The sequence below is a fragment of the Neovison vison genome, chromosome 13 (genome assembly GCF_020171115.1).
Source record: "Neovison vison isolate M4711 chromosome 13, ASM_NN_V1, whole genome shotgun sequence".
Lineage (NCBI taxonomy): Eukaryota > Metazoa > Chordata > Mammalia > Carnivora > Mustelidae > Neogale > Neogale vison.
The window spans coordinates 96,257,143-96,309,937 of record NC_058103.1 but is presented as its reverse complement, the minus strand read 5'-3'; the positions used below and the strand labels follow the sequence as shown (position 1 = coordinate 96,309,937).

The 52,795-nt window shown below is 44.6% G+C and overlaps 5 protein-coding genes and 1 non-coding gene across 8 annotated transcripts in view; 2 read left to right on the top strand and 4 right to left on the bottom strand.

Moving 5' to 3' along the window:
* The window catches only part of RNASE10 (ribonuclease A family member 10 (inactive)), a 9,785-nt gene extending 4,247 nt beyond the window's left edge, over nucleotides 1-5,538 (bottom strand). Inside the window, exons 1-2 of the mRNA XM_044229899.1 lie at nucleotides 5,416-5,538; nucleotides 417-563 (exon numbers count right to left, since the gene is read on the bottom strand). The gene's annotated coding sequence lies outside the window, so the exon portion shown is untranslated. The remainder of the gene's footprint in view (nucleotides 1-416; nucleotides 564-5,415) is intronic.
* Nucleotides 5,539-12,743: 7,205 nt separating this feature from the next.
* Nucleotides 12,744-21,459, bottom strand: LOC122893146 (purine nucleoside phosphorylase). The gene is made up of 6 exons (XM_044229990.1): nucleotides 21,325-21,459; nucleotides 18,267-18,436; nucleotides 14,671-14,774; nucleotides 14,293-14,468; nucleotides 13,986-14,176; nucleotides 12,744-13,405 (listed from the first exon to the last, which is right to left on the bottom strand). Exons 1-6 carry the CDS (start codon nucleotides 21,333-21,335, stop codon nucleotides 13,179-13,181), a joined length of 879 nt encoding a protein of 292 aa, XP_044085925.1. The 5' UTR covers nucleotides 21,336-21,459; the 3' UTR covers nucleotides 12,744-13,178.
* Nucleotides 17,118-17,268, bottom strand: LOC122894792. The gene has a single exon (XR_006381844.1). It is a non-coding gene; the product is annotated as a U12 minor spliceosomal RNA (small nuclear RNA).
* Nucleotides 21,460-34,806: 13,347 nt separating the features above from the next.
* PIP4P1 (phosphatidylinositol-4,5-bisphosphate 4-phosphatase 1) lies at nucleotides 34,807-38,383 on the top strand. 2 transcript variants are annotated; one of them, XM_044230304.1, is made up of 7 exons: nucleotides 34,807-35,104; nucleotides 35,420-35,610; nucleotides 35,978-36,084; nucleotides 36,526-36,631; nucleotides 36,835-36,887; nucleotides 36,989-37,079; nucleotides 37,541-38,383. In XM_044230304.1, exons 1-7 carry the CDS (start codon nucleotides 34,942-34,944, stop codon nucleotides 37,682-37,684), a joined length of 855 nt encoding a protein of 284 aa, XP_044086239.1. In that variant the 5' UTR covers nucleotides 34,807-34,941; the 3' UTR covers nucleotides 37,685-38,383. The 2 variants fall into 2 exon arrangements, with proteins under 2 accessions (XP_044086239.1, XP_044086240.1); XM_044230305.1 differs by having other exon boundaries at nucleotides 34,808-35,083.
* Nucleotides 38,384-38,467: 84 nt separating this feature from the next.
* On the bottom strand, nucleotides 38,468-41,452 carry APEX1 (apurinic/apyrimidinic endodeoxyribonuclease 1). 2 transcript variants are annotated; one of them, XM_044230302.1, is made up of 5 exons: nucleotides 41,404-41,452; nucleotides 40,941-41,066; nucleotides 40,555-40,739; nucleotides 39,577-39,769; nucleotides 38,468-39,238 (listed from the first exon to the last, which is right to left on the bottom strand). In XM_044230302.1, the coding sequence occupies exons 2-5, from the start codon at nucleotides 40,996-40,998 to the stop codon at nucleotides 38,721-38,723; spliced, it is 954 nt and encodes a 317-aa protein (XP_044086237.1). In that variant the 5' UTR covers nucleotides 40,999-41,066; nucleotides 41,404-41,452; the 3' UTR covers nucleotides 38,468-38,720. The 2 variants fall into 2 exon arrangements, with proteins under 2 accessions (XP_044086237.1, XP_044086236.1); XM_044230301.1 differs by having other exon boundaries at nucleotides 41,373-41,441.
* Nucleotides 41,453-41,841: 389 nt separating this feature from the next.
* Nucleotides 41,842-48,018, top strand: LOC122893644 (O-sialoglycoprotein endopeptidase). The gene is made up of 11 exons (XM_044230798.1): nucleotides 41,842-42,130; nucleotides 43,571-43,690; nucleotides 43,873-44,048; nucleotides 45,832-45,927; nucleotides 46,064-46,113; nucleotides 46,259-46,337; nucleotides 46,904-46,969; nucleotides 47,078-47,168; nucleotides 47,380-47,455; nucleotides 47,555-47,653; nucleotides 47,814-48,018. The coding sequence occupies exons 1-11, from the start codon at nucleotides 42,016-42,018 to the stop codon at nucleotides 47,851-47,853; spliced, it is 1,008 nt and encodes a 335-aa protein (XP_044086733.1). The 5' UTR covers nucleotides 41,842-42,015; the 3' UTR covers nucleotides 47,854-48,018.
* The last annotated feature ends 4,777 nt before the right edge of the window (nucleotides 48,019-52,795 follow it).

Genomic DNA, 52,795 nt, shown 5'->3' with positions numbered 1-52,795 from the left:
TAAAAAATAAATAAAATGTGGACTTAAAAAAGTAATGGACTTCCACTTGTAGTCAGGATGGAGGAACAGTGATTGGATTTTGCCTAAAGCTCCTGGAATAATGGACAAATAATATGAAATAATAGATTTTTTTTTAAGATTTTTTATTTATTTATTTGACAGAGAGAGATGACAAGCAGGCAGAGGCAGGCAGAGAGAGAGGAGGAAGCAGGCTCCCTGCTGAGCAGAAAGCCCGATGCGGGGCTCGATCCCAGGACCCTGAGATCATGACCTGAGCCGAAGGCAGCGGCTTAACCCACTGAGCCACCCAGGCGCCCCGAAATAATAGATTTTTAACACATTGGACAAAGGTGATGAAGTCCAGCGATCCCTGAGAGGGGGGAAACAAAGGGGATGAGCCTACTCCTCCAACTTACTCCCTGCGGAGAGTTTCTGGGCCAGATGGCACAGAGACCAGGATGTGGACGGAGCCTCTCAGTCTTCGAGATGAGGAGATGGAACTGAGAGTCCAAGGAGAACCAGGCAACTTGAGTTCATGCAGCAGAATACCAGGCGGGACAGGACTGCAGAGAAACAAGTCCAGGGACCTTCGGTGGGAAGACACTGCTACACATCTATCAGATTGGTTATAATGAAAAAAAAAAAAGTAGTGATAATACGGAACACTGGCAAGGATGCGAAAAAACTGGATCTCTTGTATATTGCTGATGGGAATATAAATGGTACTATTACCTGGGAAACAGTTTGGCAGATTTTTAAAAAATACTAACTACATGCTTATCCTACAACTCAGCAATCACACTCCTGGGCATTTATCTCAGAGAAAGGAAAACATATGTCCACCCAAAAACTTGTACATGAATGTTAACAGCATTTCATTTGTATTAGCCCACACTAGAAACAGCCCACTTGTCCTCCACTGGGTGAGGGGCTAAACAAATTGGAAGGCACGCACAGCACGCAATCCTACTCAGCAGTAAAGGGGGATGAGCTGCTGACACTCCTAATCACCTGGATGGATCTCAGAGGTATTACGCTGCAAGAAAGAAATAAGAACATCAATGGCCGTGTACCCTATAACTCCATTTAGATGACATCCATGCAATATGGAGAACAGTGTCAGGGGTTTGAATGGTGGGCATAAGGACACAGATGTGACTCTAAGGAGGTACCACAAGGGAGGTCCTTTTGTAGGTTTTTTTTATTTTGTTTTGTTTTTAAGTAATATCCACACCCATCGAACTCAGGACCCGAGGTCAAGAGTCCCACGCTTTACTGCCTGAGCTAGCCAGACACCCACACAAGGGAAATCTTGGTGGTGATGAAGTCATTCTGTATCTTGTTTGCAGCAGTGACTACATAAATCAACACATAAAATAAAAAGACACAGAACTACACACAAACGCACACACACACACACACACATTATGCTACTCTCAATCTCACACATCATGTGGATACGTAAGATGTAATCACGAGGAAACGGGTGAAGGGTACGTTAGAGCTCTCTGTGTTATCTTGGCAACTTCCTATGAACCAATAATTTTTGCAAAATAAACACTTATATTAAATGTCAAGCCTCATTATAGATGGTTTACTAACAGTATGGAGAAACACATGTCTGCACACATAGGACCCTTACCTACACGGTTGTTTACACAGGATATCTAGCCTGCGGTCTTCTTCCACCCCACTCAGCCCTGTGTGGATGTTAAATTCAACACCCGTATTAAAATTTCAAGTCGAGATGTCAGGCGGTAGTTAAATATAGTGACTATAGGAGACTGTACAGCAGACCAGTGCGAGCTGGAGCTACAAATTTCAGAGCCATCAGCATATGACCAGGTATCTAAAGTATGAGACTGAAAGGGCATAATGGTCAAGAGAAGGTTGGTTTTCTACTTTGTTTTGTTTTTAAGAAAAGACAACACCAGCTTGTTTACAGATAATAAAGACTAAGCAGAGAAGAAAACCAATAATGCAGGAGTGAAAGGCAAGACTTGTTGGAACAACGATGTTTGAGTGCTCGGACTCCAAAGATGAGTTGCCTGGGGATAAGTGTCAATCCCTGTGATTGCATCTGAGAATCACACCTCAGGGTAGTGAAAGGGAGGTACAGCGTCTTTGCTATGAAAGCCCGGATTTGGGGATGCGGTTGAGAAGCACTTGGTTATGCAAGAATTAGCAATGGTCAGCACGCTCCTCCGCTGGGCACACGGGAGTTTTTCTCTCACCCTGCAGTGGCAGCTGCTTCTGCCTAGTGACAGCTGACTGGATGGGTGTGAAACCAGCTCAGCCTCCAGCTGGATGTTCTCCAAGCTACGAGGAGCTTCTCAGGATGAGAAACATAAAAAGAAAAGAAGGGAAAGCGAACTTCAATTCACTACTAAGGGATTCACTCAACTTTGCTGTGGGTCCCAAATGAGCCATTGCCTTTTTTCCCCAGGGTTTTCATCACACACATGCCCTCCAGATGCACCTAGGTTCAGAGTGGGGCCAGTGGGGTGGGAGGCATTTTTCAGAGACAGACAGGTTACTTGAGATGACCCTATACTCAAACACTGACCTCCGTTAGGACTGCAGAGTGCTCAGGAGTGTGCAGAGCCTGGTGTTGGTTTAGCCCGACCCACGAAACCCAAAGGGACCTAGCCATGGAGGAGACCAGGCAATCATCTTGGTAGGGAACGCTTCCTGGTGCTCCCACGCAGTGTCATTTCCCATGCAGAAACTGTTCTACAGGGGCACCTGGGTGGCTTAGTGGATTAAAGCCTCTGCCTTTGGCTGGAGCCATGATTCCAGGGTCCTGGAATGGAGACCCACCTCAGGGCTCTCTGCTCAGCGGGGAGCTTGCTTCCCCCCTCCCTCTCTGCCTACCTCTCTGCCTTCCTGAGATCTCTGTCTATCAAATAAATAAATAAAATCTTAGAAAGAAAGGAAGGAAGGAAGGAAGGAAGAAAGAAAGAAAAGAAAAGAAAGAAACCATTTTGAAGTTTACTCTGTGCTCGGGGTGGCCAGCCATGCAGTACGTAGAGACCAGAACCTAACTGTGCTCTGTGCAACAAACTGTGCAAACTGGTGCAGAGCTGACTTCACCCAGAGGAAGTGCCTTTCCTTCCAATTCATACAATGGTGGTATTTAGGCTTTCTGAGGACCTAATCAGATGGCTTTGCATTTTAGTTTACTTTCACCTGAATGACCTTATATGACCCTTACAACTTCCTCAACAAGTAAAAGGAACTAAAATTATTTCTCTTGTTTTACAGTAATCTCGAGGTAAGTGACTTGCCTCGGGCCACATAGCTAGGAGGCAGTAGAATGGGGGCAGGACTCTGACCTATAGGATCCCACCAATTGTTCCTTCTTTTATCCCATCTATCTTGCCCCTGATGGTCTGATCCTATTGAAGTCATTTCCTCATGGATCTAGAGAACAACCGGTTATCACTGATGCCCAAAACCTTCTTAAAAATATGTATCTCATATAAGATGGATATTTTCGGTTCTTAGTAAGAATCATGATAATTCACATTTATAAAATGAACTCACATAAACCTGGTCAAATCCATAGAATTCAACCCTTCTAACCGGTGCTGTATTTTTCTTTTCTTTTTTTTCTTTCTTATTTTTTTTTTAAGATTTTATTGATTTATTTGTCAGAGAGTACAAACAGGGCAGCAGCAGGCAGAGGGAGAAGCAGATTCCCCACTGAGCAAGGAGTCTGACATAGGACTTGATCTCAGGATCCTGAGATTATGACCAAGGGGAAGGCAGATGTCCAACAAGCTGAGCCACCCAGGTGACGCCAAATCTTTCATCCTTATACTTCTCTGTCATCTCTAATTTCTGCAGTCACCCTGGTCTGGGCTTGTCTGGTGTAGGCCCTGTCTAGCCCTGGTTCCGTTTAGTAGATGATCCTCTGGGGAGTTATGGCACTGCATCCTGTTCTTTCTAACTGAGTGATTTTGGCACCTTCTGTAATGTTGGAGGGGTTTTGCTAATAACACATGATCAATAAAACAGACCACAACCATCCCTACTCTAGTGCGACAGGAACTTCCAGAACCAACAAAGTCTACAGAACGAACTCCCCAAATTATATCTAAATCCTACACCTCTGCTAGGAAAGACGCCAGCTCAGTAATATTCTGGGTTGCATTTTCTATGAAAATTACATTCATCCATTTTTATCAATCAGCACAAGTAACATGCACTGACTACTTTGAAATAGGCTTAACTATCTTTAAAGACATATTGTCTAAAGTTTTTTTTGAAATTTTATTACTGTTTTACATTCCAAAGAAACAACCAAATTTCCTTGTGAGGTGCATTATTCTTATTATGAACCTTCCTACATTTTCACATCTGAAGATTATCAGCTATAAACTAACCACAGGCATTTTAAGGTTCTGTCACCCATAGGTAGTTTTTGTTTATTGCTGGCCTGAAGGCTCCGTTATAAATACCAATGAGACGTTGTGTCTTTGATTAAAGGTGGTGTCAGAGCCTTGTGAAAAAGGACAGTACTAGATACTTCAAGCCGTTGGCCCTTTAAAGCATAGATTCCTAAGGACAGGTTTTTGAGTTAATAATATTTAGACAACTTTCATACCAAACCAGTGGATTGAGCCAAAATTTCCAGAACTCTTGGTCAATTAGCAAACAACTTCATGGGACTGCTTACGCAAGATCTAGCAGAATAAGAATTAGTTGTATGGGACTGAAGGAACTAATACGGGAAATTTACAGTTATTTGTTTGGAATATTGGGGTTTTTTTGTTTTGTTTTTTTGTTTTTTGGGTTTTTTTTTTTAAGATTTTATTTATTTATTTGGCAGACAGAGATCACAAGTAGGCAGAGAGGCAGGCAGAGAGAGGGGGAAGCAGGCTCCCCGCTGAGCAGAGAGCCCGATGCAGGGCTCGATCCCAGGACCTTAGGATCATGACCTGAGCTGAAGGCAGAGGCTTTAACCCACTGAGCCACCCAGGTGCCCCTGGAATATCGTTTTAATGTCTATTTCAGTGTTGATGCTATTTTAATGTTCTACTCTGAATTTCCAAATAAGGCTTTTTTTCTTTATTCTTAAACTCTCTGTAATCCATAACAAATTCCTAGATTCTGCTTTTTTTTTTTTTTTTTAAGATTTTATTTGTTTATTTGACAGACAGAAATCACAAGTAGGCAGAGAGGCAGGCAGAGAGAGAGGGAAGCAAGCTCCCTACTGAGCACAGAGCCCAATGCGATGTGGGGCTGATCCCAAGCCTCTGGGATCACGACTGAGCGGAAGGCAGAGGCTTTAACCCACTGAGCCACCCAGGCGCCCCTAGATTCTGCTTTTTTAAAACTGAAATAAACATTCTTAAATGATGTTTCCTTCTTACTGACTCACACATCATTACCAAGAATTCAGAAACTTACCAAGTCTCCTTACTTTTCATGGCCGTGTAGTTATTTACCCAGGCCTCTGGTCAAATGGCAGCTCCTCAGGCTTTCTCCAAACTAACCCACTTGAAATCTCTTGCCCTTTTATTACTTTAAAAAAAAACAAACAAAACCTTTACTGAGGTATATTTTACATAGCATAAAATTCACCCATTTCAAGTATACAATTCAGTGACTTTTTTTTAAAGTTTTTAAAATTTATTTATTTGACAGAAAGAGATCACAGAGAGAGAGAAAAGAGGAGGAAGCAGGCTCCCTGCTGAGCAGAGCACTGATGTGGGACTCAATCCCAGGGCCTTGGGATCATGACCTGAGCTGAAGTCAGAGAGGCTTAACCCACTGAGCCACCGAAATGCCCTAATTTAGTGACTTTTAGTAGCGTTACTAGCAATGCACCCATTTGTTCTGTTCTCATCCCCTAAGATCCCTTATGCCTGTTTCATTTCCATTTCCACCCTGGACCCCAGGAAACCACTATCTACTTTCTGTCTCCACAAGTTTGTCTTTCCTGGAATTTCATATAAACAGAATCATAGAATACATGCTCTTTTGTATCTAATTATTTTACTCAGCAGGTTCTTGAGGTTCATCCATGACAAGAACAGTGTGGGTAGTTTGTTTCTTCTTATAGCTGAATGGTATTACATTGTATGGATATATATTTTTTTGTTCACCAATTTTTTCATTTTTTATTACGACTAATGTTGCTGTGAACATTTGTGTGTAAGTCTTTAGTGGATATAGTTTTTTTCTTTTTTTCTTTTTTCTTTTTTTTCAACTGAGCCTGCCAATCACCCCTGGGGGGTTATGTTTTTATTCTCTTTGGTACATACCTAGAAGTGAAATTGCTGGGTCATATGGTAATTTTGTGCTTAACTTCTTGAGAAACTGCCAAACTGTTTTGTGGCAACACCCTATTACCTTCCCACCAGTGAGCAATGCATGACGGTTCCTGTTTCTGTCTCCTTGCCAACACTGGTTAATGTCTGCCTTATTGTAGACTTTCTGCTGAGTGTGAAATGGTATCTCACTGTAGTTTTAACTTGCCTTTCCTTCCTCTATTACTATCCATTCCCTCACTTTATTTTTTCTTAACCCTTACCATTTCCTTAGATTTCTTTACACTTGTATTTATTTGTAAATTGACTCCCCCAGTTTAAGGTAAACTCCACAAAGACAGGCATATTGTCTCGCTCTTCTCTGTTCCTTAATCTCTGGAACATAAGTGAATAAACATACCTTCCTTGTGTGTTCATCTTTTTCCCTGCGGCGCAGCCCAGAAACTTACATTTGAAGAGTGCCCTGTCTGAGACATTGGGAAACTTCAAGTTTTTTCAAGTTTTCATGGGCAGACAAGAGTTTATAAGTTGATAATTTTGGTTTTTGCACATATGCATATATGCACACATATGCACACCCACACACGCCAGCATTTCTGGCTTAATAATCTCATTATAAAAGGACAAAGTTCAAAATAAATGGAGAAAAAATGGACAAACAAATGCAATGCAGGATCATCAGGTCAAAGTTCTGGTTATCTGAATGCCCTACTAGGTGCAGACTGATGACAAGAACTGACCCAGATATCCATTGAAGAAAAACCAAGCAGGATTATTTATCCAAAGGGCAAAAAATAGCTCAATTAGAGAAATGAACACATTTTCCAACTCAGATGGGACTACAAACATCCTGACTCCAATGTCTTTACCAGAAGAGTGCACTGTTACCGAAAACTCCCAAGTAAGTGAGGGTCACATTAGACTATGTCCACCCTAGTTGTCTCATAAACGAGTGTGACTGCCAAAAGCCCCTCCTTGGATGGAGACTCCTCATGTGTCTAAGGGTTACACAATACACAATACCACTGCAGGATGGGGTTTGCTGCATAAGGCATCTCTCGGACCCTTCAAAATAAAATAAGAAAAAGGAAGTCTAAGGCCAAAATCAAATAGCCAACAAACAAAATGGCATTTTAAAAATGAGTAACAAAGAGATAGAAAGCAGGGGCGCCTGGGTGGCTCAGTGGGTTAAGCTGCTGCCTTCAGCTCAGGTCATGATCTCAGGGTCCTGGGATTGAGTCCCACATCAGGCTCTCTGCTCAGCGGGGAGCCTGCTTCTCTCTCTCTCTGCCTGCCTCTCTGTCTACTTGTGATTTCTCTCTGTCAAATAAATAAATAAAATCTTTAAAAAAAAAATCCTGCCTTTAAAAAAAAAGAGAGAGAGATAGAAAACAAGAAAAAAAGAGAGAGTGGCTGTTGAGATAGTAAGCTTCCCACAATGAAAAAACTCAGAATGGATGTGAATTGAATATGAAAACCAAATGGAAGGGGCAGGGGAGGTCTTCAACCTAAATACCAGAGAATAAGGATTCATTCCAAACAATGTCAAGTCTAATGGAGTCCAAAACAAAAAAATCTGGCAAAAAGGCTAAGGACTGGAAATATTCCATTTTCATTAGAGTCCAAGTTCACAATAACAGAAACACCAGGCAGAGAGCCAGTGTTTGTTCAAACGATATCCTTTAGAAACACAAAATAGTTAGGAAGAGCAGATGCCTGTTTACAAAGAAAAAAAATGCAAATCTAAGCCAAATCAGATCTAGACAGAGGGCACAACACAGAAAGAACAGTTCTGTTCTCCCCGACCTTCTTGTTTTAAAGGGATGGCAGGTGGTATTATCTGGGTCTCTATTCCTATTGGCAATCAACAAATGGCCTGGACAGTGGCTAAAAAACATCAAGGCCATATTCTTCCTTTGCTTCTAAAAAAAACTTGAGGTGACAGACATGTATCCTTGACAGTGCTGACCTAGTCATCAAAAAAGCACACTGATACATGTATAGTACATGCAAAACATCTCAAGACATAAAACAGCAATCTCTCTCTTTCACAAATAAATAAAATCTTAAAAGAGAACGAAGAAAGAAAATAGCAAGATGCAGGACAATATATATAACCTATTAACTTCCATGGATAATAAGAGGTAAAAATGAGAACATATATTTACATTTGCTTATATTTTTTATAAATCCTGGAAGAATGCACGAAAAACTAAAGTGGTTACCAGTGGGGTGGGGAAGGCAAGGCAGCTCTAGGACAGGATGCAAGTGAAGCTTCACTGCAGGCAACTTTTTTTTTTTTTTTTTTAGATTTTTATTTATTTATTTGACAGAGAGAGAGACAGTGAGAGGGAACGCAAGCAGAGGGAGTGGTAGAGGTAGAAGCAGGCTCCTGGCTTCCAGGAGCCTGGGATCATGACCTGAGCCAAAGGCAGATGCTTAATGACAGAGCCACCCAGGCGCCCCTCACTGTATGCATCTTATGTTGCTTAAGTTTTTAACTATGTGCTCAAAGTTTTAATGTAAAAAAAATGAAAACCACTAATTTGACTTACGTGTATATTTTCATTGCTAAATTGCTTGCACTTTTACCTTTACATTTTATTTTATAACAGTGTAGTCTTTTAAGCACTACAAAAGTCCAATTTGGTTAAATACTTAGTGCTACCGGTGATGCTACTGTATTCAGTGAGTTTGGGGTGGAAGTTCTTTCTACCATCAAAACAGCCCTTTCTGCTTCCAATTTGGCTTCTGTCCATCAGAATAGTAGCATGATTTTCACCCATCAGTCCCTACTTAAAAAGCCTTCTTTTTTTTTTTTGCCTAAATGAAGATTTTCACTCCTTAGCCTGGGATTAGACCCCTGAACAATCTAGCCTTGTTCACTTAACTCCCACTGTTCCCACTCATGGTTTCTTCAATTTTGCCATTTTGTTCTGTTCAGTGATCAAACATTCCTCAATCTATCTTCATGGAGGGCCTTCCACAATACTCTCTTCACTTGTTTTTCCTGTAGGGCCTAACTCAAGTCTCGCTGCCCCTTCCCACTCCTCATCCCATGCTAGCTCTCTTTGAATCCCTGTAGTACCTTTTATCATTGGCACTTAGCACAGGCTGCTTTTCACACATTATTCCTTTTTCAAAAACTTTCCAAATAGTGACATCATAGGAAAAGACTAAAAGTAGGTGTAGAGGGCACAACCGATTCAGCTTTTCTTTAACCCACGTATCCAATATCCGATTTAGATTGGAAGCCCTTTGTCCTTTTGCCAATTTATTTCATGGTTTGTAGGACAATGTTCTGTACAAAGTACATGATTAATTAACATTATTGGTGTTGATAAAGGTGACCCTGATATGGCCAGGGCAGAAAAGCCTGCCTTGAAATGTGTGTTTTGACACCTATCCTGAGATCAAAGAAAGTCAATTTTGGGGGGCGCCTAGGTGGCTAGGTCAGTTAAGCATCTGTTTTCCATTCAGGTCATGATCTCAGGACCCTGGGATTGAGCCCCATGTCTGTTTCTCCCTTTGTCCCTCAGCTTTCCCTTGCTTGTGCTCTGTCTCTCAAATAAATAAAATCTTTTTCTTTTAAATCTATTTTGCAGGCACCTCTAGAGAGCAATAGTCTTATCACAGACTGTTTCTGAGAACTACCCTTCTCTGGGTTCTCTTCCCAGACCTACCTTCCTTGACTTTTGCTTTATTCTCTTGCTCACCTAAACTGATCCATTCAGTTTGGGTTGAGTTGGTTGGCACTTTGAAGATACTTGATAAAATGCAGTGTACCCATGCAATGGACTATTCCTTGGTTATAAAAAGAAACGAGGTAGGGGCGCCTGGGTGGCTCAGTGGGTTAAGCCGCTGCCTTCGGCTCAGGGTCCTGGGATCGAGTCCCGCATCGGGCTCTCTGCTCAGCAGGGAGCCTGCTTCCTCCTCTCTCTCTCTGCCTGCCTCTCTGCCTGCTTGTGATTTCTCTCTGTCAAATAAATAAATAAATAAATCTTTAAAAAAAGAAAGAAACGAGGTACTGACAGAGGCTGTAACCCAGAAGAACCTTGAAAACATGCTAAGTGAAAGAAGCCAGATACAAAGTCCACATGATTCTATATACAATTCCCTTCATATAAAGGTCCAAGATAATTCTATCTATAGAGCAGAAACTAGACTAATGGTTGCTTGGGCTAGGGAGTATTGAGGGCATAGTAGCTAAAAGGTACAAGGTTTCCTTCTGAGTTGCTTAAAATATTCTTTAATTTCCTGTGGGGATGATTATACTGACCTGTGAAAATACTAAACGCCAATGAATTATTTACTTTAAATGGATGAATGTTATTATACATAAATTAACTTAATAAAGTTGCTTTTATTCTTCTTTTAAAATTTTACTTATCTGGGTGCCTGGGTGGCTCAGTGGGTTAAGCCTCTGCCTTTGGCTCAGGTTCTGATCTCAGGGTCCTGGGATTGAGCCCCATGTTGGGCTCTCTGTTCAGCAAGGAGCCTGCTTCCCACTCTCTCTCTGCCTGCCACTCTGACTGCTTGTGATCTCTGTCAAATAAATAAATAAAACCTTTAAAAAAATAAAAGGATTTCATTTATCTGAGAGAGGGGGAGGGGCATAGAGGGAGGGAGAAGCAGGCTCCCCCATGAGCAGGGAGCCTGGGAACAGGGAGGGAGGGTGGATCCCAGAACTCTGGGATCACAACCTGAGCCGGAAAGCAGACACTTCATTGACTAAGCCACCCAGAAGCCCTCGAATCTAGTATTTTATCATTAAATACATGACACCCTTTACAGGGTAAATGGGCAAACCCATCTACAACATTTAAAAGGCTAAAGGTGTGTCTAACAATTCCATTTGAATCTCTCTGGGACCTATTTTTTAGATGGCACCATTCTCATTCCCGAGCCGTCTCACCATGAGGCAGATCAGGGGTAGGAAAGCCAAGCAACAAATGCTTTCCCTTTCTAACCTCCAAGTATGTTTGCCCATGTCTCATTAGAACCCTCATGTCCTCTGTCCTCATTACACTTGTTGTGACAATGACCCATGAACATGTCTAGTACTTTTTATAGCTCTGTGCTTTGGCTTACCTGATTATGAAAACCTTTTCCTCCCTTTCATCCTTTAGGGCTAAACTCAAAGTTTTCATTAAACAACCCAATCCTTAAGGTCCAGAGTATACAACGGGAATATCCTTTGGGCTCCCATTTTATGTAACTTGTACACATTTTACATCATCTTGTATTAACAGTTAATGGTTTCACAAATGCATCTCTCTTAAGATTTAAGGGCAGTTAAGAGGACTTTTATATTTTTAATTTAATATTCTCTTGGCTGAGGGTGTTATAATTCACTAACTTGATAAAAAATGTTTATGAACCATCTCATTAGATCAACAAGTTACAGTAACGTATGTATCTGAAGGACACGCAGTACTTCCCTCTAAGCCAGCTCTCTCACGGGCGCTTGGCATACACCAGCAGAGTACCTGAAGGTCCAGGTAGGGTTTTAGAGCCAGTGGATGTACAAAAAATAGACGAGATAGAGAGTGGGGACAGGGCCATTCCAGGATACTTTTTCTTTGTGCTGGGTTCAGGTAGGTAGGTCAGTTACCAAACAAAGGATGATTTGAGAGGCTTTAAAAGTTTTCAATGGACAACTGACATATCACTACTATTAGTGGCTCACCCAATTCCACCTTCCCTCAAAAGGCAAAGAGGTCTGGGAGAGTAGCGTGGTTTTGCAACTCACCGGCCAGCTGAATGCAAGCTGGTGAGTGCATAGAATAGTGCAATGAACCAGCAAATGCCTGAATGTTGGGTCACTGGGGTGTTCTGAGCAAGCAAAAGTGAAGAGAAAGATTAGAACCCAGGAATGAAACAATAGGAGAGAAGGAGGTGCTCAAAGAGAAGTGAAGTATGAGCTAACTTCACAGGTTTGCCTGGCGCTGGCAGGACTCGAACCTGCAGCGGGATGACTGGTAGCAGAGAAAGAGGTATTTGCCACAGCATTGCCAGAATGCAGAGAGGGAATGTAGGGTTGCCATTAATTATGGCAGAAGTTAGGGTAAGGGAGAGAAGAAACCAACAAGAAATATCATCAGGGCAGAAGAAGAAAATAGCCAACTGTGGAACAGCTGAGACCAGTGAAGCAATTCAGATATTCATCAGGAGTGTAGACAAGGCATGAAGCAATCAGAAGGCAACGGACAGAGGCAAGACTGGTCTGAAGAAAGGGGCCGTCTTGTGCCAGATGTTAGTTAGCCCTTCCTTCTTTACCTTCTAACATCTGTATCTTTGTCTTGGCTCTCCTTCATCCTTCTATGCAGACACACACCACCCATTTCAGTTCTTCACCACTTGTCTTAGAAGCAGATAGTCACATAAGACATGGGATCTCAACCTCTGATGCCAAACTGGGCCTGTGCCCCTATCCTCATCCCAAACCACATAAACATGAAGGAATTATTTCATCTTTCTTTTTATTCTCAAAATATGGGAATACAAAAGTCCTAGGGGTATTGGACTGTGATGGCCCTTACGGGGGGCTCTCCTGCTTTGGAGGAGTCAGAACTGAGTCTCCAGGAATGTGAATGCATTACATCAGAAGGACAGCAGTAGCTACTGTGCCAAGTTCAACAGCCCAAGTCACACCCCCGCCATAGACACAGCGGGGGCTGGGCTCTAGCTCCTGAAGAAGAAGGTGGGGAACTGATAAATGATTTGAGATAACGATAAAAAAAAAAGCCTGCGCAGAATGGTCTGGTGGGAGAAATGGCGAAGGTGAAGGACAGGGATCTTCCCCTCCTTTCTCCTACTACTGAAGGGCAGAGACGCATGACCCCAGCAAGGGACCAAAGTAGACAGCAGCTACTTGGATCCCATTAGGGAAAGGCCAGATCACTCCAGCTCACAGGCTTTGGCAGGTGGTGGGATACTGGCCATAAGAACAGAGACAAACTGTTCCAACTTTTCTGCAGCTTGTCTTCCAGCCTCCAGTACTTCCTCATGATTGGCCTTCTCCTTGGTTTCATAATCCAAGACGACTTTGTTAGTGATGAGGGAGAAGCCAAAGACTCGAAGTCCACAGTGCCTTGCAACTATAACTTCTGGAACTGTGCTCATGCCTGATGAGGAGAGAGAGGAAATCAACCATCAGGATCCTCAAAGGACTATTTTCCTCACCCTCTGGCCTCATCTCCATTCATTACCTCATTGACAATTTAGTATCTCAAAAAATCATCCAGAGAAGCAGCTAATTTCCTGTCTAGCTTAGGTTGTTCTGTATTGCTTCAGTGAGTGGGGCCTCAGAGGGCCTTACACATCACTTATAAACACTACAATTATTTCTCTATCTGTTTCTGGTTATTCTGAAGTCAATTCTAAGGATGAGGTTCCATCTTCCAGCCAGAGGTACACAAAGTGGTCTATAATATTATTTTTTTAGAATAATCTTTAGAAATAGTCATGGAATCATGGATGGGTCATTAGCATTATGGCTGTTAAAGCCCTAGGTGCTGAGTGGGGAGGTTTAATGCTGACAAGACACCACATCTCAACACCTTTCAAATCACTTTAACTCAATCTTCCCTTAAGTTAGATCCTCTCCCAATTTACCATTGAGGTCTATCATTTTTTACCCCTTTCCATCCCAATTTTTACCACGCCCCTCCCTCTTCAGCCTCCAGCCAAAGTTCCCCTGCTCACCAACAGCATCTGCCCCCAGCTTCTGCAGCAGCCAACACTCTGCCACAGTCTCAAAGGAGGGGCCTGCCAGCATCACATAGGTGCCTTCCTTTAGCTCTCTCTGCTCCCCCATCTGTTTCCAGGCACTGTGAGCCTTCTGCCTCATATCCCGGTCATAGGCATTAGACATGGCAGGGAAACGAAGTCCAAACCTAGAGCACAGGTTAGAATCTCAGATTCCTGGAACCACATGAGCCCTCTCCTGATTTCCAGACAAATCCTTAAACCCTACCCAGCTATAAAAAAAATGACAAAGCAAGATACACACCTTTCATCATTGGGCCCCATAAGAGGATTCACACCACTGAAGCCAGGTAAGTTGATGTGATCACGGATCAGCATGATATCTCCGACCTCAAACTCAGGGTTGAGTCCTCCAGCTGCATTGGTGACCACTAGGGTGTCCACACCCATAAGGTAGAAGACCCTCACTGGGAATGTCACCTTACAAAGCACAAGACAAAAGACCATAAAGTGTTCTTAACAATGTCACCAACCCACTCACACAGATAGGCAAGATACAGATCAGGAAAGAAGAGAAAGGAAAGGCCTAAAACCTATCTAGCCCAGGAATCTAGGTAGTAAAATAGGATTAAGAACTCTCTCCCCCTCCTTCCAGATCTACCCAGGCTTTGACCTGACTTACCTTCCAGATCGAGTAGCCTTCGTACATGTGGAATCTGCCCTGCATCACCACACAGGCCTTGCCATTCAGGAATCCAAACACCAGTCGACCAGCGTGACCTGGCACTGTATGCAAAACAGAAAGGAGAAAGAATGGGGTGATGCCTTTATAGGATACATATCCACTGAGCACCCACTACCAGCCAACTCATTGCGCCCAATATGTGAGGATGTAATTAAGCCGAAGAAAACATTTTTCTCTCTGCTTTCAGAAAGCTGAAGTCTGGCAGAGACAGAATCAATCATAAGCCTACAAATACATCGACTGGGGCAATGGGAGTAAGGATGTTTAATGTGAAGCATGCATGTGGCAAGGGAAAAGAAGGAGGGTTGTTTTTTTTTTAAAGAAACTTCAAAAGGATAAGAAGGCCATACCACAAGAGAATGAAAGTGAGTAAAAAATAAGAGTAAGTGGGAAATAATGACTGCAGTAAATGTAGTCATTACATATTACTTTTCCAAAAATTTAAATTCTCAAAATGTCTTGGTTTTTTTTTTAACATTTTATTTATTCATGGGGTGCCTGGGTGGCTCAGTGGGTTAAGCCTCTGCCTTCGTCTCAGGTCGTGATCTCAGGGTCCTGGGATCGAGCCCCACAGCAGGGAGCCTGCATCCCCCCTCTATCTCTGCCTGCTGCTCTGCCCATTTGTGACCTCTCTCTGTCAAATGAATAAATAAAATCTTTAAGAAAGATCTTATTTATTCATTTGACAGAGAGAGAGAGAGAGAGACAGCACAAGCAGGGGGAGCGGCAGGCAGAGGGAGAGGGAGAAGCAGGCTCCCAAATGAGCAAGAAGCCTGACGAGGGGCTCAATCCCAGGATCCTGGGATCATGACCTGAGCTGAAGGCAGACGCTTAACTGAATGCGACACCCAGGTACCCCTCTTCTTATTTCTTACCCTAACTAAACCATGGTTTAATTGACTCTTAAAAGGGAGCTCATGGTATATTCTAGCTTCCTAAAGAGGCTACTGACCAGCAGGCAAATGGGCAGAGTTTGGACCCATCTAAGTCACCTCCATTATGACCCACAAAACCATCGTATAGGAATACAGGCCCCAGGCCCCTAATGGGGCCTGCAGGGATGTGGGAGTGCCAAATAACTCCCCACACAGACATAAGAACCACTATTACCATCTCCCTTTTCTGGCATTTCTCCTCTAATGGACTAGACCACCTAATCCAGAGGGAATGGGTGGTGAGAGAGAGGGACCAAAATCAAGAGGAAAAGTTGATGGATGGTCAGAGACAGAAGAGCTTATAAAAAAGTAAAAAACCTGCCAGTAATAGAGCAGAGATAACAGAGCTAGGAAAACGAAAGTATAAAAAAATAGGTTGATAAAGAAAAATGAATCCACTTATCACTTAGTATGGCACCCTTCTTGGGGGGGGGAAGGGCAGGTGAAGCCAATGTCATTGCCATCTCCCTTAGAAAACTTTGCCCTTTGCCTTCCCTCTCTCTCTCTTTTTAAGGATTTATTTATTTGAGAGAGAGGGTGCACAGGGGGAGGGTTAGAGACAGAGAGTCTTAAGCAGAATCGCCACTGAAAGTCAGCAGGATTCTGGGCTCCATCTCACAACTCTGAGATCAGACCTGAGCTGAAACCAGGAGTCAGAGTCCATGGCTCTGAGCCACCCAGATGCCCTACCCTCCCCCTCTTTTTAATCTTTCTTCCCCCAACCCCCCATTCCCACCTCCATGCTCTGGTCTCCCAATCTTGCTTCATAGGGTCTGAAAAATACCTGTGCAAAGTCTTAACTCCTAGAGAAAAGGGGAAGGAAGACAGGAATTTAAAACATGAGTAAGGGGCGCCTGGGTGGCTCAGTGGGTTAAAGCCTCCACCTTCTGCTCAGGTCATGATCCCAGGATCCTGGGATGGAGCCCCGAATCGGGCTCTCTGCTCAGTAGGGAGCCTGCTTCCCCCGCTCTCTCTACCTGCCTCTCTGCCTACTTGTGATCTCTGTCAAATAAATAAAATCTTTAAAAATAATAATAATAAAATAAAATAAAACATGAGTAAACAAATCAATGGATATTAGTTATCTGAGAACTAATAAGTAAACCAAATAAACCACTCTTGCCCTTATTTTACCTGGTCTATCTGCCCTCCCCTCTTTTTCCCCCAGAGAACTGGCTAAAGTCACTAACCTAAAATTCATGAACCACAGGTGAAAACAGAGTTTCATAGGTAGTAAATGGAAAAATGTCGGTAAATTAAGAGGTTCAGCCAACATGGGAGAGTAGCAAAGGGAAGTGTGTGGCCGCTCCAGGAGTTGCCCACAGTTGGGGGTGGGGGGGCTTAAACCCTGAAGGTTAATCCAGTTTATTACTTACAAGTAACAGAAACTTCCCAGCCTCATTTATTACTTTCATATGAGCCTACTCTCAGTGTGAAAGGGGATGAGCAGGAGCAGGATTGTGACTCCCAGGCATCTTGTAAAGTAGTTGCGTCACCTTAGGTGCAATCTTTACCCACTCAAAAATCCATCCCATGTTAGCAGTAAGGATTTGGGCGTCACCCCAAATTGTTATTTTCCTTACTCATAAATTGAAGGCATGGCTTCCCCCCTTTTTAAGTAAACTCTTCCCCAACAGGGGATTCGAAGTCCTAACCCTGAGACCAAGAGTTGCATACTTTACCCATGAGCCCAACAAGTACTCCCTACCTGCCTCTTTTCTGAGGGGTAGGCTTAGTTTTCTAGCTGCTATTAAGATGCTGGATATGCCATCCTCAGACCCCACAGAACTCCATGGAATACAGGAATACAGGAATATAGGGGACATCAGCTCCTTTCCCCTTCCAAAGGGTGAGTGTCAATCAGGTCTTGCATATCCATGCATTATCTGTGTATTTTGTCTACAAGAACATGGCAGTCTGCGTGTTCATTTATTATTGGGCACCAGTGTGCACCTTATCCTGGGACAGGAGCTAGAGCTGGGGAGATTGGGAATGGTAGGGCTTCCCTCACTGTCCCTAGGGGTTACGAGCACTACTCTTTCCATTTAATCTGCAGACTGAAAGAAATGAGAGGGGCTGTGCAGATGCAGTGACTACATAGTGTGTGGGGGTAAGGAGCATGGGAGTGAGATGCTGCAAAGCTTTATGAAATTCAGAATCATTACACCACTGGAAATATGTCATCATGTGGTAACATTGCCACACACCTGCCCTATTACAAAATTTCTTTTGGGGGGATTTCCTTCTAAAGTCACTCTGATTCATGGTGGTCTCTTTCCACCACCACCACCCCTTTTTTAAAGACCGAGAGATTGAGAGAGAGCGTGTGCACAAGCAGGGGGAGCAGCAAGCAGAGGAAGAAGCAGGCTCCCCACTGAGCAAGGAGCCTGATGCAGAACTCGATCCCAGGGATTATGACCTGAACCAAAGGCAGTTGCTTAACCAACTAAGCCACCCAGGTGTTCCTCTTTTCCCCCTCTCTTCAACAAGCTGTCCTCAGTCAAATGCTGTAGAGGCCAAGCAGGTGCAGGCATGAAAGAAGCACGCCTTCTCATCAGTATCCCTTGGTCCAATTCCTCACCCCGCCCTTGCCAGCACCTGTACTTTGGGGAAAGTTTGGAATCTTGCTGTAGTCAAAGCTTTGGGTCTCCGTTAATTTATTGGCCAGATTCCCTAGCCCAGAGCCACAGATAATCGCCACTTGAGGTCGGTGCTTGGTTTGGCACAAAAGCCATTTACTCGTTTCCTGATAATCATCATACGTAAATCTAGGAGAAAAGGAAAATCAAGGTAAGTTTCTCTCCCAACCCAACACAGACTAAGGACTTTCAGTGCAAAAAGGCTGGGAGGTGTGCCAGGGTGGTAGGGGACACAGAAGCTAGACAAAGAACGGCCCCAGAGGGGGGATCCTTGCTCTCAGGAAATACCACACTAAGTACCCACCCACTCCTCTTTCTGAATCAGACCCACGGAGAAAAAGTCTGGCTGGAAACTCCCTCCTCATTCCAGAGCCTGGCAAAAGTTAATGATACCTATGTTTCCACCCTGACCCCAAGCCCCAACTTCAGTTTTGCTACCCTTGGCAGGTTTAGTATCTCTCTCTACGGCAAAGATTTAGAGAGGAAGGGCCCATAGAGTCTACAGAGAAGTACAGTAAAATAATCAAATCAAGGAGGCTAAAGGCTGGGTCTCAGGATTAAGACTTCTTTAGGGCAGTGACAAGCCCAATACAATCCTTCTACCCTATCTATCACTGAGGATACTCAAAATGTAATTAAGACTACCCTGTGGGCAGGGATAAAAGGCAATGGGAACACTCCTAATAAAAATCTATGTGCCAGGGACGCCTGGTTGGCTCAGTGGGTTAAAGCCTCAGCCTTTGGCTCAGGTCATGATCCCAGGGTCCTGGGATTGAGCCCCGCATTGGACTCTCTGCTCAGCAGGGAGCCTGCTTCCTCCTCTCTCTCTGCCTGCCTCTTTGCCTACTTGTGATCTCTGTCTGTCAAATAAATTAAAAAAAAAAAAAAATCTATGTGCCAGTTATTTCCCCCACATCCATATTGCTGGGATACTCAGACCAACACAGATCCTGTTCAATGGAATTACAAAGGGTAATTTGCCACCAGCAACCAGATTAAGCACAAAAAAGCAGCTTTGGTTGTCAACAGCTCCAACAGAACTAAATGCCTCATGTTTCTCAACAGCAGCTGGTTACAAATTCTGTAAGCCCACCCCTAGAGATCCCTAATTCTGGGAGAGTCCCGAGGATCTGTATTTTTTACAGAAGTGTCTTAGGTAATTCTGATTCAAAAACCAGGTTTAGGAATTTATGGTCTAGAGGAATGCAGAACTCAAACTGGATTCTAGTCTCAATTTTGCCTGTTTAAGCAAATAACCTGTGTTTCAAAGTCTTTCCTCAAGTATAAAGCAAAGGAACGTCATCAGCCCCACCTGTCTTACAGGTGCAGTCTGAAAATGATTTAGAAACTTATCAGTAAGCTCCAAAAGCCTTACACACTCCATAAATCAAGGTTCAGGTCCACAGCACTTGAACCTTTCTCTCAGTTTCCCCATCTGTGTTCTCCACCCTGCTCTCTCCCATCACCCTACTCTTCACCAAGGGTCTCTGCTCTTCAAAGACCTAACCACACAGACACTTACTCAGAACCCATGCATACCCAAGAACCAACTGAGAATTCTTCTCACAATTCCAATCCAATTCTCAAACACCCAACTGGAAAAAAAAAACAAAGATGGGGTGGCAGGGGAGGGAGGGCTGCGACTGGGACTGAGATGTGACAGAGCTGAAGACAGCTAACCAAACCTTCAAAGGAAATGTTTTATTTAAAAGCAGAGGCTTTGAAACCAGATGACTCTACAGTTGAACAGGCTACTCTCAGGGTAGTAACTGGATAAAGGATGGGGGGTGGATAATGGGGCTGGGGCCACAGGATGATGCAAAGAAGCAATGAAACGGTTCATCAAATAGAATCCCCAAGAAGTGCAAAAGAAATGAAAGTGAGAAGCCCTGGACATCTAGCATATCTAGCAACAGTTTATACAACTTCTTCATGGGCCATCAGTCCCCCAAGAACATCCTGGATCTCAGCGCATCCAAGAGCTACTGTGATCCCCAATGCTGATGATTTGGAATGCAATCTCTGGGACCAAAGCAGAGTTTTCCAAGGTGCTAGGGGGGAGGAATGGGCAATCTTTTGCTCAGTTCAATAAGTAAGGATTTCCTTCTCTCCTTGGAAACTCCATCCCCAACCTACTTTAAAAAAAAAAAAGAAAAAAGGAGGTGGGGTGCGCGCCTGGGTGGCTCAGTGGGTTAAGAGTCTCAATTCGGATCATGAGGCTCAGGCCATGATGTCAGGGTCCTCTAATCTAGTCTCCCCGAGGACTCCCTACTCAGCTCCTCCCAGTTCCTCTACCCCTCCCCTCGCCTCCTGCGCGCATTCTTTCTCTCAAATTTTAGAAGTCTTAAACTTTCTTTCTTTTTTTTTTTTTTTAATTTTAAGTAGGCTCCACACCCAAGGTGGGGCTTGAACTCAGGATTCTTGAGATCAAGACTCACCGAGTCTCTACCGCCTGAGCCAGTCAGGCGCCCGGACTCGAAGTTATTTTCATTGGCATCTCCAATTTGAAGGGAAGGGACGCGCTGTGTGGGACTTCAGGACCTCTCCTCTGAAAACGGTCACCAAAAAAAAAAAAAAAAAAAAAAAAAAAAAACACCTCGCAGCTTTACCTAGACTCTACAACGCACATCTGTGAAAAGCACACGGGGTGGGAAGACCTCTTCCCGGTACGCGTGTCAGGGTGGCTGGGGGACAGGGCGTATGCCCCCCTGACACTTGGATCTCAGTGCGCGCGCGCACACCCACACAAACACACCGGTTCCTTTCCCGAGTAGACTACACCGTATTTACACTACACGGGTCCCCTTCATGCTCCTGTGACGCCAGCCCTGCTCGATTCCTGCCACCCCAGTGCTGCGCCGCGCGGCCGCGACACCTGGCTCCCCGCCAGGCCTCTCTGCATTTCCAGGGCACTCGTTCCCCCTCTTGGCTCCCTCGGGGCCCCGGTACCGGGCTTCCACATCTCGGTGACAGCAGTTTCCCCCTCCCAGATTCCCCGGGCCTGGTGTCCGTCTCACCGCTTCTCCATGGCGCCACCGCCGCCGCCCTGTGGAAGAGACCGCCCTTGCCCTCTCGGATGGGGTCCGCTGAGCCGCTCGGCGTAGCGCTGAGCTGTACCGGCCGGGAGCGCTGTGCCCAGTGAATGCAGTTACTCGCAGCTGGCTCTCAGCCCAGCCCGGAGTCCCCAGCCAATGGCAGTCGAACACGCAAGCCAGCCCCATCTCCATGGTGACACACCCAGATTCAATCGCCCGAGGTTGGGCTAACTACTTAATCTGAGTTCTCCCTGCACTGAACCTTACCTCGCTCCACCCCACCCCCTGGAGGCTTCTAGCACTACATCCCAGCCCCCACTTCCGTTTGCAAGGCCGAAGTTTCCCTCTAGCAAGCCTCTTCGAGAAGAGGATTACAAGCCAGGTTACAAGCCGAAACCCTTTGTCTGTAACCCCATTCCCGGTTGTGTCTAGAGCGAACCGCGAGAGATTTGAAAAGACAAAAATTTAAACCTTATATCTTGCAACTGCAGAATAAAATTAAGTGAGCCTGTATCTGAGTTGTGTCAAAATTTGCAACGAGGATGCAAGGCAAACACAAATTTATTGGGGGTCTTAGGAATTGCAATTTGGGAGACTTGGATTTGGGAGGAAAACCGAATTGTGCTCCGCTGAAGGGAAAAATGTTTAAAAAGGGGGGGGGGCGGGGGAGGCGGGGAATTCCACGAAGATTTACATAAATTGTTTTGCCAAATTAGGATTGTCTAAGAGAGTCTAATTTCCGTTGAATTTCCAGTTTGCTTTCCGGGGCTGCAAGAGGCCAAGATGTTGCAGTTTGGCAACGAACTATATTTAAAGTTTATGCTCTGTGCAGAGATGGATCTACATAAGCCCCACTTCCCTAAAAGCTTCCTGGTTCCACTTTTCCTGACAGTAGTGATTCCATTCCAGGTTTTCCACTTCATATTTTTTCCCTTTTGACCAACATCTTTCCTTGGAAAGCATTGATGATCAACCACTGGGTCATCTGTTACCCACCTAGCTCAGAAAGTTCATTCCTAAAAGGTCATGCATGTCCCAAAGAGGAGGGAAAATGAAATGCTATAGATGATGAATGTCATGGAGAGCGTACAGTCACAGCAACAAAGAGGTTTTTAAGAAGCAAGTCTTAGACATTGTCCTCATCTTAAAAGTCCATGGAGTTTAAAAAAAAAAAAAAAAAAAAGTCCATGGAGTTGATTTGTCTTCAGGGATTGCCAATGGTTAGCTGTAGGCTGATCATTTTAAACCTCTGTGTGACCATAATTTTGACATCTTGAATGGCCTAACAACAGTGAGAAATAACAAAGCATCATTATATAATTATAATTAAAAAGGAGCATGTAGGGGCGCCTGGGTGGCTCAGTGGGTTAAGCCGCTGCCTTCAGCTCAGGTCATGATCTCAGGGTCCTGGGATGGAGTCCCGCATCGGGCTCTCTGCTCAGCGGGGAGCCTGCTTCCCTCTCTCTCTCTGCCTGCCTCTCTGACTACTTGCGATTTCTCTCTGTCAAATAAATAAATAAAATCTTTAAAAAAAAAAAAGGAGCATGTAAGTATAATAATAAATATGATTATTTGTAATCCAGATCTTAGAAGGGCTCCAAGTCCTGTAGGGAGTCCACTGAAAAGTGGACTGAAAGAAAACTTTAAACTGACTTAGAGGACTGAAAAGAATTCTTTTAATGATGACAAGTTTAAGTATTTTGGTGGTTTTCAACTGAGCCTGTTTGTGAGGTGTTAAGCTAGGTGCAGCACAAAGTCATGGGGATGGCACAAACTCCTTGAGCAGCCAGCAAGTAATCCAAAGCTCTTCTGTCATCTTGTACAACTCAAGCAAGGGAATCTAGAGACCACTGTGCTCTAATTGTCCTCACAGTGGATCTGTCTATTCTATTAACCATCCAGGACAGATTACTAATCATGACCTCATTTGTGGCAGGTCCTGCCAGAAAAAAAATCACTAAATTCTAAGGAAATCCATACCTTCGTTAGGATTGTATCCTATAATACAGGATGTCCATAGTGATTGTCCAGATGATCTTCCTATTTGTAGGAGTCATCATCTGCGAGGTCATTTTTTTTTTTTTTAATTTATTTGACAGACAGAGATCACGGCCAGGCAGAGAGGCAGGAAGGAAAGCAGGCTCCCTGCTGAGCAGAGAGCCCAATGCAGGGCTCGATCCCAGAACCATGACCTGAGCTGAAAGCAGAGGCTTTAACCCACTGAGCCACCCAGGCGCCCCATGGGAGGTTGTTTAATGGAAATCATTTAATGGAAAGAGCTCTCTTGTTTCTATGGTGAGTGTCTTTAGGGCAGGAGAGATCCCTGTAACCAACTGAAATACAGTGAAGGGAGAAACTAGATATTCTAGGAGACACTGTCCTATCATTCTCTGACTATGATGAGGGAGCAGAAGGCAAGCTGAGGACAAAGCATAGGCTGACACCCCACAATGTACCTCTCCCCAAGTGGGATCTGTGTTCCTCAGACACTCCTGGTTCCTGACTGCCCTAAAACTAAGGGAAGGAAAAAACAAATGGTTTTAATAGAGATCACCGTCTTGCAAGACATGAATCTCCATCAGTTTACCAATGTCTTAGTGATTTACAAGAAAAAGAGCATTCTTATCAATAGCCTACCTCCCAGAGACCCACAACTCAGTTTCCTGGAGCCCTAACATCACCCTCCCTTCCTTGAGTCATGTGGAAAACCAGGACAGAAAGGAAAGTAAACAAAATTAAGTTTCTTCTTGACCTGCAGCCCATTGACAAGGACCTGAGATGGGCAGACTATGACATTAATCCAGGAAATTCCCAACTGTCTTAAGGTTGATGACTTACTAGAAGAAAAAACAACCCTAGCTTGACAGTAGCAAGGCCTTTAGCATCCCGAGAGTCTTCTATAGCATATCAAAGTCCTTTTGGACACCTCCCCTTTTCCTTACCTCCCCCAACTCCTAAGTATATGATCAACCATTCCTCACAACCCCAGTGCAACAGTTCTTTCTGCCCACAGGTCCTGTCCCTGTGCTTTCATAAAATCACTTGTTTGTACCAAAGACACCTCAAGAATTGTTTCCTGGCCATTGGCTCCAGATTTCAATAATATTCAAAGACTACATCATCTAGGCAGTAAAATGTCCCAAGGTTGCCACTTGTAGGCATGGACAAATGCCTACATATATCCCATAGGATATAGGGAGCACAAAATATTTCTTTCTAAGTCTGATTATCTATAGACTCATCTGTAGGTATGGAGGGTAAGACAGGAGAAAACCAGGGGTCTGTTTTGTTCAAGCAGCCAGATGACTGCTTCTTTTGATAGCAGAGCTTAGTTGAAAGACTCTTTTGCAAAGGGGTGGCAGGTAATTCGTTATGAAATTTAGAACAGGGTTAGAGGGTGAGTTTATGGTTAGGCCAGTAAAATGAGATCCCCAACCACTATGAAGTTCAGCAGGGACTCCCCAGGTAGGAATAGCCTTTTTTTTTTTTTTTTAAGATTTTATTTGTTTATTTGCAGAGAGAGATCACAAGTAGGCAGAGAGGCAGGGAGAATCAGGCTCCCCACTGAGCAGAGAACCAGACATGTGTCTTGATCCCAGGACCCAGGCATCATGACCTGAGCCGGAGGCAGATGTTTAACGACTGACCTACCAAGGGACCCCTGATAATTGTTGGTAATGACTTCAAATTGTATTGTTTACCCCATGAGACCATCTAATCGGTTTTCCAATGTGTCAAATCATGTACATATTGCAGGACATATCTCTATAGGCAATCAGGGAAAATTGTTAGAACCTATCCATAGATTTCACCTGGGGTCAAATTTACAATCTATTCTGTTCATTTCTTTCTAGTTTGCCAAACAAATTTGTCAACAAATTCAGGAGAAACGGACGTTGCAAGTGGTAAGTGATAGGGTAGGGACTGACTTAAAGCAGCTGGGGTAGTAGCTGTATCAGCCAAATGATCTCCTTTGCTTTTCTCCATGTTTGTCTTAGAGTGTCATGGAATTTTAATGACCACCAGAGATTTGGGCAGTTGGATAGCATTTAAAGATCAAATATATCTTAATTTTTTTTTTTCATTTTCTGTTCAGAAGTCAAGAAACCCCCTTTATTTCCAGATACCAGAACCATGAGCATACAAAAACCACGAGCAATACCAGACACCTATCTACTATTGATATGATGTCAGCAACCTTATTTTTACCTAGAAAATAGGCAGTAGGTATTGCCAGAGAGTTCTGCCTGCTGAGCAGAACTGGCCTCTGGTATGGGTTTAGCCTCAGTGGTTTCAGTTAAGGATATTACGGCATCACTGGCTCAGTAGTGACTGGTTTCATCTTTTAAGTAGGATCTGTCAGTAAACCAGATTAATTCAGCATTCTTGTTTTTTTCTTTTTAAAGATTTTATTTATTTATTTATTTATTTGAGAGAGAGTGAGCAGGGGAGGAGCAGTGGGAGAGGGACAAGCAGACTTGGTGCTGAGTGTAGAGCCTACTTGGGGCTCAATCTCACACCCCTGAGATCATGCTCTGAACTGAAATCAAGAGTCAGACACTTTACCAAAAGAGCCCAAGCACCCCTAATTCAGCATTCTTGAGAGGCACTTCCTGTTTATCAATTCAAGGGGTTAAAAGTTGGTTCCTCTGTGTTAAACGGTCATGAGAGTTTTCATCATCTGGCAGAGAAAGAATGGCAGGAAATCCTCCTGAGGTTTTTCATCAGGCTCAAGTGTAGAAATATTTTCCTCTTTTGGGAAAAGATATGTGTGCCTCATGGGCCTCAAGGACATCTCATCCTAAAGGATGAATAGCTGCTGAGGTACTAAAATGAATTGTCGAGTCCCTTGGATGAAACCCATCTGAAAAGGGACTGGTAATGATTTTAAAACAGTTATAGGTATATTAGAAACTTTCAGCACTTGAGTAGTTCCAGGACTCTGAGGAGGCGGATGGGGTTAAGGACAGACAGCGTTGCCCAGTGTCCACAAGCTTTGGTCACCTTATCTCCCACAGCGATATCTGTCTCCTCCAAAGGATTGACCTGGAGGGTGGCTTGTTTTCCTGGGAAAGATGCCGTGAAATTTGAGGGCTAACAATCTTGTCATAGCCTCTCAAGTTTGAAGCAGTTCATCCAATGCCGAGGCTTTTTGCAGTACTGGCAATCCCTTAAGGGTTGATTTGCCTTGAGGGTTTGGTAAGCAAGTTTAGTCAATTGCTGTAATTGCAGGCTGGTAACCTGGCTTGCTTATATTTGAGTATTTAGGGCTTGTGTGGGTTTCCTTTTGGTATCATTTTGAATAGCCCACCAGAGCTGCCTGGCAGTAATTAACTCGGTCATGAGGTTGGTTGCATAGCAGTGCAGTTAAGTTCCAGTTTTTGATCTGAGTTGCAGGTTCCTCTTACAAACCTTCAATATAAGCAGAATTTAATGGGGTGGAAGAATGATGGTCAACTTTTTCAGTGCCATGTAGTGGTTTAAAAGATTTCTCAAATCTTTAAACAAACAAACAAACAAACAATTCATCAGATGTTTGGACACATTTTTGGATTTTTTTTTTCCAGTCAGTAGTATGGGAGAAATCACTAGGAAGCTTTCTGTGGAGTCTTTAGCTAATTTTGAGGCTTCCTTCACGCCTAAGGCCTTTTTGTGGGGAAGTCCAATAAAGAATCTTTTTGCATCCATTTTCTGCCAAGTCTTTCATCTACTAACACGTGAAAGAGCTGATAAGAGAAAGAGAATCCTGGGGCACCTGGGTGGCTCAGTGGGTTAAGCCTCTGCCTTTGGCTCAGGTCATGATCTGCTGCCTCCCACCCCCCACCTGCCTCTCTGCCTTCTTGTGATCTCTCTATGTCAAATAAATAAATGGAATCTTAAAAAAAAAAAAAAAAAGAATGCTGGCTTGTAAATTTGGACTACAATCAAGAATTCTCTAGCAAACCCAGTAGGGTTTTCTTTAGGGTTGGGGAACTGCTTGGTAATAGCTCCAAAAGAGTTCAGCTTTAGTCCTAGGAGAATGAGAGACCTGGGGCCCTAAGATGTCATCTCCTGGCTTAACTTTAAAAAGGGGTACATCATGGCAGGCCTGTACATCATGGGACATCTCTGTGGCTCAGTTGGGTAACTGTCTGCCTTGGGCTCAGGTCATGATCCTGGAAGGAGTCCTGCCTGGAGCACCCTGCTCAGGAGGAAGCCTGCTCCTCCCTCTGCCCACAGCTCTCTCTGCTTGTGCTCTCTCTCTCTCTCTCATTGACAAATAAGTAAAATCTTAAAAAGAAAAAGGGGGGGGTTCCCTCCTGAGGAGTCTCCAGATAATCATTACAGAAAGGAAGTTCAGCAGGCAAAGGGACAGGAATAGTGTATAGGTAAGCAGGGGGGGGAGCAGAGGGAGGGATGGAGCAGCAGAGGATTCTTCTAGTTTAGTAAATCTCCGAGATAATTCAGAATTTGCCTTAGTTTATTTTTTTTTAAGATTTTATTTATTTATTTGACAGAGAGAGATCACAAGCAGGCAGAGAGGCAGAAGCAGGCTCCCTGCTGAGCAGAGAGCCCGATGCAGGCCTCGATCCCAGAACCCTGAGATCATGACCTGAGCCTAAGGCAGCAGCTTAACCCCCTGAGCCACCCAGGCGCCCTAGAATTTGCCTTAGTTTAGAACTAGTATCCTAGAAAGAAGGAATTTTTGAGTCATTAACAAGTTTTGAGGCATTGAAATGCTAGTTAAAATTAACTTCCCATTCGGGTTGTTGTTTAGCCTTCTATCCTTTCTCTAATTGATTGCACAGATAAACTAACTTAGGAATCCTAAAGGAGCTCCGAGTTGGCCAATTAAATTTTAAATCATCCCAGGTAATCATTGTCCAGACAGATAGGAATTTGCAGGATGAAGGCCCATAATTCTTATACTTAAAAACCAGCACTGGGACGCCTGGGTGGCTCAGTTGGTTAAGCAGCTGCCTTCGGCTCAGGTCATGATCTCAGCGTCCTGGGATCGAGTCCCACATCGGGCTCCTTGCTCGGCAGGGAGCCTGCTTCTCCCTCTGCCTCTGCCTGCCTCTCTGTCTGCCTGTGCTCGCTCTCTCTCCCTCTCTCTCTGACAAATAAATAAATAAAATCTTAAAAAAAAAAACACAAAAACCAGCACTATTTCCAGAAGGGTGCCTAGCAGCCTTGCTTCAGAAAGCAAACTTCCCCTTTTTAAGAGAAACTGAGAACAACAGCGGGCCACAGAGGGCACTCCAATAAAGCCAAACATCAAACTTAAAAGTTCAGATTACAAGAGGACTCAGCAGACTCTGACTGGGACCACTGGGGAGTTAAAGGAGCAAGATGGACTCTGTACGTACCTTATTTGAATCTACGGTAGAGACAGAGGAGGGAGGTGAGACACTCAGCAGGCCCACTTCTGATACCATGTAATGTCAAACAAAATTTGCAATGAACTTGCAAGGCAAACAAAAAATGTATTTGGGTAACCTCCCAGTATGCTTTGAAAAGAATATTTCATCATTCTCTTGCTTTGTTTCCAAGTTTGGGATAATTTTTCTCAAGAGCCATTTTTCATTCTCCCAACACATCCCAGTTCAGACAATCACATGGCAACCAAACGTATAGAATATCATGGATATATTCTCCACCTTCCCGGCCATCCTTTTCTTGACATATTCTTATCCAGGTTTATCCCTTAGGATGTGGCACCCAGAACCAAAAATTAAAAATCTCCACATATGCCTTGAACCCTGAAGGCTACAGAATAATTCAGACTCCCATAATTTCAACACTATCTCAGCACAGCTCATAGAATGAACAAAGATCACATTAGTAGCCACATAGTATCTCATTGGCTTGTTAAGCAACTGAAATCTTCAAAGTCTTCTCTATCTCGAATGCTCCTTTTGTAAAAATCTTTCAAAATGCTGAATTTACTCCTCCTGACACATAAAATTATTCCTCTTTTGTATTTTCTTCCACCTATGCATCCCTTTCTATTAGAACTCAGTTAATATTGAAACTCACCAGACTTCAAATATGTATTACCTCTGTTTGGTGAATATTGCATACTCAATCACACACATATGTGTATATATATATGTGTGTGTGTGTGAATAAAAGTTCTTTTTATTGTTAAATCAGTCTGGGTGGGTTTTGTTTTTAAAGGTTTTATTTATTTATTTATTTATTTGACAGAGAGAGAGAGAGAGAGGGAGAGAGAGATCACAAGCAGGCAGGCAGTCAGAGAGGGGGAAGCAGGCCCCCTGCCAAGCAGAGAGCCCAACACGGGGCTCGATCCCAGGACCCCGAGATCATGACCTGAGCCAAAGGCAGAGGCCCTACCCACTGAGCCACCCAGGCGCCCCTCTTATACATGTTTTATAAAACAAATTGATGGGATGTCTGGGTGGCTCAGTGGGTTAAGCCTCTGCCTTCGGCTCAGGTCATGATCCCAGGGTCTTGGGATCAAGTCCTGCTGGGCAAGCAGTCTGCTTCTCCCTCTACCCCTTGCTCATGCTGTCTCTTGTTATCTTTCTCTCTCATATAAATAAATAAAATCTTTTAAAAAAAAAGAAGCCCCAGCAAGTCAGCACATACAGTTGGTAGACATATGAGTAAGGCCATTTTAGACCAATCCGTTATTTCCAGTCTCCCATTACGTATTCATGAATGAGCCCAGGTGAGACCAGCGAAAGAACCATGCAGCCAACATGCAAAATAACAAGGAGAAAACACATATCACTTTGTTTGGGGGTTGTTCATTATTTGCAGTAGACAGCTCAAGACAAGAAGTATTCCTTTCCTCCATGCCAGCAGGGATTTCTCCCACCTCTTTTATGGCCCTTCTCACAAATTACTGCCTTGCTTTATGGGTATGAATCTTCCCACCACTACAGATTGTAATGTCACTGAGGGCGAAACAATTTATTGGCCTTAGATTTCTCCTACAGGACTATACTCAGAACTGTAGGTATTAGATGATGAGTCCATTTGCAGATTAAGTAATGGCTCCTTAGAATTCAAGTCCCAAAGGAATTTATTATAAGGCAGTTTTCCTTGTGAGAGCACTTAGAGAACCACTGTTCTTCCTTAGTTCTGTTCCACACATATGTGGATGGAGGTGAATCTGGCATTGAAAAGGATCTAAGCAGGACATATTCAAGGATTATTCCATCAGACCTTCCATCAAAGCCTCACATTCCTGTCCAACAGAACATGCTTCTTACTGGTTAACATTTACTTCTCATCATGGGATGTGTGGGTGGCTCAGTTGGTTAAAGTCTCTGCCTTCAGCTCAGGCATGATCCCAGGATCCTGGGATCCAGCCCCGCATCAGGCTCTCTGCTCAGCCGGGAGTCTGCTTCCTCCTCTCTCTCTCTCTGCCTGCCTCTCCGCCTACTTGTGATCTCTGTCAAATAAATAAATAAAATATCTAAATGGGATGCCTGGGTGGCTCAGTTCGTTAAGACGCTGCTTTCAGCTCAGGTCATGATCCCAGGGTCCTGGGATTGAGTCTTACATCGGGCTCCTTGTTCGCAGGGAGCCTGCTTCTCTCTCTGCCTCTGCCTGCCACTCTGGCTTCTTGTGTGTGCTCTCTCTCACTCTCTCTCTGACAAATAAATAAATAAATAAAATCTATAAATAAAATCTTAAAAAAAAAGATGTGGTTCATATACACAATGGAATTTTACTCAGCCATCAGAAAGGATGAATACTCACCATTTGCATTGAACTGGAGGGGATTATGCTAAGCAAAATAAGTCAAACAAAGAAAGACAATTATCATATGGTTTCACTCATAGGTGGAACATAAGGAATAGTATGGAAGACCACAAGGGAAGCTGGGGGGAAACTGAATGGGAAGAAATTAGAGAGGCAGACAAACCATGAGAGACTCTGGACTCCAGGAAACAAACTGAGGGTTACAGAAAGGAGGGGGTTAAGGAGGGTATTAAGGAGGGCATCACGTGTTGTGATGAGCAGTTGCTGTTATATGCAACTAATATATCGCTGAACGCTACATCAAAAACTAATATATGTTGGTTAGCTGAATATAATAAAAAAATAAATAGATACCAAATATGACTTTGGTGAAGGTGGAGAGAGTCATAAAAGGACAGGTTTTGGAATGTAAGTATAACTAACATACAAATAATGAACACTGTTACACTGTAGAGTGAACACTTGGGTTTGTGTGCCAGAAACACTATAAAGAGCAGCAGACTGGCCTGTCCCCCTGTAGAGCTCCAGTCCCTTCCCCATTTGAATCCAGATGTTCCTTAGTTCATTAGGTGTATGTGGGGCCTAGGTGGTGGGAGGATACCAGCATCTAAGTAGAACCTGCCCTGGGAAAGTTGTCTAACGATCAGAACCCAGGTGAAGTCTCCAGCTCCTGCAGCAGCCAAGTGCTAGGACAGCAGCGATTCCTTTATCATCACGTATTTGGGGTGGGTTGTACTTCCTTCAATGTTAGGCTCAGTGGAGAGACTTCTGGCTAAACTGGCCATGGTCCTTGGACTTATCTTTTCAATTCCGTCACCTTCCAGATGTAAGGCAATTACCATCTGAGCTATGACCTGGGGAAACTCAGTGTGGTTACGTTCCTTGTGTGATAGAGACACAGCCATTCCAGCATGGTTTTTAGTCAAGGATCCTCTACATTTAATAGATCTGAGCTAAAATTGCCCATCTGTCTCAATCAGATATTTACCACGACCATGAGCTGGTACTACCTTGTGTCTTTGTCTCCCAGTATTTCCTTATCCTATAACAATGGGGTCCTTCCCAACTGTACTTGCTTAATTAGAGGAAATTACTTCAGTAACACCTGAAATAAAGACTTTTATTCTATCATCCATCATTAATCCCAGAATAATAGTAAGCTCATCCTACACTGACATAATTAAAGAAATCCTCCTAAACTATTCTTTACATAACAAGGGATCACTCACCTTGACTTCTGAACCTGCCCAACCTGAAACACCCAATAAAGTTGAAAGATGTGGGGGGATCCTGCTGTTTAGGTACCCATTTGGTAGAGCACTTTGGTAGGCTTGAAAATTGCAGGTATCCCCTACTTTTTGCAAGTTCAAGTTATGCCACTTTGGTTTATGAAACACCTACATTAGTACAGGTATACCTCAGAAATATTGCAGGTTTAGTTCCAGACCATTGGAACAATGATAATACCACAATAGAGTGATTCAAGTGAGTTTTTTGGTTTCCCAATGTGTATAAAAGTTATGTTTACACAATATTATAGTCTATTAAGTGTGCAATAGTATATCTGAAAAAGTACTTACCTTGATTAAATACTGCTAAAAATGCTAACCATTAATAAAAAAATTAAACCCAAAGATATATATACCTTGTCATCAAAATCTACAAAAGAAAATACAGATGGGACATAAAAATTTAAATGTAATATATTTTTGGAACAACATGGCATAGTTGGAGATAGAAAGGTATAATTCAAAGGAGGTAAAGCCAATGCAAACGTGCATTCAAGAAGGAGCATAAAGAAATGATTTATTGTTCCTAGGGTCTGTTTCCACCCAACAAGTAACTGAGAAGGCAAAAGCCCTTGGTATACTGACACAAGATATTTCAGTAATGAGGCTTAATCATTTGTTAATAAGTAGCTCATATTTTTGAAAATTTCATAATGTCATAATTTATTACTGTTGCTTTTGGAAGGATAGATTTCACGAGGCATCCAATTAAGAAATAAAAAGTTCCCACCTGGTAAGAAAAAGGCTAACTAATCATCTGAGCTTTCAACAAGTTGTAATCACTAATTACAGATAACCACAACCAATATAATAATAATGGATAAATTTGCAATGTTGTATAATTACCCAAAGGTGACTCAGACACGAAGTGAAAAAATGCTGTTGGAAAAATGGCGCTGATAAATTTGCCTGACACCGGATTGGCACAATCTTCAGTTTGTAAAAAACCGCAATACCCGCGACGAGCATTAAAGCCAAGCGCCCTAAAACTTGGTACGCCTGTAAATGTTTTCCCTAAGCGTAAGAAATCCGAAGAGCCTTTTCGCTTTAAAAAAAAAAAAAAAAAAGGAAAATAGCTTTCACTGTTCCGCCGCTGACTCCGGAGGAGGCAACACACCTAGAAGGGAAAGTGGCACCACCCAGCTCCTTCCCTGGGAACTACACTCAGCATGAAGCCACCATAGATTTGAATTGTGTCTTTGAAACTCTGTGCTTTTTTTCTCCATGTATTTTGTTCATATCTTAGCAAGATGTGTCCTACTGTATCAGAAAATCCTAAGAGAGATTATTTTGGGGGTTTGGGACCACTCAAAGAATTTTCCATAATAATTAATGATAATTGTTTCTTCCCTTTATTCACTTCAGCTTAGGAAAGATTTCATAAGACTTCTCCTTTCGGAAACAGGTGTTGGGGGGGGGCACCTGTAGTCTTATCAGCCATGCAAGTTGAGTATGGAGGAATACGGATGAACCGGAGAGTGAGTAGGATTGGCTCTATGTTTAAACGCCCGAGCTGCTCAGGAGCTTTTCCAGTACTTGTCAGAATAACCTCCATTAGCAGTATCCTGGTTGGGGCAAAGTTGTGACTAGTCTAAAAACGGTCTCATCTTGTCAGACAAAGTAATTAAAATATCCCTATACTTAATCGGGTCAAGAAATTGAGTAAAACATGAGATATCTTTGTAGTGGTAGATCCAGACTCATCAAAGAGGTAAATTCATAACAGGGATGAGGAGTGGGAAGGTGGAGTCTGCAGGGCAGGTTCCTGGAGAAGCCAGGCTTGGGTTTGGCTCCAGAAGTGACTCCAGCGAGAAAGGCTGGGTAGCCTTAACGTTTCAATCCATTTCGTACTTGTACATCTTTACTCCCAACTTTTTCCAGGTGTCTGCAGCCTGCCTAAGCACCACCGACCTCCCTCCTTTCGCAGCTCCGTCCCAGCTCTGACACTTTCACTGCCCGCTCCTTCAACCACGCCCCCGGCTTCTGGACCAAAGTTCGGACCAATACAGTTGCACCCACAGGTCACAGGACCAGAGAGGCCAGCCAATGGCAGACCAACTGTAACCGCAAAGAGGAGATGTCTTTTTGTGGCATCTTTGGGCCAATAAGGAGCAATGATTCCGCGCCCACTGTGGGCGCGTAACAGAGGACGCGCGGCTTCCTGAAACACGTGACCAGCCCGCTGAAGCCGCCTAGCCCCACCTCCTGGTCTGGAGGTAACGCGATGGCCACGCTTCCAATGGCTCGCAGAACCTCTCGTCACGTGCAGTTTTTGCAGGCCCAGCGGCCTCCGGGAGGTCATGTGACAGTTGACGTTGCCGCGGCGCTCCCCAATGGGAAAAAAGAGCTGCCTTGGCAGGACCAAGAATTGATTTGTGGCCACGAATAACAGCACGGCCGGGGCGGGGATAGCCTATCACGTGCTTGCGGGACGGAATCGGGCGGGGTGGGCCACTGGTTGCGGGGCGAGCTGGGCGCGAGGCGCGCAGGCGCCCTGGGGACCCGGTAGCGGCGGCGGCGGTGGCTGCGGAGACGGCAGCGGCGGAGAGAGCCGGATCCTTGTCCGAAGCAGGAGGCGGTGGCGGCGGCGGCCATGGCGGCAGACGGAGAGCGATCCCCGCTGCTCTCCGAGCCCATCGACGGTGGCGCCGGCGGCAACGGATTAGTGGGGCCGGGCGGGACTGGGGCTGGGCCCGGGGGAGGCCTGACCCCTTCCGCACCACCGTACGGAGCCGGTAAACATGCCCCGCCCCAGGGTAAGCCGGGGCGGGTCCGAGGTGTTCCCGGGGGGTACTCTTGAGCCGAAGGAGGGGGCGGGGCCTGGGGCGGAGGCGGGGCCCCAGCGCCAGGTGCGGAGCAGTTGCACCTGTGACTGACTGGGTGAAGCTGTCTTTCTTTCGCAATTGCCACGGAGCTTGGGAAAGGAAGGGGCTTCTAGGGAAGCACGGATTATAAGAAGCCCGCCGAGCTAGGTCAGCAGGGTTGCGGACGAAAAAGAGTTCCTTGACCCTTTGGAGCATCAGTGAGGTGTCTGCAAGTGATGCCACCCTCCTTTTTACTTTCCTCTTCAGCATTTCCCCCGTTCCCTGAGGGACACCCCGCCGTGTTGCCTGGGGAGGACCCGCCCCCCTACTCCCCTCTGACCAGCCCGGACAGTGGGAGTGCCCCTATGATCACCTGCCGAGTCTGCCAGTCTCTCATCAACGTGGAAGGCAAGATGCATCAGCATGTAGTCAAATGCGGCGTCTGCAATGAAGCCACTGTGAGTTATACATATCTATGAAATGGGCCCTGTTTCCTAGATCCGCTTTCTGATCCCTTGATTCTAGACCCTGACCTTCAGGTGTTAGCCAAGTGCTAGTCATGAAACCCCGGTTTCAGTTCCAGGAATCTCACACTGTCAATTCCCCAGAAGCCACTCACTGAAGATAATGTTTACCATCGTGTACCTTCATACCTGTCCTGGATACTTAAGCCTAGTCTTTATTTGTGAATCTCATGTTATAATTTCATCTGTCTGTCCTGGCTAAAATCTTATTTCTCTGATCTCTCCTCAGAAGGTGTTTTTGGAGGAAATGGAAGGGATTGGAATTAGAGGTTTGCTTACCGATATCCTCATTATTCTCTAGCCAATCAAGAATGCACCTCCAGGGAAAAAATATGTTCGTTGCCCCTGTAACTGTCTCCTTATCTGCAAAGTGACTTCCCAGCGGATTGCCTGCCCTCGGCCTTACTGGTAAGAGACATAAAGTGGAGAAGGGCATCAGTGGGAAAAATTGGAAAGCCGTAAAAAGGATGAATGTTTGCAGAGAACCTTAAGTTGAAAGAGCCTCGTGTTTATTTAGAAAGAGGAAAACACTGCGGACTGTTGTATCTTTTAGAATATTATAGCCATCTTTCACATCTGACAATAAAAAGATTGGGGTGAAATGGTGTCTTATAGGAAATAGTCTAGTGGGCTGGGTGAATTATCATGAGATAAAAGAGAAATTAGAGATCTGAAGTTTAAATTGTGTTATTCCTCAATTCCCTGGGGATAGGGTTGGGGTGGTGTGGGGTATAGTACACGTACAGAGAAGTAGAGGAACTTAGGCCGGGAGTGGAGGGTGTGGAGGAGGGATAGTGTGGGGATCTTTAGGATTAAAAGTTATTTAAACAGTCATTTTCTTCTTTACAGCAAAAGAATCATCAACCTGGGGCCTGTGCATCCAGGACCTCTGAGTCCGGAACCACAACCTATGGGTGTCAGGGTTATCTGTGGACATTGCAAGAATACTTTCCTGGTGAGGAGGAATATTGGGAAGTCTTGGAAAGGAGGGGGAGAAACAGAAGTAATCATGAATGTATTTCTGAGTTATGATAATTAATCCTAAAAAGGCTTGTTCTAAATTCCTTCTGTTCATTTCCTACCCTCCCCTGCCCCAAGGCCTTCATCGGACATGGCCCTGCTTCTATTAATTGGTTCTCCCCTTTTTGTTTTCCGTAGTGGACAGAATTCACAGACCGAACCTTGGCCCGTTGCCCTCACTGCAGGAAAGTGTAAGTGATTGGAGAGTGGCATTGTTGAGTGAGTAATTGTTGATATGTGTGGGAAAATCTGCAGGGCCTTTGCTTATATCCATTTGTTTGCTTCCCCACAGGTCATCTATTGGGCGCAGATATCCACGAAAGAGATGTATCTGCTGCTTCTTGCTTGGCTTACTCTTGGCCGTCACTGCTACTGGCCTTGCTGTGAGTAATCTTGATCCAGCCCCTCTCAGTCTTCAGCCTCATCTCCATAGCCTAAGATTTGGGAAATGGCTACCTTAAAAACAGTGGAAGATTAACTGAGGGGGTTTTGTTTTAATGTGTAGGTGAACTGAACTTGAAGGTAATTGATAATCTTCCTTGTTACTGTAGGAGTAAAAATCAGCCATCTTCTTTATGCAGAAGATAGGGCAGTGGAGAATTGGGTTAAATTAAAGAGCTGTTGTAAGGAAACCTGGCTCACCGGTCAGAAAAACTGACAGATGTCTGGGATTGTATAACTTATGTACCTGCCTAGGGGAAGGGAGCAGAACAACTGGCTAAGAAGGTCCCTGAAGATGGATACACATGGATAGGGAACCAGGGATTGAAGCTCCCAGCCCGTTACTACGATTTCTAGAAAATGTTAAGAGATCAACAGTAACCCCATCTTCCTTGTTCATCAGTTTGGCACATGGAAGCATGCACGGAGATATGGAGGCATCTATGCAGCCTGGGCATTTGTCATCCTGTTGGCTGTGCTGTGTTTGGGCCGGGCCCTCTATTGGGCCTGTATGAAGGTCAGCCACCCTGTCCAGAACTTCTCCTGAGCTTCATGACAACCCACAGACTGTGCCTGGCCCCTCCCTGGTGGGGACAGTGACACTACAGAGGGAACCGTGGTAAAAGGCTCCCTCGGCTTCTGTAAAGGGAGCCAAGCAGCTGCCTTCCTTTTCCCTGGGGAGAGGTAGGAAGGAACCAGGCCCTCACCTAGGTTTGGAGGGGTAGAGAAGACCACTGCTGGCCATCTGCTTTCCTCCAAGGGCTGCTGTGTTTAGGGTGAAATAGACAGAATGTTGCCCCTAAACCTGGGTCCTAGAAGAGGGTTCTAGCCTTGTCCTTCCTAATATGCTCCCTGAGAGCCATTCCTGTCCCTTAAACATTCCAGGGCAGGGTGGGGGTGGGTAGCCCTGGGGGTTCCCTCCCTCTTGTGCACCATTAGGACCTTGCTGCTGCTATTGCACTTCACCAGGGGCTGGCTCTGGCCTCAGTACCCTCAGTCTCCTCTCCCCCCATTCCGTGTCCTGGGGGGGTGGGGTCAGCCGCTGCTCTGTACAGAACCACAGGAACTGATGTGTATATAACTATTTAATGTGGGGTATGTTCCCCTAGTCCTGTATTTCCCTTAATTCCTCCTTCCAACCTTACCCCCTAGTTGGAGTATTTAACTGGGCTGGGTAGGGTTGCTCTGTCTTGGGGGAGGCTAGGGATTCATCCTGTGCTTGTAAATAAATACGGTCATGACTATCCTTTTCTAGTTGTTTATCTTTATATGTAAAAAACGAGGGGAATTTGTAGCCCCACGAAGGGGTAGAATACAAAGACAGCAAGGCTGAAACTATGGCTCTTTATTTTCATGTGGACAGTTCAAAGGAAGTCATCAGTAGCTTTTTTTAATGTAAAAAATATTGGGGGGTTTAAAGAAAAGCATCAGTAGTAGGCTGGTTGAAGGATTTGTATTGTTAGAAGGGAAATACAGTGCACATATTTCTAGAGAGCAGTTTTTAAAGATGTTTTGGGGAGGTTAAGTTTTAAAGCTAAATTGGGGGGCTTATTTCCCAGGTTTAAAGTAATTTAGGGATGGTGTCACAGTGCTAAGTATAGGGTGATAGGACAGTGGTCACTACCCAGGGCCTTGGAACGGATCTTGCTGTCACACAATGCAGGTAACAGAGAGTGAGACAACAAAAAGTAATCAAGGCGCCAACCGACATTTTTGGATCGAGCATTCATCATATAGGTCCAAAAGGTATAGGCATAGGCTGTGTTGGGGTAGAGGTGCCGGAAACTGTCAGCCAGTGGCACGGCCTGTAGTAATTCCCCAAAGCCTTGACGCTCTTGTGGAGTGAAGCCAGCATTCTTTTTGTTTCCCTTGGGGTTGCGAAGGTCGATTTCTTCATGAGCCACATTGAGGTCCCCACATAGCACAAGGGGCTTGCGGGAAGCCAAACCCTTCAGGAATTTGCGAAAGGCTTCATCCCAGCGCTGCCGGTACTCCAAGCGTACCAGACCTCGGCCTGCATTAGGTACATAGGCTGTTACCAGCACAAATGCATCAAATTCAGCCACGATCACTCGGCCTTCCTGATCATGTTCCTCTTCACCTACAGAAATGATGAAACAAAATCAGTATAAAAAAGTTTAAGAAGGGGCCTCTGGGTAGCTCAGTTGTTAAGCATCCGCTTTCAGCTCAGGTCATGATCTCAGCATCCTGGGACTGAGCCCCATGTTGGTCTCCCTGCTCAGCAGGAAGCCTACTTCTCCCTCTCTTCACTCCCCCTGCTTGTGTTCCCTCTATTGCCGTCAAATAAACAAAATCTTAAAAAAAAAAAAAAGTGTAAGAAAAGGAAAAGCAAAGAAAATAATTCACATTAGGGGCTGGGATAGGGTATTAGCCGTTGGATTGTAAGAGCTCAGGGATTAGGAATGAACAGGGTCTCACCAATGCCATAGGAGACTTTCAGGGGGCACTGGCGGGAAAGCAGGCCCACACCACTGTACCCCTCCTTGTCTGAAGGAGCTGACCAGTACTGATGGGATAGTCCAGGTAACTCTTGAAGTTCAACTGGTAGTTTGTTCTCTGAACATTTGGTCTCTTGGAGGCAGAGGATATCTGGGGCTTCTTCCTTTACCCACTGTGAGTGAAATGAAAAGTAGAAAAAGGACTATCAATTCAGACATTCACTGAAGACTCTGTGCCAAGTACTAGAACTACACTGCTTAGACACAATCACTATGCTTAAGAGTCTAATAAGAACGTGGCACCTAGGTGGCTCAGTTAAACATCTGCCTTAAGCTCAGGTCATGATTTCAGGGTCCTGGGATGAGCCCAGGGTTGGGCTCCTTGCTCAGTGGGGTGTCTGCTTCTCCCTCTCCATTTGCCCCCCCCAACCCTTTGTGCACTCTAATAAAATATTTAAAGAAAAAGTTTAGTAACAGCTAAATTCTATAACTGGCAACTAAAAGAAAAAATGAGATTACATGCAATGCTGAAGAGATGGTATTTCTTTCATAGGCAATGGATAGCCAAGTTAAGATTTTTAGGCATATTTTTAAGATTTAAACTCCAGGCCACAGGTGGGGCTCCAACTCACGACGCCCCAAATCAACCAGCGAGGCACTACTAAACCGTAATTTAAATGGAAGACCTACTGGAGATGAAATGAAGCAAGTCCAAAAACAAGGTGCATGGCAAAGAGATGAAGCCACTAATTAAAACAATAGAAATGGAGTTGAAAAATTGGACATTTCTCAGAAATACAGTAGTTCTATAACTTGGTGAAGCTCCTCCTTTTAACTTTCACCAAAAAAAATCTACACACAAAGGGAAAATAAAACCTACACTTTGGGATTAAAATGTTAAGGTGATTAAATCCCAAGATCATTCAATACGAAATGAATTTCCCTGAATTTCACTCACATCTAAACCTTTCTTCTTAATCCAGGCTCGAAGCCCATCCACATTCCAGGAGCAGATCTTGAGGGTGGCCGATTTACCATTGGGCGAGGTTTTCTGATCTGGGGGGTCCTCATACAAGACTGGCCCCTCTCCTGCCTCTTTTTCGTTTTTCTTTGCTCCCGCCTTACTTTTCTTGGCTTCTGGCTCTATAAAATAAGTAATACACAATGATAAAAAGTTGACAAAAAGCAACTTCGATCCGCTTTACTATAGACCCACTGAGAATTGTTACGACTTCTTTACAATCTGCAAGAACACACTGAGTACGTTCCCACTTCCCGTTCACTGAAGGAATCAGAAACCCCCACGGCAGCCTCTAGGGATAAGGGATCATTTTGTTCTCTTACCAATCTTGGGTTCTTCCCCGTCTTCTACCACGGCTCCCTTTTTCCCACGCTTCGGCATCGCTGTAACGAAAGCCTTTCTGAACCAGTACCACGTCGCCCACCGAAGCAGTATTTTTACCGTGTTCCCTGCAGACAGGAAGAGGTCGTGAAGTCAGCTAAGGTTTGGGAAAAGACTCCTCCCTCGGGCGCCCCCGCACTAGGTACCGCCTCTCAAACCATATTATCTCTGAATCCTTTCCCCGCCTCCAGGCACCACAGGCCCTTCAGCCCCTCACCCACAAGACTAGATCATTTTAGGATGCCTTGTGCAGTCCTCGTGAGATCCGCCCTCCGGCCAATCGAGGGCCTTAATTCAGGGTTTTGATTTAGGCTTGCGGATCAGAGTCCGGGAAGCCCCTCTGCTCGGCAAACAAGAGCAACCCAGTATCTGACCTGCTCCGATCCCAGCCTGGCTCCTCCTTACCCGAGCACAAAGAGTCTCGCACGCTGTGCCCCCACGTGGGTAAGGGGAATGGTCACGTGACCCGGGGAGCACCGCCTCAAGCAGAGGAGCGCGTGTGGCTGGTCGTCTGGGGCCATGTGACAGAGAGGCTCGGCCTTTCCCGCTCCCCGCCTCCAAGTCTCCCAGGGACTGAAGGCCCCAGCCTTTCATTCTAGGGCTGTTTATGGTGTGCCAGATGCACGACTCGTTCTACCACCCCGACCGAAGACTCCCAGTGCTGGGCAAGAGCGGGAAAAAAATTGGTGGAGGTGTCTGGGCTGGACCACGGGAGAGAAGTAAAGGAATGGCTAAGAATGTAAGGAGCAGATGCCGGCTCAGCTCCCTGGCAGTTAGGAGGACAGATCCTTGAAGGGGCCTTGATGGGTCGCCGGGACGACGGGGGTGGGGCTGGCGCGGGCGTGCGAGCCTTGGAGCCCTTTGGGGCCCGTCTCGGTGCGCGCTTCTGCCTGGCACCTGGCGTTTTGAGTCTTCCTGCGCGCTCCGGAATCCGCGGCGCGGCGCGGCGCGGCCTGGTGAGGGCCCTGCGGCTCCTGTGGTAGCCAGCCCTGCCGGCGTTTTCTCTCAGTCTCCGCCATGCCGGCGGTGCTAGGGTTTGAAGGCAGCGCTAACAAGATTGGCGTGGGAGTGGTCCGGGATGGCGCGGTGCTGGCGAATCCGCGGCGGACTTACGTCACGCCTCCCGGCACCGGTGCGTGTGGGGGGGTGGGCTTAGAGTTCGCCGCGCGCTCCTCGGCCCGGCAGCACCTTCCATCTGAGCGCTGGCTAGCAAAGTAGGGCGTGGGGCGCATTGTCCGCTTGTAGAGGTTTTTGCTCCGAATCTCTGAGATTATGTGACAGAATAAACATGACAGACTGATCGTTAGAAGAGTCACAGGCACTTGGACCTGTATCTTCTGGGTTTCTTTTGCTTTTATTGAGTGCTTTTTATATACTAATCGTCAGCTGGGTGCTAGATACAAGTGTAGATATTAGGAACCGCTATGGAGTTGGACCTAAGAACCAAACTTTACAGTATGATGAACAGTATAGTAATAGTTGCAATCAGAATTATCTAGAATGAGGAGTGTAGAGACTTCCACCTTGGGTGTTAGACAGGAACAGTAATATTCGTGTTCAGTATTTGGTTTGGGGCTTATGTTCCTGGCTCTTTAAATGGAAATAATAATATCTGCATTATTGGGTCTTGAGAAATAAGTGAAATTACTAAATATGTTACAGCTCATCTAACAAATGTTATTTCTAAGTTATTATGTTGTAATTTTTTTAAGATTTTATTTATTCATGTGAGAGAGAGAAAGTGAGAGAGCATGAGAGGAGAGAAGGCCAGAGAGAGAAACAGACTCCCCGCAGTGTTGGGAGCCCTATGTGGGACTCCATTCCGGGGCTCCAGGATCATGAACTGAGCCAAAGGCAGTTGCCTGAAGCCACCCAGGCGCCCCTCTTATATTGTATTTTATCCACCATCCCTTAAAACTCCTGCATATAAAGGAGAAGGCAACTGACTTGCATATACCTGCAAAGCCTCTTTGAAATGATGTTGTGGTGGGTTACTTGTTAGAAAGTACGTATCTTGTGTTTAGTCATCACTCCTTTAGGCATTTTGGCACCAGGATTACAAATGTAAATAGCCACTGCTTTACGATGCTCATGGTTAAACTAGGGAAACTACAAATAATTATAATGCTCTAATTGTTTATATGTCTAATGTGGTATTTAGAGTATAAAGATGTGATTGTGCATGGGGTTTGTAGGGCCACAGAGAAGATCACCAAAGGGTGAAGTGAAAAGTAGCTTTCACTTGAATTGAGTCCTAAAGGCTGAGTAGGAGTTGGGTATGAAGAAGGGCATTTCTGGAGAGCTGGTCAGCCTAGCTGAACAGGCTAGAAAGAGTGTATCTGAAAACCTGGAAGACAAGATGCTTGAGGAGAGTGAAAGGGACTCTTCCTACACTGTGTAAATGTTAAAAACAAAACAAAACAGTCAGTTGTTTTGCCAGTAAAATGGGTTTATTTAGGAATAGTAGAGAATTGCAGTTTGGATCAGGGAATCTATAGCAAAACCATAGGCAAGTCTACCTGCCTTTGCTGTAGTAAAACCCTGTGATCTCTGACCTGTGTCCATCTCCTAGGATTCCTTCCGGGTGATACTGCTAGGCATCACCGAGCTGTTATCCTGGACCTGCTACAGGAGGCACTGACAGAGGCTGGATTAACCTCCCAGGATATTGATTGCATTGCCTACACCAAAGGTATAGCTGGGATAGTGGTTGACAATGGAAGAATATACCTGGAGCCTGGCTAGGTTAGAATAGCCCACTGCTCTCCTTTCCTACCACCACTACCCCTACCTCACCTCTTGCATCCCTTACTTTCCCCAGCTCTGTTTTTCCCAGTATCCATAGGATTCTAACTCTCATTTCTGTCTCCCTAGGCCCTGGCATGGGTGCCCCACTGGTTTCTGTGGCTGTTGTGGCCCGCACTGTGGCCCAGCTGTGGAATAAGCCATTGCTGGGCGTGAACCACTGTATAGGCCACATTGAGATGGGCCGCCTTATCACCGGAGCCACCAGCCCAACTGTGCTGTATGTCAGTGGAGGAAACACACAGGTATTTGGAATACTCTATCGTTCCCTCGTAATTTCTAAGGCACTGTGTCAGCAACTTTCATGTACTCAGTTTGGCACCTGCGAGAACAAAGCTGAACTCATCTGAACCTAAATTGTTATGCACTAGAAAACCCACAAGAAAGTTTGCAGTATTGCAGATTTGGACAGGATGATCACGATATTGGATGGCATTTATTTATTTAAAAGATTGTACTCATTTATTAGAGAGACGGAGTGAGAGCATGAGCAGGGGAGAGGGAGAAGCTGACGACTTCCCCCTGAACAGGGAGCTCAGTGCGGGGCTTGATCCAAGGACCTTGGGATCATGACCTGAGTGGAAAGCAGAAGCTTTAGTGACTGAGACACCCAGGTGCCCCTTACATGGTTTTTATATATGTGGTTATAAAGATAAGAAATTTCCAATTTAGAAAAAAAGAATAGTAAATATTGAAGCCTTCAAAGTAATGAAAGTATTTTTTCTTTTGTTAATCTGAAGCTTATTTTTTCTCTGTATCTTAGCAATTAAAACTAAGGGGCACTATGTGATTTGTTTCTTCACAATAATTTCATGTTTTGTTTTACTTGTAGTAAATAGAAGTTGTTAATCTAAGAGTGTGAAAACAGAAATAATTTAAAAAACATTTGATAAGTGGTAGAAGGCATTTTAAGTTTATAGGTGAAGCCAGAGTTGTTTGGAGTACCACACAAGACCCTTTTCGGTTGTGATAGGAGAACTCTAGTCTTTCTTTCCCACCGAACACCTGACAGGTTTATTTTCAGAAAAAGTGATCGTCCCCAGCTAATGAAAGGCTTAAAACTTTATTTTGTGACATAGTTATTTAGGATGAAGCACATATTCCTATAAAAATGATGTGGGAACTTTTACAGGTAGAGGACATATAGCTGGCAGGGGCTTGAAGGATGGCATACAAAATTAGGGACTTGGGGTGTGCACAGTAGCAATGGAGGCTTCCAAGAGTTACTGAAGAGAAGCAGTGATGGTTTTCTCTTCTTCCCTCTTGAAATGTGTTAAGGTGGGAAAACAGGGAAGATGATTGGGTAGGGAAGTAGACAACAGAAGTAGAAAGGCAGAATTTTTTTTTCCCCTTTCCCTTTTGTAGCCAGCCTTTTAACAGCAGATTACAATCTATATCAGAATGGAGGGAAATCCTTAGCAGCACCAGAAAGGGAAAGGACTTCTTATGGTCTTAAGGAAACACTGAATGTCAGAAATATACGTGTCAGTGGGTGGTAAATATTCTCTGGTAGAAGCTGGTCATATGTGAAGAATGAACATAAATTGATTGCCATGCTGAGTTGGGTGTGTTATTAGTGTGATCCAGTATAGGATTTTTGGAGGTATTCAACTCTGCCTTTTGTGTTGTTTCCAAATAACACTGCCCTGGTAGAATAGTCTAGAAGGACTCTGGTTCCGTGCCTCCAAGCCGGAAAGCCTGCTTAGTCCATAGTGTCAAGACTGCCTTTAAAGGATATATTGGGAACCTCCAAGCTAGAAAAATGTATTTGAAATGAGAATTGCTTCTGCCCTGACCTAGGGTGCCCTTTGTAGATTAGGAATCTGCTCTGGGAATCCTCAGGGTACATACAAACTTCTGAGATAAGAGCTATGAGAAAGTACCTATTCAGGGTTTGGGTGAGTTCTTTTGTTCCATTTTTTACTGGAAGCTGCAGCGGCCATGTTGATCCTCTGCTATGTTCTTCCCCAAAGCCAAATACTCCTCTTTACAGACTTGAGGTTTCATGGACATCCTCATCACCCTTAGGTGATTGCATATTCAGAACATCGTTACCGCATCTTTGGGGAAACCATCGATATTGCTGTGGGTAATTGTCTGGATCGTTTTGCTCGAGTGCTGAAGGTAAGCCACTGGGGCTAGAGAAAACATAAGGTATGGATAAATTTCTGGGGAGCCATGGAAATGGAAGTAGGAAATAGTGAATTAGTTTCTTATGCTTTCTGAATATCTGATTCCTTCCTCTTTTACCTTCTGCTAGATTTCCAATGACCCCAGTCCAGGCTACAATATTGAACAGATGGCAAAGCGGTAAGGGAACATAAGAGGGAGAAGGCTGACTGGTGGGTCTTCCGGGATTTCCCTGTACATACAGTAAGGAGGTTTGGGAGCACTTTGGAGGTTGAGCAGCCAGCTGACTAAAGCCTTCGTGCCTCATACGCTCACTCCCACACAGAGGCAAGAAGCTAGTTGAGCTGCCATATACTGTGAAGGGGATGGACGTTTCATTCTCGGGGATACTGTCTTTCATTGAGGTGAGTGTGGGACAGGTGGAGAGAGAGCACTGCCATGCTTTTTAATGAGGCGTATCTGTTTTGCTCACCATTGTATTTCCTGTCTGTAGTGTAGTTCTGGTCTGTATTAATGATGCTGACTAAATTCATTAAGCAAATATTTATTAAACATCTGTGTGCCAGGCACTGTTCCAGGCAGTAGCAGTACAGCATAGAGCAAAATAAAAATCTCTTTGTACTTGGCACTTACTTGTCTTGGGGGGGGTGGTAGTGACAAAGAAACAAGTGGGGGCGGAAGATAATAACACAATAAAAAGGGTCAGATAATGATAAGCATTAGGGAGAAAGTTAAGCTGAGTAAGGGGTTGGGAGGGAAGGGGGTTCCAGGGCAGACATTTGTCATTATTGAATCCCGAATAAATGCTGCCCATTCCATAGCTCAGTGCCAGTGAAAGGCAAAGTGCGGTGTAGACATGCTGGTAAGTGGAATTGTAGTGAGACACAGTATCCTCCAGGCGCACTAATTTTTGCTCTCACGTCATCCCCAAACCATACTTCATTTATTTATTTATTTATTTTAATTACAGGATGTAGCCCAGCGGATGCTGGCCACAGGCGAGTGTACTCCTGAGGATTTATGTTTCTCTCTGCAGGTAATGGGATAAAATGCCGGGAGAGAAAGTTGGGTCTGGAGGAGCTTTTACGTAGTAGAACAGAACCAGGATCCCCTCTGTTGTTCTCACTTTATCTGTCTCCCACAGGAAACCGTGTTTGCAATGCTGGTAGAGATCACAGAGCGAGCCATGGCACATTGTGGCTCCCAGGAGGCCCTCATCGTGGGAGGTGTGGGGTGTATGTATCATTGAACTGTGCGCCTCTTTCCTGTTCTTGGACATTAGTGTCTTCCTCCTGCTAGTCTAAATCTCTTAAGGGTTTGGGAAAATTAGAAGTTTCTGCTTCCTAGCTTGCCCCCAAACCCCTACTTCATAATTGTAAGTAAACACACATGAGGTGTACAGCTTGGCCGTGCAGAAAGGGCTGCCTAACCCCTACCTCCTCACAGGTAATTTGAGGCTACAGGAAATGATGGAGACAATGTGCCAGGAACGTGGAGCCCGGCTTTTTGCCACAGATGAGAGGTAAAGGCCCTTTCCCTTTCTTGATTTTTTCTTTTTTTCCTCCAATTACTATGATTCTTCACCCTTGAATCCCAAATTTCATATCTTTTTTCTTCCTAGATTCTGCATTGACAATGGAGCCATGATTGCCCAGGCTGGCTGGGAGATGTTTCAGGCAGGACACAGGACCCCCCTTAGTGATTCTGGGATCACACAGAGGTGTGTATCCTCCTTGCAGGGGTAAATAGAATTATATGGGAGGTAGGCAAAAATCAGCAGGGAAGAGGGTCCAGAATCATGAGGGTAGAGAGGAATGGAAGCTTCTAAGGGATAGCTGTCCACCAGGTTTTCTGTGTTTTTTTTTTTTTTTTTTCCACAGGTATCGGACAGATGAAGTAGAAGTGACTTGGAGGGACTAACCAGGTTAACAGTATCAGAGTAGGTAGTGCCTAAGTGGAGCCTATGGGAACTTGGGCCTTAATCTCTGTCCTGACCTGAGTGTCCTGGCAAGGCTGCTATGGACTCCTGTCTCCCATCGTTTGAACCTCAGGTTGACTCAGCAATAAACTGTTTTTGGTTTTGTATGTTGGTAGTTGGCTTGTGTTAATCAAGAATGACACAGGGTTGGCACTGGATAAATTCTTGTTGGTGGGATGAGTGGGTAAGGAGGTAAGGGTCAGAGTAGAGCCTTGGCTGACTGTTCAGGGATGCTGCTTTGAAGTTAAAATGGAAGTTAAAAAATTTAAAATGAAGTTAAAAAAAAATTTTTTTTTTAAAGATTTCATTTGTTTATTTGACAGAGAGAGATCACAAGTCAGCAGAGAGGTAGGCAGAGAGAGAGGAGGAAGCAGGCTCGCTACTGAGCGGAGAGCCCGATGCGGGCCAGGCCTCGATCCCAGGACCATGAGACCATGAACCTGAGCTGAAGGCAGAGGCTTAACTTAACCCAGGCGCCCTGGAGGGGCCATCTTAGGTGCTCTTCTAACATCCTCTTAATAATAATAGTATCATTACTAATATTTTAGTGTCCTGCTTCATATCAACTGCTTTGTGTTTGTCATCTCGTTTAAATTCTTTGAGGTAGGTTCTTAGGACTTGCCTTAAAATACCCGGGAGCCAGGTCTCATTTTGTACTAATTTGTAACTAAAGAGCAAAACTGTTCTCCGTGCACTTATTCCTACAAACACCACACACTTCCAGGGGCAGGCCTGTAGGGGTGCCCTGGATCCCTCCCTCCCTGCCCCAGCTGCCAGAACTAATGTCATCGTGGGCTTTATCTTGTTTGTTAGTCACCATGAGAAGTCGCAAACTACCAAGGCACCTTCAGCTCTGCACTCTAATAACCATTACTCTCCATGCCTTTGGAACTAATAGCTCTTTGGAACTAATAGCTGGTTATTCGTAAAATTGCCTATATCCTCAAGCTCTCTTCTGAATGTTCTCTTTACATTCCTGTTCAGAGCCCCAGTTTCTCCTGAGGACTCCGCTTCTCCTACCGCCTCTAGTGGTGCTGTTTTTTCTCCCCCACATCCTTTGTACCACTGACCCTGGAGGTGGTGGTGGGGGTGTCCTCATTTTTCTTCATTCTCTGTTGTCTGTTCCCTCTCATCCCTACCACACCTTAGCTTTGAAACACATGTCATTTATTAGACTAGACCATGCCACAGCCACTCCTGTTAAATCTTGATTTTAGGTGTGCCTGGGTGGCTCAGTTGGTTAAGCATGTGCCTTCAGCTCAGGTTATGATCCCAGGGTCCTGGGATGGAGTCCCGAGCTGAGCTTCTGCTCAGCGGGAAGTCTGCTTCTCCCTCTTCTTCTGTCCCTCCCCATTACTCGTGCTCTCTCAAATAAATACATAAAATCTTTAAAAAAAAAAAATACCAAACCCAGATCTCGATTTTAGTACCTGTGTGGATCATCCTTCTAATTGCTCTGGTCTCAGCTCTGTGCTCCTCCCATGACCTGTCCCCCTGCCCCTCCTGTAACCACTCATTCCCTTGGTCCTAGTCTAGACCTGTAGCCCCACCATATCTCAATCTCAGACATCCCTCCTGTCTTTCCAGATCATTTCCTTTAGTGCACTGAGTCTAACAGGTCATCTCTTTACCAGGCCTTTGATTTTCCTTTCCACTGACCTCATCCCCTGTGTGTCTTCATTCCCCGCCTCCTGAACTCCAGTTATGAGCACTTCACTACAAATGCCTCACCTCTCTTGCCCTTCTTGCTTTTGTCACACTTCAACTCTTCACATACTTGATTCCTAGAGCCATGCAGCTGAAAGGGCTAGCGAAAAACAGCCAGGCTAACTCGTCTTGCTTTAAATGCATCATCCCGAAACTTAGGCCACCTCACAGTATACCCCAGTCCTTTCACTTGCCTTCTTTCCAGTAACCATTTTATACCTTCTGGCCCCTCAAATCTGTGTCTCCCTTGATTTTCACTCTTTGGCTCCTATTTTAGTGAGAAGATAGAAACTATCAGAACATTCATGAGCTCCCACCACTACATCCAACCACCTTCCAGTATTTATTCCAATGTACTCTGCTTTCCCTTCTGTTCCTGTATTAGCCGTATACTGTTAATACCTGTTACTGTAGGGGCGCCTGGGTGGCTCAGTGGGTTAAAGCCTCTGCCTTCGGCTAAAGTCATGATCCCAGGGCCCTGGGATCGAGCCCCACATCGGGCTCCTTGCTTGGCGGTGAGCCTGCTTCTCCTCTCTTTCTCTGCCTGCCTCTGCCTACTTGTGATCTCTGTCTGTCAAATAAATAAAATCTTTAAAAAAAAAAAATACTTGTTACTATATACTCAGTTGGGATTGATTTTGCTCCCCAGAGGACAATGGTTGTCACAATTGGGAGACAGGGCTACTGGGTAGAGACCGGGGATGCTGCAAAATACCCTGCAATGTACAGAACAGCTCCTCACACAAAGAATTCCCTAGGCTAAAATGTCATTGAGAATCCATGCTGAAACGAACTGTCCATGCTCCTGTCCCGATTACTTTGATGGTCCATCCCATCCTCTAGCCTTTCAGGACATCTCTCAGTTCTCTCTCGTTTTCTGTAGAGTCTGTATTTTCCTTTCTTCCTAGATCTTCCTCTCAGCACACAGTTATGCTTTCATTTTCCTCATCTGAAAACACATGATTGCCTCTTGCACCCATTTTCCCCTTTCAGTTGCTTCCCATTTTTCTGCTCCATTTTATAGCAAAACATCTTAAAAAGAGTTGTTTCCAGTTCTTCACAACCAACTCCCTATGAAAAAGTCCACTCCACCAAGGCTGTCTTTTTGTTTGTTTTTATTTTTTTATAAGATTGTATTTATTTGCAAGGGACGGGGAGAGAGAGGGAGCACGAGCACACACGTGTGTACTTGAGTTGGGGGAGGGGCAGAGGGAGAAGGAGAAGCAACTCCCTGCTGAGCAGGGGCTTGATCCCAGGAACCAGAGATCATGACCTGAGCCAACCAGGCGTCCCCACCAATGGCTGTTATGATGGCCACCAGTGACTTCACATAGCTAACTTTAATGGCCTATTCAGCTTCATCCCATGTAGGCTATCAGCAGCTTTTGACACTCCCTCCCAAGTAAAGAAAAAACATTTTCTTTACTGGGCTTTAGGACACATTCTCTGGTTTGCCTCCTAGCTTACTGACTGCTCTTTGTTTGTCTCCTTTGATGGTTTCTCCTCATTTTCACAAGCTAATAACTCTAGGGTTCAGTCCTTGGACTGCTTCTGTACACACATACCTTCAGTGATTTTGTCCAGTCTTCTACATTAAAATCATTTCAATGTGGGTGACTCCCAATTTTTTAGCCCCAACCTGAACTTCTGTTCTGAATATTTAGCTGCCAATTGGCATTTCAACTTGGATGCTTGATATCTCAAATTTAACACCCACAAAACTGAACTTATTTTCCTCCCCATCTTCTTGCTGCTGACTTCGACAACCCCATCCTTCTAGTTCATATCAAAGTGCCCTGGTGTTACTTGGCACCTGTTTTTCATCTCCTCCAGTTCATCAGATCACACTGACTTTACGTTCAGAATATATCCAGAATCCTGTTTCTTCTTACTTCCATTGCTCCCACCGTAGACCAAGCCAGAATTCTCTGTCTCTGATGTGGCAGTAGCTGGTGTATCTGCTTCTACCACTGTCCACTTAAACTCCATTTTCAACACAGCACCCACAGTGAATGGTATTACCGTAAAAGCCAGATTATGTTACTCTGCTGCTCAAAACCCTCTGTGTCTTCCTGTATTGCAGTAAAAGCTAGAGTCCTTCAAAGGTCTGTTACACCTTCCATGATCTGCCCTGCATCTCCCCACTTACTTCTTTGACCTCATTTCCTGCTATTCACCTTGTTCATTCTGTTCCAGCAATAGTGGCCTTTTTGTTTTTCCTTAAACACTGAAGATCTGCCAGCCCCTCAAGGGTCTTAATTCTTTTTTTTTTTTAATTAACATATAGTGTATTACTTGCCCCAGGGGTACAGGTCTGTGAATCGTCAGGCTTACACATTTCACAGCACTCACCATAGAACATACCCTCCCCAACGTCCCTCACCCAACCACCCTCTCCATACCACCCTCCCCACCCCCAGCCAACCCTCAGTTTGTTCTGTGAGTCTCTTATGGTTTGTCTCCCTCCTGATTCCATCTTGTTTCATTTTTTCCTTCTCTACCCCCAAACCCCGCACTTTGCCTCTCAAATTCCTCATATCAGGGAGATCATAAGATAATTGTCTTTCTCGGGGCACCTGGGTGGCTCAGTGGGTTAAAGCCTCTGCCTTTGGCTCAGGTCATGACCCCAGGGTCCTGGGATTGAGCCCAGGGAACCTGCTTCCTCCTCTCTCTGCCTGCCTCTCTGCCTACTTGTGATCTCTGTCTGTCAAATAAATAAATAAAAATCTTTTTTAGAAAAAGTTGTTTAAAAAAAAATAATTGTCTTTCTCTGATTGACTTATTTCGCTCAACAGAATACCCTCTAGTTCATCCACATTGTTGCAAATGGTAAGATTTCATTTCTTTTGATGGCTACATAGTATTCCATTGTGTATATATATCACATCTTCTTTATCCATTCATCTGTTGATGGACATATAGGTTTTTTTCTATAGTTTGGCTATTGTGGACATTGCTATTATAAATGTTCAGGTGCACGTGCCCTCAGGGTCTTCATTCTTGTTGCTCCCTCTGCTCAAGAACTCTTCCTCAGCTAGAGCTTGTTCCATTAGTCCATAATCTTTAAGTCTTTGCTCTATGTTTTTTCTTTCTTTAGTGGGAACTTTCTGACAATCCTACTTAAAATTACACTCCTCCAGCACTTTTTAGCCCCCTTCCTGTTTTATTTCTCTTCAT

Bases quoted from the DNA above. Each gene is read 5' to 3' on its own strand.
- LOC122893146 (XM_044229990.1), bottom strand. The intron at 14,775-18,266 runs GTGCTGGCAAGG...TTTTGCATACAG, and splicing joins AAACTTTCCCCAAAGTACAG to TGCCAGGTCACGCTGGTCGA. The intron at 14,469-14,670 runs GTAAGTCAGGTC...GTGCTTTGTAAG, and splicing joins AAGGCTACTCGATCTGGAAG to GTGACATTCCCAGTGAGGGT.
- PIP4P1 (XM_044230304.1), top strand. From the start codon at position 34,942: ATGGCGGCAGACGGAGAGCGATCCCCGCTGCTCTCCGAGCCCATCGAC. The intron at 35,611-35,977 runs GTGAGTTATACA...ATTATTCTCTAG, and splicing joins GCGTCTGCAATGAAGCCACT to CCAATCAAGAATGCACCTCC. The intron at 36,888-36,988 runs GTAAGTGATTGG...GCTTCCCCACAG, and splicing joins TGCCCTCACTGCAGGAAAGT to GTCATCTATTGGGCGCAGAT.
- APEX1 (XM_044230302.1), bottom strand. From the start codon at position 40,998: ATGCCGAAGCGTGGGAAAAAGGGAGCCGTGGTAGAAGACGGGGAAGAA. The intron at 39,770-40,554 runs GTGAGTGAAATT...TTTCACTCACAG, and splicing joins TTAAGAAGAAAGGTTTAGAT to TGGGTAAAGGAAGAAGCCCC. The intron at 39,239-39,576 runs GTGAGACCCTGT...TCATTTCTGTAG, and splicing joins GAAAGTCTCCTATGGCATTG to GTGAAGAGGAACATGATCAG.
- LOC122893644 (XM_044230798.1), top strand. From the start codon at position 42,016: ATGCCGGCGGTGCTAGGGTTTGAAGGCAGCGCTAACAAGATTGGCGTG. The intron at 46,114-46,258 runs GTAAGGGAACAT...ACTCCCACACAG, and splicing joins ATTGAACAGATGGCAAAGCG to AGGCAAGAAGCTAGTTGAGC. The intron at 46,338-46,903 runs GTGAGTGTGGGA...TTTTAATTACAG, and splicing joins GGATACTGTCTTTCATTGAG to GATGTAGCCCAGCGGATGCT.